Below are 72,089 nucleotides of genomic sequence, written 5' to 3' on the forward strand. Positions count from 1 at the left end.
ACAACAGTGCAACAATCTCATTCAAAAACCCTTAGAAGACTCCTGCCCTGCTTTTATTGAAACCGCCTCCCAAAATTCATCGATACAGGTTTTCCTGAGTAAGACTATGTATGTTTGAGAGCTTCTTCCAATCCTGGGTAATACTATGCATCTTTCAAAGCACTCAAACAACTCACTAGATGATTTAATGGAAGAACTCAAGCAACTCACCAGAATATGTATAACTCAGAGCACTCAACCAACTCACTAGATGATTTCATTGAGGAACTCAAGCAACTCACCAAATAAATGGTGAAATCTTACCATATAAAACTATTATTATTTGTATTAACTTCAATTTATTTTTAATTTGCATCCCTTTAATTAATCAACTTGTTTATATCTTTTGACTTGATTTTTGCTATTAATTTAATAATTTTACTATCTTTATTTTCCTCTTAATTCTCTACCCCTACTTAATTAATTATTTAGATAAATATGGGGCTTAACCATTCCTTTTAATAGTAAACTTATTTATTTATATTTATTATTATTATTAAAAAAAATTTAATCATTTTACTATCCTTATTTTCCTCTTAATTCTCTACCCCTACTTAATTAATTATTTAGATAAATATGGGGCTTAACCATTTCTTTTAATAGTAAACCTATTTATTTATTATTATAATAAAAAAATTACTCATTTTATATCATTATTTTCCTCTTAATTCTCTACCCTTACTTAAATAATTATTTAGATAAATATGGGGGCTTAACCATTTCTTTTAATAGTAAACTTATTTATTTATTTTTATTTATTATTATTATAAAAAATTAATTGACATGCCCTTTAATTTTTAATTATCTTGATTTGAATCTCAACATCAAATTAGTTAATCCTAATATAGTCATAATAATCCCCTATGATTCTCTTCTCTTTGTTCCTCTATTTGACTTATTTATTTTTAACAGTCATTTTATTATCTTAATAATATTCCTAATAATTAGGCTTTAAGGCGTTCCCCCTGAAATCAACTTCCCTGCTTGTCTACATGTCATCTTTGTGCGCCATACGATTAGATGTTAGAGGATTGCACAAATTTCAACCGTTAGATCAAAATAATTACAAATTAGTTACAAGTTAGTTGTGGGGTGGTATGCATTGGTTATTACCTATAATGGTTTGTGACTAACGCTTTGCAACTACCATTCTTTGAAAGAGAAGCTTCCGGGTGTAACGGTTCGCGACTAACACTTTGCAACTACCATTCTTTGACAGAGAAGCTTCTGGGTGATTACATTGCAGGCATTGTGGTTGCATTTTTCCCAGTTCTCCTTATTTGTATCAGTGTTCATTGAAATGAAAAGTATGATATTAGCTCTTTCTGTTGCAAACATCAAATGGGGAGATGTTCCAGGGTACCACAAAGAGCTAGACTTTGAATTCCTGGGCAATACTGTTAAGTTTCTCTTTATATTTTTTGCAGTCCTCTGGTCTATTGGGGTAACAAAATTTAATTGAATTTGACTCTGAAATTTTTGTATTTTGCAGGCTCTGGATTGCTGTCACAAGACATGTATATGTATGGCTTGTTCAGTGCTTCTATGAAGCTTTCAGATGATTACAGTGTGATGACGTTGGAAATCTTGGGCATATGGGCTTAAAGATATGCAACTACCAAGGAGCCACTACGTAATGTGGAAGGCTTCTCCTTCCCTTGCACACGCGTAGCAATAAGGGATTACGCGTTGAGGAAACACAGAGGAGACAAAAGAAGATTAGCCATATAATATATGGCTTACACTATATCTATGAAGAAAATACTGGTCAGAAGAACACAAAACAGGACCCTTTTGTTAAACAAACCGCCTTTTGTTAAACAAACCGCCTCTACGTTGTAGATCAAATAACTGGCTTCAACTCAATATTTCTTACGCCTGTTTTATCAAAAGATCCTCTTCGCCTGTTTGTCTCCTCGCTGGGTTGTCATTCTTCAGGCTTGATTCTTGCCATGTAGCGAAAGCCCAGAGCTTTGTATCTGGAATGCTTCAATGTAGCTGGTCTAATTCCATAATTTCAACCGTTTTTCCATTATATTAATAATATTATTCGATATTATTTCCATGTTTGTTATTATTAACCCTAACAAAAACAATTTCCATGTTTTCTATTATTAAATAGCCGACTATATCTAAAACAAGATGAACATTTGGTTATGAATCTAAATATTCAGCCCTTTTCATAAAATGACTCGATGAACACGGGAATCATCCTAACATATTTTCAATTTGCAGATGTGTTTTGTTTGACAGTCTCAATACATTTTTAATTTAATATGTATGTGCATGTTGTATATTCTTTTTTTCATATAGTTTACTTAGCAATGATTAGTTTTATTTAACAACTTTAATGCATTTTTAACCATTACCATGTATGTGCATATAGCACTGTGTCTGCCAATTGTAGTGAAATTTTGGAGCGTAAATTAGACGACAAATTTTTAATGAAATTCATAGTGATATATATTAACTAATGCGTTATGATTTATATGGCTAAAACATAATATTTTTTTTTTCTCAATCTGGCTACTTCTATTATTGATACAAAAATATTACAGCAAGGCCATGGCCTTGAAAGTTCTGCCCTGAAATTGGCGTATTACAAAAAGATCACGATTTCAATACAGTGTGAACCTTCAGCAGTATTTTGACTACACCTTCGACACGACACAATATTTTGACTACACCTTCGACACGACACAGTGTTGAACAAGAACTGAGACAACACATTGACAGACATGACACAGTGCTGAATATAAACAACACAATGACAGACAGAGACCTGAAACAAGCGATAACTGCGAGAATCAAAACAGAGTCGGGCGCCTACTTCAGTGACTGCAAGGGCGAAAATTCGGGCTGGATCAATCATCTTCAGAAGTGTAAGGCTCCTCGATGACCCTGCACCCGAATTGAAGAGAGTCCTTCGAGTCAGAATGAGGAACCGCCAAACCTGTGGGTTCACCGCATGCAGGCGCACTTGGACCGACAGGGACAGCCGGATTCATCATCGAAGCACTGCCCATGACCGGGCGTGGATTGTCCACCGGATTCCTCTGTTCTACGAGTGCTTCAGGATGGGCTGCTCCCGAGCCCCTATTATCTTCACATTTTTCTATGGTGACAGAGACTATGAAAGTGGAATTGGCGAGAGAACACGGGATGCGGTACCGCACAGTGGGATGAGCAGCATGCTCACATTCAACCCTCCCAATTCTCCCACGACCCCTACCTCTTCCGCTTCTGGTGGCCGGGGCACTGCTCCGCCCAGGTTCCAACGTGTCCGAGGATCGCTGAGAGGTCGCGCGGCCACGGGAAGCACCGCTTCTGCTCCCCATCCTAGGCCGTTCGCGCGGCATTGCAGTGTTCTGAGAATTGTCGAGAGAGTGAATGCGCGGAGAAGAGTACCCTGAGCGAGGCAACCACAGAACATCAATTGAACCATAAGAACCCGGAACCAGAAAGGGACTAACTGGCCCAAGTTCACTTGCAGAGAGACTCAGAGAGACACACAACGTTGCAATCCATGAAGCTGCAGAGGAATGCAACAAAGCCGCGGGAGCAGTTCGCTTATGGAGCGCCATAGCACAGTTAACCAGGAAACGGATGGACGAAGTAAATGACTCCATTAATAAGCTTGTGTGAGCCCAGCTCCCCTGACCTACCTCATAACTCGTGGCGTGTTGGGGCTGACACCTGCCCACGTGAAACGCAATCCGCGTACCCTCCGAGCTGTCAAACACCCGCATCCGGGAGGCTAAAACATAATATTGATATATGTTATATTTTTAATTTATAAATTAATAATTTGTAAATATGTGAGATATATTTTTTTAAGTTAAATAAAAAGAATTTGATTTTTTTAGTTAGTAATTAATTAACAATTTATATTTTCAAAAACTTATTTTAAATATAAAATGTATGATAATGTGAAATTTGTATATTTTTGTAGTATAAAAATTGTATAGAAATTTAATTTCTATTGAATATTATATTATATAATCTGTAACAGTTTTAACGGTCAGCTTAATTGTCTCCTTTGTTAAAGGATATATTTAAATAGTTGTAATTTTCATTATTGAATTTTATTTAGTCAGTAACTATGAATTAAAGTATTAAAATCCCTAGGTTGAGTTGACCTGTGCGAAAGGAAATCATATTAATGAAGGAATTCAAAACCCTGAAGAAATCGCCATAAACCCTACACGGGCAAGAAATATTCAATGCTGAAATTATTGTGACTATATAGGACTCTAGCAGTAAATGAAAGTATAAGCAACAATGTCTGCATAGCTAAGAAAACGAGACCGTTACAGAAAATGAAAGACCATTTGTTTTAGAACCTCAATTGAATTTAAAATGCAGAGGTAACAGTAGTTTAATGAATTGCTTTTACGCTGTAAGGTTCCTAAGTTATAAACAGTAGAGAGTTTAGTATTGTAGTAAACATAGAAATAAGCAAGAGATGACGGGAAAGAATGAACTAGCGTAGCTATAGAAAACACATTCTTTAAAGAAATTAAAGTATTAAAATATGTCTCTATACAATATATCTATTTGTATTTCATTTAAATTTAAATCAATATTAAATTTAAGTTTATTTATACTTACAATTACATTAATAACATTAGCTAAAAAGAAAAGATACTTTTACAGAAAAATAAAGAACTATTATTGTGACTGTATAGGACTCTAGCAGTAAATGAAAGAATAAGCAACAGTGTCTGCATAGCTAAGAAAACGAGACCGTTACAGAAAATGAAAGACCATTTGTTTTAGAACCTCAATTGAATGTAAAATGCAAAGGTAACAATAGTTTAATGAATTGCTTTTACACTGTAAGGTTCCTGAGTTATAAATAGTAGAGAGTTTAGTACTGTAGTAAACAGAGAAACAAGAAAGAGATGACGGGAAAGAATGAACTACTGTAGCTATAGAAAACCCGTTCTTTAAAGAAAATGTCTGTCTCAAAACTGTGGGGTGTCCACAAGCTGGGTACAAGCAAGAACTAGATGTCACGTATGTAGCCACATCGCAAAAGTATTGCAAGATTATACTGTTGCAGAGTAATGCAAATTTGGAAAAATAATTACCTTAGAGGATTAAGGGTAACCCAGAATTTGTAACTTAAAATCTTATGACCAGCAAACTTTGAACAAAGATGCTTGCGCCATAAGGAATTTACTAGGAAATTATGGAAATCCATCAAGCGGAGGGGGTTGTTCCCATCGATAGTTAACCTGAGAAAAACTCTGAGATAAAAAAAGAAACGAAGTGAGACCGAAACCCAAACACTAGGTCGAGTCGACCTGTGTGAAAGGAAACCATATTAATGAAGGAATTCAAAACCCTGAAGAAATCCCCATAAACCCTACATGGGCAGGAAATCTTCAACGCTGGAAGATTCAAGTAACCCTTGAAGGAGGGAATAACTAAACCATTGCCAAAACAATAGCGACAAGAAAAAAGGAGATAGCTCGCATCTAAGATAGCAAAGGCCAACAGCAATAGCAGTTCGGTAACATAAACATTCTACGTAAACAATAATTTCAAATGGAAATTCAGATGGAGATACCCTGGTAATATGTTCCAATGCCCTTGAACAAAATAACAATGGTAAATACAGTGAATAAATGCACAAAGCAGAGCACAAGAATAACATTAATATAATTCAGAAGGAGCACGGAAAAAACCATAAATACATATGAATAATTTCATGAACATACGCATAAAACCCTGAAAGCTCAGATTAGGAACCATGTGATTATATTACAGAAGGTGACCATTAAAACCTTGATATCCAGCAGAAGCCCATAACCAATACAACGTCCAGAGCATATAAATTATTAACCAGCGGAACAATAAGCTTAGTCTCATTGATAAGAGAAGCAAAACATAATCTTTATCTTGAGGAGATTCTCAGCAAATACAAGATAATGTGAAAGAAAACAAGACTAAAACAAGGGGTCTTGACATGGGAGAACCCTTCAAAGAACTAAGCTAACTCGGACTTACAACTGAAGCCGGAAATCAAACCCTCGGCTAACTTGGACTTTACAACTGAAGCCAGAAATCAAACCCTCGTTTCGACAGAGGGCAAAACGAAAATTTCTCAGCACTTGGCTGTCAACTATACAACTTTCCATTGAACTTAATTACAAAAGATTCTAGAAGTATAGACAGCAAATCCATGGAGAGGACGAACATCTCAGCTAAGTAACCAGAGGACCGGTGGTAAACTCTTACCCGAAACTTCTTGAGCATTGGAACCTAGTAGGGTGACCACTTTACTGCTTGACGGGTAGCTCCTGGATCCTCTGAGACAAAATCTACAGGCAGAGGTTTCACAAATTGCATTAGTATCTGAATTGAATTAATCAGGAAAACATAAATCACTGAAACCGTAAACCGCAGAGAAGAGATAATACAGAAGCAAATAAACAGTGATTTCTTACCCTGGAACCGCCGTTCAGAGTTGAAACCATTCGCTGCACCAAAAAATCTCCCAAGATGGTCACGGTCGAGATGAAAGAAGGAACCAGTTCGCGGAGACAGAGAGGAAAGCGGAGCTGGCGCTCTGGACCGAAAGAGGAAAATGCAACCTAGTTCCTGAGAGCTGGCTTGAATTAACTCGGAATCAATCATAGCAGTAGGATTCAATGACTTGGATCCCCACCATCGATGTAGCGAAGTGATCGAGGAAGGGAACTGCAGTGGGACGGGCCTGCTCGTGTCATGTACTAGGCATAGCAGGCAATTAATACAAAAAACAAAAAAAACCACGGGAAGGATAAGATAATCGGGTGAACGCAGAATTGAAATGACAGTTGTATTCTTTAGAACGCCGCAAATTAACAACAGATGAAGTGTAGGGAATCCCTATGCGAAGATATTTATTGTGAACATAAACTTTGGTAACAACACCATAAATGTTGTTTCAGAAAATTAAACATAAACTCGAGAACCTTAAGCTTTGGATGATAATTTAGAATTTAGGTCAACGGAGTGAACATATAATCTTTTTGAAAAAATTATATGTTTCACTCAATATCGAATCCAATTATTATGAAAACGGGTCAATAATCCTTCATTAATGCTTGTAATTTTTTCTCAGAAAGTAATGTTTGATAGAGCTAAAGGGAAAATTTCTCTTAGTTTTAAGAGTGTATCATCAAGCCATTTATCTTAAGTTTCCCAAAGCTAATATCTTCAGTATATCAATAAAGTTACATGTTGATTCTAGGTTTATGATTAAGCATGTGAGCTTATGATGTATATATTTAATAGAGAGAAAGATAATTATTAGGTTAATTAAGTTAGAAGAAAAACACTTATTAGGTCAATTAAATTAAAAGAGACCAAATTAGGTGCTTTAAACACTATTGTCTTTCTTTCTTTTCTATTATTTAAACTTTATTATGTTTTATCTTATTGGTGATTGTTAAACAATATTGAGGTATGAACCTCATTATGATTTCACTGCAAATATTTAAAACCACAGTTCCTTAATATTCTCCTTTAATATTGACATAGCACCATTTTCCATTGTGAGTTCAGGAGGGGATGTTCACCTTGACTTTTTATACTTGTAAGCATGAAAATCCTTTAGTGAAGATAAATGTACTATTTGCATTAATTATTTTCAAATAACTTCAATGTCTATAAACTAAGAAAACCATAGCCAATCTTCTCTTGCTTCTCCTAAGTTGTTGAGAATTTGAATTATAGAGAAAATATTATGGTTGATTTACCAACACTAACTTCCTATATTTCATGACTCCCTTATATATCTACCAACTCAAGTGTCATAATCATTGTCCATAAGCATATGTAGATGTACTTTATCTTTTTATTTTAGAAAAAATTTAAATTAATTTACATTATTTTACTATGGGGAATGAAAGTGGTGTTGTTTAGTGTTTATGGGAATTAAAATTTTATTTTTTAATAACAATAATAACAACAACATATTATTTTTATATTTAAATGTGATGAAAAAAATACTAAATTGCTATGATTTTTGTAATCGGTGAGAGGTTAAAAATAATTAAATAAAATATGTAAATTTATAATTGTATAATGTATATTTTAAGTAATTAAAAGTTTAAAGAGTTAATTAAGTAATGAAAATATTTAAATTTATAAGTGAATGATGTATATCAACTTATATTGTAATCTTTTTAACTACTTGTTAGGTGATGTTACCACAATTATTTAGCTTAAAAATATCTAATTCGAATGCGGAGTTAATTATTATAGTAACAAGTGTTCATTGCTTGGTCATAATGTTTGAGTTTGCACTAATATATTGAACTGTGATTTGAACTTTTAAAGGCTTGTGGGGGTAGATGAGGAGACCCAGCTTTCATTTTTGCAGAGTTGGATAATGAGCCACCTTGAAGATGGAAGTAGGATATAGAAAAAACCAGTTCTGTTTGTAGAGTTTGGGAAATCTTACAAAGACCCATGATTTCACATGAGAGAGACAATTTACTTGATGTGGTTTATAAACATGTATATGCATCTCCTAAATGGGGAGGAGTAGGTGGAGGGCCATGTTTTGGAAGATGATGGCAGAAGGAATGAGTTCATATGGAGATGGGTATGAGATTGTTTTGAAGGAATGAGTTCATTTGGAGATGGGTATGAGATTGTTTTGTCTGAGAATCCATCTACAACAACTCTGGTTTCTGGTCAGTCTCATAAGTTGGTCATTTACTTACGAAGATGCTGATCGAGATCATTTGGGACTGTTTTTAGCTGTCAGGAGTGGAGTTTCACCATTTGAAATGACATGTCGAGCTCTCTTCAATGGAGATACTTGGCAGAGTTTGAGGTTGTTTTGCTTAGAAGAGCTGCAAACCTGTAATCTTGTTTGTTATAAATGACACCAAGCTTGTCGTGTTCTCAATCATTAACATTCTTTGCATGAGGCTTTTATGAGATACATTTCTTTATCTGAATCTCCAATCTTCATGGAGGCTCGGTTAGACAACCAGCTTTTTTTTCCATTTATTTCATTGCTTTTGTTTTGATAGGACAAGCCATGGTTGCTGTCATTTTGGAGTTTAGGATTTGTTCATCTATCGCTTTTTTAGACTTTACCCTACTCCGCTAACTAGCACACCAAGTAACCTTGTTATACCAACCTCCATTTTTGTTTTATTTCTTTATGAGTTCTCCAATGTACTACATATTCCTTTGCTTTATCTGAATCTTCAATCTTTATGGAGGCTCGATCCAGAGCGAGCATAGAACAATGTAAACTTTGAAACGGGAACCCATACTGTTACCCGTTTTGTAGAGATAGCAAAAAGGTGACCCGATTTCGAAAAGGGGTTATGCAGAACACACATGTTTTTTAAAGCTTAGTTTTTGGCATTATAAATTTGTTTATGTACATTGCGTTTTATAATGGTAGTGTTTTTTATGCTGATTTAAAAACGTGGTAATTCTGCACCAGACCCTTTTTTTAAAAGTTTTTTTTTTTTACTTTTTTAATTTTCTAATGTATGAAATGTAAATAATTATTTTGTAAACTTAATAATTTTTGAAGTGGTCTTTTTCTTCATATTTTCTTGTTTTTATTTTAAATTTATTTTTTTTGTAGTGAGGTTTTTATTGTTTCACATATTTAAAGAAGAAGGTTAATATTTTGAATTTTCGATATTCTACATAATTATACATTGTTAATTAATTTTTCAATCCACAAGAAATAATTGTTTCTAAAAAACAATATTTTCTAACAATTGACATAAAAATAGCCATTTTTAACATAAATATAATTAAAAAACTACACATTTTGATAATTTTTTGCTACAATTGACATGCGAAAATCACAATTTTTATACGAAAATTTTAACTAAAAATAGTTAAATAATAGTTTTTTTTTATGAATTTCATGTCAAAAAATTAATAATAATCACTTTTTTTTTCAAAAAATAATGGTTAACTTAAAAATTAATGTGAAAATCACATATTACAAATATTGAACGCATAACAACCTCAATTGAGTGTATATTCTTCTCATAAAATGTCAAAGTCAAAACATTGCAAGTATAACTACTTAATAGTTACAAAAAATGAGCTTGATTTCCAAGCATAACTTAAATTTAATCAACAATGTCACGTAATCCAAGATCTTCGTCCTCTAGAGTTTCATCATTGTTTTCTTCCTCAATATTTTTTGCTTCCTTTTGCTCATTTTCGTCTTCTAATGGATTTTTCATGTCTGCCAATCTCCCAATGTATGTCTTTCCAAACATCCCATGTAATGGTAGCTGAGGTTCATTTGCCTTTTTTGGCACATGTGATTCACTAAAGTCCCCTTTCTTCAACCCAATTTCTTGCATTGCATCTGGAAGAAATTGAAGAGCATTAATTCTTTGCTGAATGAAATTGCATTGTAATGGATCTTTTTCAATTGCAATGCAATTTCTTCCTTTTTGAAGGCAGCATGCTAGTGTTGTACCTAGCTATCAAGCACAAAAGAAATAATGAAGTAAATTAGTACAATGACATATTAATTAAAAAAATAACATATTGAAATTCAATTCTATATAATAAAACTTACCTGATCCAGAAAAAAAATCCAGAACCCAATCTCCTTCATTTGAACATATGTCTATAAGATAGTTAATCAATAATTGTGGTTTTTGATAAATGTTAACTATCTCTCATTTTGCTTCTTTGTCTTCATATGTTAGTTTTCTTACAACAGCATCATAACTCAGTATTTGTCTATGACTCTTTTCGTCCACCCAATTAAAAATCATCAACATACAGCTATCATCTTTTGCCTAGCTATCAATATGAATGAACTCACAATCATTTATAAATACTTGATCGTCACGGTTAAGAAGATTTTACTTTTGCCTGTAACATGAAATAGTAAAAGTTCAATCAACTTGTACATAAATGAATTTTTCAACATTAATCAAATATACATTTTAAACGTCTTACCATGTAAGCTGCATCCTTGAATTTTTTTTCCCTTTGAAGCTTGACAATATCATTGCCAATTGTGTGTCTGAATGAAATGTCACAAATCTCCATAATGGTGATGACGTGACTTCTACAAATCTCGCAACCAGTTTACTAAAAGCTTGATAAGTATAAGGGTCACTATCATAGTCAATATTTGGAATATTGAAACCATGGGGAATATCTGCAATAACTAGGGCATACTCCCTTTTAGGTATGAGTTTAGCAATGTCTTCACAGTCGCCTTATATTACTTGATATTGAACAGTGTCTAGCCCATTCCGAATGAAATGAGTAAGAGTTTGATCAAGTTCAACATTCTTAACACGTTGCTTCCTCAGTCTTTCGGTCTTTATTTTTTCAATAAAAGTTCTAAAGCTAGTTGGCACTCCATTATCATCCTTCTTCATCTTTTATAAAATAAACAAATATATGTGTAAGTTATAAATTAAAAATAGTACACAGATGAATAAAAACGAATGTGTAAATCAAGATACCTTTTTAAAATGCAAGATAAAAATCTTTTAATGTTGATGTAGAACTTGAATCTGGATAGTTGTGTATGACATCATCCCAACTATCTTCATTCAACAATCTAACCATTTGTTCTTGAATTTTCATGTAAACTTTGTGACTACATAGATAAAGTAACAAAAAGTCAATATAATGATATGTATAACAAATAGTACCAAGAACAACATGTTTTATTTAAAAGAAAATTATAATCTAGAAACAAATAAAAATAATTCAACAAACTTACTTTTGAAATTCCTCGGACATTTCCTCCAATGATAATTCCCCTGACTTCACACGAGATAATATTGTTTTGACAATTTTTTCATCTTTCACTCCTTGCATTGCTCTCCAAGGTGTGATAGTCATATCTTCTGGAAGTTGCTTCAAGTCAGGACCTAATTTACTGTCGCCACATATCAATGGTTTAGACTTGTTAACCTTCTCGTTTTTAATGCAAATGTTTTCCCACATGCTAAAAATCTCATCAATCAAGTTCCAAGCATCTCCAGTTCTAAATGCCAATTGGAAAATGTTATCAACACCTCTGAATATATCACTAGGAAGGTTGCGTTTTCCACCTTTTGAATTGGGTTTCTCTTCAATTTGATAGCCTATTTCCATACAACATTCCCTTCAGAAATCTATAGTAACATTTATCCTATCCCCACCACATTTTTCTTGAAATTCACTATGAATAAATCTAACCCTTTGGATGAAAGTCATAGACATCCTATATTCATTATCTGAATTATGATCCCATGCCACTAACTTTGCTTTTGTATCCGATAAACCAACATAAATGATACATTTCATTGTTTCAAAACGTGGGTTATTGGGATATTCCTCCATCAATTGTCTTTGAACTTCTACAGAATGGTTCCCCCCAAGCACATAATAATTGTATTCAAAACATTTTGACTTATCAAATGCTTCTTTGTTGGCAACTTGAATTGGATCAAAAAGAATCACATAATTAACCACATGAGCATATGGATTATACCTCATCAATGTCTTCAAGTTGTGAACATGCAGATGGTGTGGCTTTCTGACTTGATATTGACATTGTCCTTCACTTGCCTTATAGGTTTGTTTGACATTAAGTTGAAATGTACGACCACCATCAATTAAGTTTTTCTTTGTCAAATTCTATCGAATGGAATTTTGTTTTGTTTTGATAATGTCATCCTCTAAATTAGCTCCTGGTGTAATGATTTCTCTGCTTTCTTTTGAAGTTTCACTAGGTTCTTGACTGCTGGTAATGACTACTTCAAAATCTTCAACTTTACTTTTCTTCGTCATAACATTCTCAATAGATTTATTTTTGGGCGTTGTTACTTTTGGTCTTTTATGGCTCTTCTTAGTTCCAATGTCATCTTCAGTAACGGCAACATATGCTTCATTGTCAGTTTCAACTTCATTGCCCTCAAAAGTAACTTGTTTACCCTTGCTAGATTTATCCACTAGAGGCATTTTTTTCTGATCCTTTGGATGTAGTTTTGTAGCATCATCAATTACTACATTTTGCTTGTTTTCCATATGTTCTTCTGACACTGAGTAAAAACTGTTGACAACTTTCATGATATCATGCTCTATGAAATGAATGCCTCCCAACCTAATTGAACAACTTTCAACAAAATTCTGCCAAACAAAATATCATATGTCAATAAAAACAAAATTAAAAAGATATAGCGAGACACTTTCAAGAAAACAAAATACAAATATAAATGAAAATACTTACGATGTTTTGTTTCATCTCATTTATGATTTGTTTACACAACTTTGTAGATACCTCTCTCGTGTCATACAATGAATATGTTAGTTGATATTTAATCCTTTCATTTGACTTGGGAGCTTTTGTAAGTATGTAAACAACCTCAGTGTCTGGTATCGAACACATATCTATGACTCTTCCCATAAGCTCAAAAATTCCATTTTTATTCGGTATATCAATATATAGATATATGTTCACACTTTGGCTTTCTCTTTCTTTCATATACCATATTGTTGATGGGAATTTCACCTCTTTTGAATTCTTCCAGTCTGAAATCATCTTCTTATCATTTGAGGCACTTGAAAGATTTGTAGCCATGAGCTCAGGTGGAGTTCGATCACCAATGTTTTTTGAAGATGCACCTTTAAGTGTCTTTGGTCCAGACATATTCACATAAATCTTCTTTGATGCCATTTTCCTGAAAAATAGAAACACAAATTAGTAAAAAATGAAAACATATTAACTTAAATCCACAACGAAAATATATCCTAAATTTTTAATTTGTATAATCAGATAATTGAAATTAAAAAAATATTAACACTAAGAAATGGCAGAAGCCCACTGACACCACCCCTTACCCCGCATGCCCCCCTACCCCTCTTCCCCCTCAACCGACCCACACCACCCCACCCCACAATCGAATGGCCATCCAACCGCATTGTTACCCCCCTTCCACACCTCCCCCCTACCCCCACGCCACCCGACCCCCCAACCACTTCCCCTCCACCCCTTAGCCCCCCTACCGGCCCACAACCCCAGCCCACCCTTCCTCGCCCTTCCCTACCCCTTAACTCCCCCTCTCCCCTACCTGGCACCCCTACCTCACTCCCTACCTGGCACCCCTACCTCACTCCCCTCGGATCGACCCCTCATCCCCTCCTCCTCCCTTCCTCTCACCTCACCCTTCATCCCCCCCCTCTTCCTACCCCTCCTCCTCACTCCCATTCCCCCCCACTACCCGCATTCACCCCTACCCCTTATTCCCCCTCACTCTAACCCTCCCCTTCACCCCTCCCCCTCACCTCACCCCTCAACCCCCTCACTCCCCTTTGCCCCCCTCTACCTGGCCCCCCTCACCCCTCACCACCTCCTCCCTCCCAACCTTCCCCCCCTCACCTCACCTTCCCCTCCCCCTCACTCCCCTTTCCCCCCCTCTACCTAGCGCTCCCCTCTCACCCCTCGTTCCCCCTCATCCACCCCACCCATTCCTCCCCCCCTCTAACCAGTCGCCTCCCTCACCCCTCATTCCCCTTCACTCTACCCCCTCCTCAACTGTCCCGCCTACCACCCGGCCCTCCCCTCACCCCCCTTCCCTGCTCCCCTCACCCCTCGGCCCTCCCCTCTCACCCTACCCCTAACCCCCCCCTCCTTCACCCCTCGGCCTCCTTCCCCCCTCGGCCACCTTATCCACCCCCCTTCCTCACCCCTCGGACCCCTTCCCCAACCCCTCCCCTCACCCTACCCCTAACACCCGCCCCTCCAACCCCTCAGTCCCTCTAACCCATCGGCCCTCCCCTAACCAACCCCCTTCTCCCCTCTGCCTCCCTAACCCGCCCCCCCATAACCCCTAACCCCCCCCTCAACCTACCCCTAGCGCCTCCCCCCGCCCCCCTTAACTCCTCCCCCCTGACCCTACCCCTACTCCCCCCTCCCCCCACTCACCCCTTGCCCCCCTACCCTAACCCCCCAACCTCTACCCCTACCTGCCCCATCCCCCCACTGCCCCCCACCCCCTACCCTAACCCCTCCCCCACCCCCTACCCCTAACCCCCCCTAACCCCTACCCCTACGCTCCTGATCCCGCCCCACCCCCCCACCCCTCGGCCTCCCCCTTAACCTCCCCCCACCCCCCTACCCTAACCCCCCGCAACCCCTACCCCTACCCTCCCCATCCCCCCTACCCTCACCCCCCCCTTAACCCCTCACCCCCTACCCCTACCCTCCCCATCCCCCCTACCCTCACCCCCCCCCTTAACCCCTCACCCCCTACCCCTACCCTCCCCATCCCCCCCCCCACTTAACCCCCCATCCCCTCCCCCTCACCCCTTAACCCCCCCCCCCCACCTTAACCACCCATCCCCTCCCTCTTGTAGGAATTTACAGGGTAAGTTCCTCAGAAAGAACACCAAAAGGACACCGCTCACAACCAGATCACAGATCAATACACTAGTATTTTTGACGTGGTTAAAACCCTCAAAGAGGGAAACAGTCCACGGCCTGCGCCAACGTGGCTACTACAGGCAATTTATTAATCAAAGAATGAAAATTTACATAAGCTTCTCTCATGCACGGATTACCCGAACAATGACCCTCCATGCCCTTTAAATAGAACTCATGGACCAATCGGGTGTCAAGCCACGGATCAAGTGTCGGTAATACCGAGGTGAGAGTGAACCGTCGGATCACTACATATCGTGACCGTCGGATTGTAAGTTACAAAATGTACAACGGTAAAGAAACACACTTTACCTAACTCTATACCTAACTCTATACTAGACCAAGTTGAACTTAACTATTTCCTATGTGTCGGAATATCCTAACATCCCCCCTTAAGAACAACTTGGGATAGGATTGAAGGATTTACAAATATGACACAATAGGAGAAGGAAGGAGGCACTAGAGCCTATCCCCCCTTAGTGACAACTTCCTGAACTCCAAGCATATATCGAAGTTTAGTGAACTTCGCCTCTGTGAGAGCCTTTGTGAAGATGTCTGCAACCTGATCATCTGTTGAACAATATTGCACTTCAAGAACATGGTCATGAATGAGCTTTCTGATGAAGTGCATGTGTAGTTCAATGTGTTTGCTGTGCTGATGCTGGACTGGATCTTTTCATAGCTGAATGGCACTTTGATTATCACACCAAAGTGTGGTTGGATGCTGCTGCTCAAAGCCAAACTCTGATAGGATCTGACGAAGCCACAAGGCTTCCTTACTAGCTTCTACGACACCACGATACTCTGCTTCTGCTGACGAAAGAGAAATGGCAGCCTGTTTCTTACAAGCCCATGTAATAGGTCCTGAACCAAGAGTGAAGACATAACCGGCAGTAGACTTCCGATCATCAGGGTCACCAGCCCAATCAGAATCAGTGAAACCAACTAATAGAGGAGCTGCTTTGGCACTGTAATGAATCCCAAACTGTACTGTACCTCGAACATAACGAAGTATTATTTTAGCTGCTTTCCAATGACTTTCACGGGGGTTTTGCATAAAACGAGCAACAAGGCCAACAGCAAAGGAAAGGTCAGGACGAGTATGGGTTAAATACAAGAGTTTTCCTACAAGTTGACGGTATAAGGTAGCATCAACTTCAGGAGAAGTACAAGAGACTGAAAGTTTGACTCCAGACTGAAAGGGAGAAGGGGCTGGCTTACAGTCTTCCATGTGAAAATGATGAAGAATATCACAAGCATACTTGGACTGGGAAAGGAAAATACCCTCCTTGGTTTGCAAGACTTGAAGACCGAGAAAATAGTGTAAGTGTCCTAAGTCTGTCATTTCAAATTTCTTTTTAAGGCTGGACTTCACATGGTTTATAAGGTTGGGATCACTACCAGTAAGAATAAGATCATCAACATAAAGAACAAGGATGATAAGAGAGTTGCCCACTTTCTTGGTGTAGACAGTATTGTCAGAATAACACCTAGAAAAGCCAGATTCTAAAAGAAAGCTATCCATTTTGGCATACCAAGCCCGAGGAGCTTGCTTGAGACCATAAAGGGATTTCTTAAGTCGACAAACAAGGCTGGAGTCTGCTTGTATGAAGCCAATGGGTTGTTCCATATAGATTTCTTCCTGCAAGTCCCCATGCAAGAAGGCAGATTTAACATCCATCTGATGGACTTCCCATTTTAAAGAGGCAGCAAGGGAAAGAACAAGGCGGATAGAGTTCATTTTGGCAACAGGGGAGAAGGTTTCAGTGTATTCAATGCCTTCAACCTGTGAAAAGCCCTTAGCAACAAGACGAGCTTTATGTTTATCAACTTTCCCATCCGGTCCATACTTGGTTCTGTAAACCCATTTACATCTAACAAGTTTGCGTCCCTTTGGTAGAGGAACAAGATCCCATGTATCATTTGCCAACAATGAATGATATTCTTCATTCATAGCTGCTTCCCAATGTGGATGGCCTGAAGCTTCTGCAAAAGTGTCAGGATCATGATTTACTGGAGCTTGAGCCAGTAAAGAAGAGGCTCTTTCAAACTGAGAATGTGTACGTCGCTGATCTGTAGGATCACCGGCAAGATCACCTGCTGCATCCCGAGTAGCACGGACCCATCTTGGAAGTTGAGGATCCTGAGAAGGTGGGGGAGGATTATCATCCTCACTTTCATCATCTGAAGAAGAAATGTTTTCAAAAGTAGAAGAGATAGGAAGAGGTGGCACATCCGCCGAACTAGGCTCGCAGGCCGATTTATTTTCATCAAATTTTACATCTCTTCTAATGATAACATTTTTGGACTTAAATGGAATAAGTCTATAACCTTTTACATCTTCAGAATATCCAACAAAAGTACATTTCTCACTCTTAGGTTCTAAAGCTTTATGCTTTTCATCTGGAATATGGGCCCATGCTTCACTTCCAAAAACACGAAAGTGACTTACATCTGGTTTAATGGAACTCCAAGCTTCTTCTGGAGTGATATTCTCTAGAACCTTAGTAGGAGTGCGATTGATTATATAATTTGCACAATTAATTGCTTCGGCCCAAAAACTAAGACTGAGTCCTTTAGATTGCAGCATACAATTAGCCATTTCCTTTAAGGTGCGATTTTTCCTTTCAGCTACACCATTTTGTTGTGGAGTGTATGGAACAGTATGTTGCATTTGAATTCCATTTTCGGTGCAAAAGTTGATGAATGTGTTTTTAACATATTCTCCACCATTATCAGTTCTTAGTTTAAGAATTTGATGTCCAGATTGTTTTTCAACAAAGGCTTTGAAGGCCAAAAATGTGTTAAATACTTCGCTCTTGAGTTTTAAGAAGTATACCCAAGTGCGTCTGGAGAAATCATCAATGAAAGTTAAGAAATACTTGCAGCCAGAGAATGAAGCAACAGGAAGTGGACCAACATAAATCACTGTGCACAAGCTGTAAAGGGGCTGAGGCGTGCCAAGAGGCACGTTTGTCAAAACTGTCCCGATGATGTTTTCCGAGTACACATCCGGAACAAACACCATCTCTGCAAGATACCATAGGAAACCCTGTCACCATATTTTCTTTACATAGATGCTGAAGGGAGCGATAGTTTAAGTGACCAAATCGCTCATGCCAAAGTTTGCTCACTTCATCATTATGAGCAACAAATACTGAAGGAAGATTTGATGACCCAAAGTTGTGAAACTTATACAACCTTGTGGAATCATCAGCAATACCAGTAGCTAGAATCTGTTTAGGATCTCTTAGATCCTTGATTACAACATCATGAGGTGAAAATTCAACAATTTTACCTTCACCTGAATGAGTTATCTGATATACAGATAGAAGGTTGCAGGATAAGGTTGGAACACATAATACATCATTAAACTGACCATTGTCTAGATGAACAATTCCAGTCCCTACAACATTAAGAGATCTATCATCACCAACATATATATTTTTGGTGTTACAATCATTTAAAGAAGAAAACATGGCTTGGTTTTTGGCCATGTGATAAGAGGCTCCAGAATCAATGAGCCACTCATGAGAAGGAGAGGAAGAAGATACATTTAATGCATAACCAGACTGAGATGATTGACAACGACATGCAGAAAGTGCCATTCCGGAGGTTGAATTTGAAGTATGCTCCACATGGATGTTATGTTTCTTCATTGCGACTTCCAAGGCTTCCATCTTCTTAAAGCATTTAGATTCTAAGTGGCCATCTCGATTACAAAAGTTACAATGTCTATCAGTCTTCTTCCATTTGTTTTTATTGGTCTTATCATTTTGCTGAAATGATCTTTCATTTTGAGGCTGAGTTGGTTTAGGACCATTCTTTTGAGGATATGACTTCTTAGGATTCTTTGAATTTGGTTGCTGCTGGGCGGCTAACGCTTTCGTGGAAGAGTTTCCAATATTAAGAAGACCAAGGTGTAAGAGTTTTTCTTGTTCTCTTATTAAAGAATCACAAAAAGAGTCAAAGGAAGGGGCCTTGTAGTCTTTTCCTTGACAAATGAAAGCTTCCCTTGTAGAATGGAAGGTGGAGACAAATACAGAGTAGGCTGGTCCCAACTTAGTAAGGATGGAATAAATAAGGTTACTATCTTCTTTCTTAACCTTAACACCTTCCAAAAGATATCTAAGGGTCTTGAATTTGGACAAGAAATCTTCAATGCAAGAAAAATTATTAGGATCCAATGTAAGCAACTCATTTTCAAGTTAATGGGCTCTAATTTCATTTTTAATCCCAAAAACTTTAGTGAGTTTTTCCAATGCTTCATGAGGAGTCTCAAGTTCTGCAATATGGAATCTAAGATCAGGAGAAATAGACATCCCTATCAAACCACGTGCTTGATCTTGTCTATTTTCCCATTTTGCAGCCTTGTCTTCATCTTTTGGTTTCTTCTCTTGGTCTGTGGCTATTCTGTAGAGACCTTTACTTCTAAGTAAATCTTCCATGTAGGCTATCCATTGGAAGTAGTTAGTGCTGTCAAGAATGACTTGGCATGGACTTTCCATTTTTAAAAAAAACTGAAGCTGAAGATGCTGAAAGTAAGTGTTCCAATGGATAGATCTCGAAAAATTAGGTTGTTTTAAAAAAAAGGGCTCTGAAAAAGGCTTCTGGATGAAGAAGTTATGGCTTTTTGAAAAACAATTTGTTGAAGTTGCCGGCAAAGTGCGCGAATGTGCGGGAATGAAAAAATCCGCCCCCACAAAATGGAGACTTGAACCCAAGACCTCTACTCTCTTAAAATAGCTTTGAACCAATTGATCTATACAAAAAATTTGAGAGAGAGAGAGAGAGAGAGAGAGGGGGGGGGGAGGCCTTGGTTTGCGTGCTTGCCTTGAGAAAGCTCTTTTCCCTACAAAACACAAAACACAAAACCCAACACGAATATGCAAAGAAAAACAAACCTTGCGGCTCGAAGTTAGCTTTAGCCAAAAAACTAGATATATTAAAAAAATGAACCTTGCGGCTCAAAGTTAGCTTTAGCCGAAAAACTAAATATTTTTCTCAATGTTTCTGATTTTCCGAGATCACACTAAGGTGCAGGGAAAAGAGCATACGCATGAGAAAAATCCTTCCTTTCTGTTTCTGATTTTCCCAGATCGCACAGAGTCGTAGGGAAAAGAGCATACGCAGAAATGAAAGGTATAGATCCGGTTAAAAAAAAGGCTAAATAAACCGAAACCGAAATAAGCAGAGAGAAAATAACAGTAAACTGCCAATAAACACTGTATACCTCCCAAACTGAAAAATGACGCAGCTAGGGCTACCGGAAACCTTTTCGTGTGAAACGAAAGGGGTTTCTCACTGGAACAGATGCTCCGAACGCAACAGAGCAGTCCTCTCGGCCCGAAAGTAGTCAGAAACAGCAGATCTAGGAAACGACAGTCGGATGCAGTTCTACCGGCTTCAGATTTGGATCACCAATGGACGCGGCCCTCAAATAGCTCTGATACCATGTAGGAATTTACAGGGTAAGTTCCTCAGAAAGAACACCAAAAGGACACCGCTCACAACCAGATCACAGATCAATACACCAGTATTTTTGACGTGGTTAAAACCCTCAAAGAGGGAAACAGTCCACGGCCTGCGCCAACGTGGCTACTACAGGCAATTTATTAATCAAAGAATGAAAATTTACATAAGCTTCTCTCATGCACGGATTACCCAAACAATGACCCTCCATGCGCTTTAAATAGAACTCATGGACCAATCGGGTGTCAAGCCACGGATCAAGTGTCGGTAATACCGAGGTGAGAGTGAACCGTCGGATCACTACATATCGTGACCGTCGGATTGTAAGTTACAAAATGTACAACGGTAAAGAAACACACTTTACTTAACTCTATACTAGACCAAGTTGAACTTAACTATTTCCTATGTGTCGGAATATCCTAACACCTCTCACCCCTCCCCCCCCCCCCCCCCCCCCCGCTAACCCCCCCATCACCCCCCCAAACTGCCCCCCTCACCCCTCGACCCCCCCCCCCCAACCTCCGCCCTCCCCCGTCCTCTCCCTCCCTCCCCCGCCCCTTCCCTACCCTCTACCTCCCTCCCTGCCCCTTCCCCGCCTCCCACCTCCCCCACCCTCCCCCGCCTCTTGACCTCCGCCCCCTCGGACAGCCAACCGGGCGCACCGGGGTGGCGCGGGGAGGGTGGTCGCGCCCCTCCCCACGCCACCCGGGCAGCCCGCTGACCTGCCGGGGTGGGGCGGGGAAGGTTACAGGGGAGGGCGGGGGGGTGGTTACAGGGAGGGGTAGGAGTTACAGGGAGGTGGCGAGGGAGGTTACAAGGAGGGGGCGGTGGGGGTTATGGGGGTGGGTAGGGGGGAGGTTACGGGGAGGGGGCGGGGGAGGTTACGGGGGTGGGTAGGGGGGAGGGTTACGGGGAGCGAGTGGGGAGGTTACGGGGGTGGGTAGGGGTTACGGGGAGATAGAGGGGTAGGGTTACAGGGAGGGTAGGGGGGTGGTTACCGGGGGTGGCCGAGTGGGGTTACGGGTTAGGGGGAGGGTTATGGGGGGGTAGAGGGGTAGGGTTACGGGGGGGTAGGGCGAGGGTTAGCGGGGTTAGGGGGTAGCACCAAGGGGTGAGGGTGGGGTAGGGGTAGGTTTCGGGGGGGCACTCGAGGGGTGAGGGGGGGCGGTAGGGGAGGGGTGAGGGGGAGCGGTTGGGGGGTTAGTGGTGGGAGGAAGGGTGTAGGGGGAGGGTCAAGGGGTTGGGGGGGTTATGGAGGTGGCCAGGGGGTGAGGTCGAGGGGGGGTTTGTGGGGGAGGGGGGTGAGACAGGGACGAGGGGTGAGGGGTGTTAAATGGGTAGGGTGAGGGGGTAGGCGGGGCGACCGAAGGATGAGGAGGGATGGGGGTAGAGAGACGAGTGAGGGTAGGTTGGACGGTGAGGGGGAGCGAAAGGAGGGTGACGAGGGAAGGTGGGGTGAGGAGGAGGGGAAGGGTGAGGGGTAGGGGTAGGAGTGGCACGAGGGGTGAGGGGGAGAGGTAGGGGTAGGGACGGGGGGAAACGAGGGGTGAGGTGGGGGAGCGGGGAATGGGAGTCGAGGAAACGAGGGGTGAGGTGAGGTGAGGGGGAGGGGAAGGGGAGTCGGGTAGAGGGGCAGGTGGGTGGCTCCAAGGGAGTGAGATAGGGGGGCCGGGTAGGGGTGACGAGGTCGTGTGGGGTAGGGAAGTGGGGCGGAAGGGGGGTTGAGGGGTGAGGGGGAAAGGGGTTGCTGAGTTTGGGGAGGGGCCCCGAAGGGTGTGCGAAGGGAGTGGGTGGCTAGCCAATTGCAAGATGGGGTTACCCTGGGCCCACCATGCTCACGTTGGAAATATTTATTAATTTGGTTGACAAAAAATTTTAAGTTTACAAAAAAAAATCTAGTGGTCGGTCGATTGTTGGATGGGGTTGCCCGGGGCCCACCATGCTCATGGCAGAAATATTTCTTAATTTGGTTGACAAAAAATTTTAAGTTTAGAAAAATAATCTACTTCGTTAAACTAATTTAATATGAGAAATTTCAAGGAAAAAAAATTAACTGACCTTTCAAATGCGGGAATTCTTCGTTGAATATGTTGTTGATCCCAATGTAGCTGCTCCACAAATTCACTCCAAGTCTTTTAACGAACCTCAACAAACCTTGATGTAACATGAGTAATAGTGATAATGGAATATATAGGTGAAACTATGGAGATGTTTTACCGTACGATGAATGCGGGATTAATTAGTTTTAATAAATTTTAACATGTTAATTTTTTTATGGCGATGAATGAAAATATGATAAAGCGAACAGTATGGAATTGTTTTATAGCAGGGTGAATGTGGGATTAACTTGTTTAAGAATGTATTATAAAAATTTAAAAAAACATTCAATTGTTTAGTAAATATTACATGCTTTGACTATTAAAATAATTTAGATAGAAGTTGTAGTTTATAATTTTAACTTTAATGATTTATTTCATTAAAAAAATTAAGTTTACATTTTTCATTAAATTGCATAATAAAATAATGAAGTGAAATAAATCTCACAAACTTTTAGGAGGGAAATATTTTCGCGAAATTTTTTGGTTGGAAAATTTTTGGAAGGAAATATTTTTGCGAAATTTTTTGGGAGGGAAAATTTCATTCTCTAAGCTATATAATATCTTTAGGAGACTCTTCATTTGTATCATTCAACATTTTCTATTTGAAAGGGATGGATTGTCCTGATAGTGAAGTTTTGATTTATACAACATCAACATCTTCATCGCGTAACAACTCTATTCATATGGATGAATATAGCGGGAATTCTTCCACTATGAATAGAAAGTCAATTCTTCCACTTAGTCCTGATCCTAAGGACTATGAGAGCAACACTGATGAAAGAGGGGATGGAGAATTTCAAATAAATAAAGAGTCACAGATTCCACTTAGTCCAAATTCGAAGGACTATGAAAGCAGTAGTGATGATGAGCTTGATGACAAATTTCAAAAGAATGGAGTCTCACGGTGTCCACTTAGTCCTAATTCTATGGACTATGAAAGCAAAAGTGATGAAGAGCAAGATGGTGAAGTTCAAAAGAATGGAGTGTCATGGTGTCCACTCAGTCCTAATTCTAAGGACTATGAGAGTAGTAGTGATGAAGAGCATGATAACGAATTTGAAAAGAATGGAGTGTCAAAGTGTCCACTTAGTCCTAATTCTAAGGACTATGAGAGCAGTAGCGATGAAGTGCATGATGATGAATTTCAAAAGTATGGAGTGTCACGGTGTCCAGTTAGTCCTAATTCTAAGGACTATGAGAGCAGCTTTGATGAAGAGCAGGATGAGGAATTTCAAAAGTATGGAATGCCACGGTGTCCAGTTAGTCCTAATTCTAAGGACTATGAAAGCAGCTTTGATAAAGAGCGGGATGATGAATTTCAAAAGTATGGAGTGCCACGGTGTCCAGTTAGTCCTAATTCTAAGGACTATGACAGCAGCAGTGATGAAGAGCGGGATGATGAATTTCAAAATAATGGAGTGTCACGGTGTCCACTTAGTCCTAATTCTAAGGACTATGAGAGCAATAGTGATGAAGAGCGCGATGATGAATTTCAAAAGAATGGAGTGTCACAATGTCCTCTTAGTCCTGATTCTAAGGACTATGAGAGCAGCAGTGATGAAGGACATGATTATGCACTTAGTCCTAATTCTAATGAGTATGAAGGTAGCAGTGATGAAGGACAAGATGATACACTTAGTCCTAATTCTATGGACTGTGAGAGCAGCACTGAAAATGCACATGAGGAAGAATATCGAATAAACATCGAGTCAAAATTTCCATTGAGTCCGAATTCTATGGACTATGACAGTAGCACTGAAGAAGGGGAAGATGAAGAATATCCTCCAAGTCAGTATTTGAAAAGCATAGTTGATCATAGTGTGGATAACATTCCTCTTAATGATGATAAAAATCCTTATACAAATGATGATCTAATGATGGAGATGTTGCCAAGAAATATTGTATCGAGGAGTAAGAGCAGACCTTTTCGTATCAATGCAAGATGTTCTAGTTATACAAGGGGTAGAGCAGAATATCTGATGAGAAGAAGTTCTATCAGTGCACTCATTTCAAGTGAATGTTGCCAAAAAGATTGCTTGAAACATATGGATTTCAAATTTGCATTAGAGAGCAGGAAGAGATATTTGTCAATGAATAAAAGCATGCAAAATTCATATTTAGTTGGGTGCATGCAATCTACATTGTCAGGTTATGATTATCATATTAAGACTTTATTTATCTATAAAAAAGCTTTCAAAATGTTTCATTCGATTGGGAATTTTTGTCTTTCGAGAATTCAAGAAAATTTGGAAAGGGATCCCACATTTTATTCTGAAGTACGTCATAAAAGACAGTTTGGGCCATTATCAAACACTGCAATGTCATGGATGAAAGATTTCTTTTCAAAACATGAAGAGTGTATGCCAAATAGAGAGACAATACATATTCCAAATAATTTTTCGAGACGCGAAATCTACAACTTATATAAAGAATATGCAGAAGGTGCTGAGGGACATGGCCGGTTTATTACATATCAATATTTTGTGAAGATATGGAAGAAAGAATTCAATAATGTCAGTATTCCTAAGAAGACAAGGATGGGGATTTGCAGTACATGTGCTTCTCTTAAATAAAAAAGGGACAAATGTGAAGGGTCAGAAAGAGTTAGGCATTCATAACTTTAACTTTAAGATTGTATATTCATCAAGTATGAAAACATATTTCTTAATGGCTTCTTTTATGTTGTGTAGATTCAATTGTCAAAGAAATTCAGGAGCATCGCAAACAACAAACAAATGAATGGAAAAAGTTGTACAAGCATCAAAAGAAGTGTTATGATAATCTGAATAAATATTTGGGTTTGATAATTGATGGTATGGACAAGAAGAAAACACTTTTACCACATTTTTTTCGCACACCTAAAAAATTACAGGAGGAAAATTTTATTCAGTATCACTTAGTCGTTTGTATGGTCTTCAATGGGAAAATGTTGCCAAAGTTGTACTTCACAGCTCCAAATATTCATAATGATGCAAATCTGACCATAACTATAATTCATGATGTGCTTTCTCATTGGTTTGGTAATCTTCCTAAAGTTTTGTATCTACAATTGAACAACACTTGCCATGAAAACAAAAATCAGGTTGTTTTTGGATATCTAAACATGCTTGTTGAATTGAGAATTTTTCAGAAGGTAAAGGTTGGTTTCCTTCTTGTTGGGCACACTCATGACCATATTGATCAGATGTTCAGTCATTTTTTAGTCACATTGAGGAGGAAGGAAGCTGGGAGCTTGCCATCATTAATTGAATGTATTAATAAATCATACATGCCAGAGCCTACTTTTGATGTGTTGGAAGAAACTATTGACATGCGAAGGTTTATTATGGGATCATATGGTGAGGGAAAATGCATTGAACAACTTAATGACATTAGCTTCCAACATCAATTTTATATCAAACAAATTGATGGGAAAACACTAATATGGGGCAAGAAGTATTCAACTACTACAGAATGGGCACCGTCATCAGGTTTGCAATTTTTGAAGTTCATTCCAGATCATCCAATACTTGCATCAAAAATATTGTTATTACGATCAGTTGGTGAAGTTCATAATGCACGCAAACAAAACAGAGATATAAATTATTCTGATTGCCTAGAAGAAATTAAAAAATGTATTAGATATACATATGAGTACTTTGACATTGCTGATTCAGTTTGGTGAGAGTCATTTTTCAATAATCAAAGTGATATCATTTCAACAAGAACAAATGAATATATACCTTTGAAAAATCCATTTATTTGGCCACAAAATGTGTTGAATGCACATGAGGAAATAACATTGTTGAACAACAACAATCTCAAGGTATCATTAATTCTTCACAGGCAGAGGAAAGAGAGATGTATATTGGTTCTAGAAGATCTCGTGCACAATGTGAAGCCATGGAAGACCTTTATAGGGGTTCAGTACAGGATATTAAGGAGGGTTGCATGATCGCAGTGCTAGCAGATGGAGATCTCAATGGCTATCCATTTTGGGTTGCTAAAGTTATAAAGGTCTTTACAGAAAATGAGGATGTTACAAGTGTTGAAGTACATTGGTATGCCACAAATACACACCCATTCAATGGTGTGTATAAACCAGAGATGGTAGTTGACAAAAAAAATGGCGGAAAGAGAAAAAGAAAGGGTACGAATATAAATCGTCGCCGTACAGACATATTGAAATTGGAGGATGTTGACATACTTGTTTATGACTTCAATTTAACAAAGAGGGGAACTCTTCACTTCAAAACGATAGAGATTCTGAAAAGGTTGTTACCAGAAGGAACAGTATTGAGATGGGAGTCTACTGAAACCAATCGTAGATCTAGAAGAATTTTGAAACCTGAAATGATGGGCATGCATGTGGACTCAGATGCGACACTAGTTGATGAAAGAGACGAATATGGAACATCTTCATCCGCATCCAGTCGTTCATCTGAAGATGTGAATTCTGATGGCATGCAAGAAAATATGAGTGATTTTGAATAATTGTTTAAGACAATTTATCTAACTGATGTATGCATCATCTCTTGAAATAATTTTTTTTTATTTCCATATGGTGTTAAATGAGAAGTTATGAGTCATTTTTATGTTGTTAGATCATTTTATTAGCATTTTTTTTTTTAATTTTGAAGATTGACCCTAAAAAAAAATCATCGTTCCAGTATAATCACTTTTTCGTTTTCAAGCTATATTTTGCATGAAAATTTTGTTTTCACTACCATTTTTAAAACATGTTCAAAATTGTCCCTAAAAAAAAAACCATAGTTCCATTATACACACTTTTCGTTTTTAGCACTGTTTTTGATGTTTTTTTGGCTTTTTTGGCCAGAGTTCCCGTTTCAAAGTTTACATTGTTATAGCTGGTATTAGGCCTTTATATGGATATCTTGCAGGGATTCTTGTTAGGAGGTAGATCCATGCACATCGCCCATGAAATCTATCAGAGGTTGATATTGATGGCCAAATTGTGTAAATATTTGTTTGAATGTCATTTTGTTTACTAATTTTTATATTCAACAATTTTCTATATGTCACGATTCTTCTAGAATTTATGCCTTACGGTGTTTCCTTTGCAACATTTGGTGCAAATGCTAGTTTTATTCTTTAACGACTAGTTTATTATTTTCATTTAACAACTAATTCTAAAACTTTCTTCTATAAATGAATACATGGTGCTCTTTTGTGATCATTCAAATTCTAAAATTTTCTTCTATAAATGAATACACAGTGCTCTTTTGTGACCATTCAAATTCTCAGTCTTGATGATGATGTCCGCCAAAACGTTGGACACTATATAAAATCTTCATCCAAAAAAGTTCTCCCAATTAATTAGATGTTTGAATTAAAAATTATTCGGAAGAAAAGAATTATCTTTTTTAATATACTAAAAATCGAAATAGAGATAAAATAAGATTGCTTCAGGCAATCCTGCCTCTATTATCTCTCATTGAGCATGGTTACAAGTGTTCTACTTGTTTTATTTGTATTTTGGTGTTTTTGGCCTCCTAAGTTATGGACTGTGTCTCTAGTTGTACTTCTGTTTATATGCCATATGCTGTTAGTGGTAGTTAACAAACCTGGTCGGGGTGAGATTACCTACATTTGATATCAATGTACTTTTTTTTTATGAATGAATACAACATTGACTTACAAAAAAAAGACTTGGATGAGAATTAAATATATATAAATAAATAAAATAGTTGGTTGAGTTCTGATTGCTAAGTACCTTGTAGTGGGGAGGTCACGCGGTCTAAACTCCTCAAAGCCCTTGGGGTTAGGCCTTACTTGTTTGGCCAACAGGTAGACCTTTTCGGGTTGATCCTCTTGGATTTTTCTCGTGTATGTAGCTACGACCACCCATTGTCCGTTAATATGGAGTTTAAATTATAATTGGGAAAGATGGTGTAATATTGATAATTGAATAAACTAATAAGAAGATGGAGTTTAAATTATCAGTGGGAAAGATGGTGTAGCGACGAGATGATGGCGTTAATATGGAGTTTAAATTATCAGTGGGAAAGATGGTGTAGCGACGAGATGATGGTGTTAATATGGAGTTTAAATTATCAGTGGGAAAAATGGTGTAGCGACGAGATGATGGCGTTAATATGGAGTTTAAATTATCAGTGGGAAAGATGGTGTAATATTGATAATTGAATAAACTAATAGGAAGATGGAGTTTAAATTATTAGTGGGAAAGATGGTGGATGGCAGTCTTCCAAGATTGACTAAGTCTATATGATTGAGTAAGTCTATATCCATCCTCTCTATTAAAATTATTAGGGTTCTTCTCGATTTCCGAGGCTTCTAGAATAACACGAGTTATAAAAATGAATAAATAAATTAGGTATTGATGAAATAATTATTTGATTGATTCAACAACCAAAATTGGGGTCCATTAAAATATTGTTAATTGAATAAATTAATAAGAAGATGAAGTTTAAATTTTAGGTGGGAAAGATGGTGGAGGACAGTCTTCCAAGATTGGGTAAGTCTATATCCATCCTCTCTATTAAAATTATTCGAGTTCTTCTAGATTTCCAAGGTTTATGGAATAACACGAGTTATAAAAATGAATAGAGAATAGCATTTTCGAATGATCGAAATGAATCAAATGTTTGGACTTAAAAGAGTGCTCAACAAAGACTGATTTTGATAGACTATTGTGGTTTGTATAAGGTACGTGCTCTTTTAGCCTGGCTTTGAAAGGACGACCAATTTGGCTAATATAAGATTTCCCGCATGAACAGGGAATGTCATAGACCCTTGGTCCTTGCATTAGTTTGATTTGGCTTTGAAAGACGACCAATTTGACTAATATAAGATTTCCCACATGAACAAAGAATCTCATAAACCCCTGGTCCTTGCATTGATTTGATTTGTCTTTGGTCGACCAAAATAATTGCTTGAAAGTTTTATGAAGCTTGAAAATGGCTTTATATTCTTTTTGGCCAAAATCTTTGTTATATAATAATAAACAAGTTAAACATATTTTCAATTTTAAAAAAATTACGAAATTGAATATCAAACTTAGATTTTAATATGAATCAAATGACACATTTAGCACAAAATTCTTAAAACTTGTATAAATTTTTTCAAGATAATGATTATGTGTTTTTTGAATTTTTTTTGTTTTAATTTTTCCATATAAAACGTCACCATCCGCCGTACTGAATATCTTAGCTAGGTTTTCACCGTTCCCAGGTAAAATCACCAGGAGCAACACGATTGGAGAAGCATATCCATATATAGAAAATCACAATAGAAATTATTATATAAATGTGCTAAAACTGTCCGCTTTCATAGCTCAGTTGGTTAGAGCACCCGTTTAGTAAGCGGGAGGTCATGAGTTCAACTCTCATTGAAAGCATTGTCAAATTAAAACGTCGGTCTCATTGAAAGCATTGTCAAATTAAAACGCCGGTCAGAAACAGATGCCTTAAGCTCTGAAAGAAGCTAGACAATTTTGAAGGGCATTAAATGACCAACCGCCATACGACAATTTTGAAGGGCATCAAATGACCAACAGCCATACAGGCAATTTTAATGGTAAGTTTTTATATTTTTGAGAAGTCCTTTCCTAAGAAATGGCAGTGAAATTAAATGTAAACTCAAATTTTATTTTAAACAGTTAAGGGCTACCTGGCATTTGTGGTAGTTAACTTCTTCTCAAAACGTCCTTTCTCGCTTAATAAAATTAACATAAAAATTTTAATGCTTTGTATTTTCAGAAATTAATACATATATTCTTGGTGTACTCTTAGCCGCATGAATAGATAGCCTCATGAATAGATAGCCTGATAAATTTTCTTTTTATGTTTTATGAATATAATGCTAAATGAATGATCTGTTTTTCTTTTATTTTATTTCATTCTCGGGATTATTTTTCTTAATAGTTTTTATACACGAAATACATTTAGGCAACCAATGGAGGAAAAAATTCACAACAATACCAAAACCAATTTTTTAAAGCGGTTGTCTATAATGAGATTTTTTGGAAGTTTTTCTGTGGGTTTTTCCGGTCAAAATCCGGTAGCAATTTATTGGAATCACATGTTTGATAGCTAGTTTCTGCACAATCAAAGCGTCCCAGGGGTTATTCAGGGTGCTGAATCCAAATATGCAGTTAAAAAACCATTTTAACTGCAACAAATCAAGATTTAACCTCAATTTCTTCCACCGGATTCCATCACCAAAATTTCCAAAAAAATCGCATTATAGACAACTCCCTTTTTAAAGACATGAAAAACTTCCAACATTATTTTAAATGTTATAACAGCAACTAACCCATTTTAAAATGGTATTATATCTCATATATCTAGTTTTCACTAAACCATGATCTAAAAATTAGTATAGACTCATTAGTATACATATGTACGGTTTAGTGTTTTATTATATTTTCAATTTATGATGAGTTAATAGCATAGATACTGTGATAATAGATGTGATTTAATAGTAAGATCAGGAGATTTGGTCTGTATAAGTTTTTTATCTAATTTTCGAGAACTGCTTTCAGTGATTATTTTTTTAGTTAAAAAAAATAAAATAAAAATGTGATGGAGAAATAACATAAACTCTATGATAAAAAAATAAATATTTAATTCATAAAGAGAAAAATATTTAATCCTTTTAAATACCACACAGTTTTTCAACTAATAAATGATCTAATGAAAAACTCAAGCAACTCACCAAATAGATGGTCCAGTCGAAGAACGGAAGGAAGTCTTGCCGCATAAGGATAATTGAGAATAAATATTTAAAACAAAGAGGGAGGTACAAATTTTGAAAGTTCAAACATTTCACAAGTTTGTATACTATCTCGGAGTTACTTGGAACTGGGTGACTTGGGTTTGCAAATCGTTATTAGCTCTTTGTAATTTTTATCATGTATTTTTTCTATTCATTTCCAATTTTTTAAATTTCGATTGATATATAAGTTATTATAGGTTTTATATAGATTTTTACATGTTCATTTTTTTTTTTTTTTAATTTTAAGTTTTAACTTGAAAAGTAATTTTTACAACTCGCGTAATTTTTTAAGTTCCTTGAATAGCTTGTCATGTTATTTTTTTGGAAATTTTCTTTTTGACCAGGGAGTCTCTATATTATTTGATATGTGTCATATTTTTTAATGATTTATATGCATTAAAATATTAAAGGGTTTTAGCGGGTTGCCAGTCTTTCTTTGGTAGTCTTACCGCCTGGGAGGGAGTTTGGGGCAGCGCCTCGAAATATAATTTCAATTAAAGAACTAAGGTTATATTGACAATTTATATATATATATATATGTATGTTTGAGTTTGAGTTTTGAAGATAAAATCTCTATATAAATTTGTGTGTTTAAAATTATATCTTTTCTATTTTTATAAAGACTTTGTTTGCAACTAATTATTAGTGAAATAAAATTTATAAAAATATTTAAAAACATACCTTAAATATAAATTGTTAACTTACACATGTCAAAAGTTTCCTAAATAATTTTCATAAGTGAAGGACCCTGCTTATATAAACCTTCTGATCCAAGGCCTTAGGTTATTTTCATCCACTATTGTTGTTGGTGTGGCAAACCTTATATCTCAACCCAACACATTATATTGCACTTTAGTTGTCCTTGATCTTCCTCAGCCCTTGTAGAGGCTTATGTGGATGCATGTAGATTTTCACATTTCCTCTTACAATCCTAGTTTGCAGCAAGTCTCCGAAATACAGATAGCAAATTGTTTAATAACAACATACTGTGCTCTAATGGTAAGTCTATTTGGGCGAAGCTCAAGAGACCATGGTTCAAATCTCATTGAGTACATGACCTGCTGTGCTGGTGGCTCTAGAGCAGATTCCCCTCCCCCGCCTTGGCGATGTACTCTTGGTGTTATAGTGGCTCCTACGAGGATTGATCCTGGTCCCCCCCATAGATTAGGCTCTAGAGCAAGGTGTTATAGTGCCATAGATTAGGCTCTAGAGCAAGGTGTTATAGTGCCTCCCTTGGCGATGTACTCTTGGTGTTATAGTGGCTCCTACGAGGATTGATCCTGGTCCCCCCGCCATATATTAGGCTCTAGAGCAAGGTGTTATAGTGGTTCCTATGAGGATTGATCGTGGGTCTCCCATAGATTAGGCTCTAGAGATTCCCCCCTTGCCATAGATTAGGCTCTAGAGCAGATTCCCCCTTGCCATAGATTAGGCTCTAGAACAGATTCCCCCACCACGCTGCCATAGATTAGGCTCTAGAACAGATTAGGCTCTAGAGATTCCCCCCTTGCCATAGATTAGGCTCTAGAGCAGATTCCCCCTTGCCATAGATTAGGCTCTAGAACAGATTCCCCCACCGCGCTGCCATAGATTAGGCTCTAGAACAGATTCCCCCACCGTGCCTTGGCAATGTACTCTTGGTGTTATAGTGGCAGCTATGGGGATTGATAAACAACATGCTGTGCTCTAAACACCAAGTTATGGTTCGTTATTGAATTTTTTTCACATTATTGATTTCCATTTTAACTTAACAATTTTTCATTTTAGCTTTTTATGTTATGGTTTTCTCTTGAAGTTATGGTTTTTTTTAAAGAGTGTTTAATGCTAATCCTGGGTCTCCCATAGATTAGGACCAGCACTTACCATTCACCACGTGGTTAAAAAAAAAAACATATTGTGCTCTAAATACCAAGTTATGGTTCATTATTGAATTTTTTTCATATTAGGCTTCAGTATGATTTCCCTTTTAACTTAACAAATTTTCATATTAGGTTTTTACGTTATGGTTTTCTCCTGAAGTTATGGTTTTTTTTAAAGAGTGTTTAATGCTAAAAGTATTTATATTTTGGTTGAACTTGAATGCAAGTTGTTTTTATAATAATATTTTATTTTAATTATTAAATAAATTAAATTTATTTTAAATTTGAATCTATTAAGGTGTTTTTTTTTTTTAATTTAAATCTCAAAAAAATTGATCTTCTTAACATAGTAGATTTAAAGTTAAAATAAATCTAAACTAATTTTAAAAATAATATAATTCATAGTTTTTATTTCACATCTAAAATATACTTAATTATTAATTATTAATGTTTTGTTTGTTAAATAGTATTTTATAAATTAATATAAATTATGATATATTAATAGCAATTCACATTGAAAATTTTGGAAAAAAATATAACAAATATTTATTTATTATAATTTTTTAAAATTATTAATTATTAATTTTGAAATTTAACATATAAATTAATAAAAATTAATTATTATCTTAAACTTAATTGTTCTTTTGGCTGGAATCTAGCAATACAAATTCTTATAATATTGTGATTTTGTTATTGTTTAAAATACACTTCATATTTATCCAATTTATTATCTTTTGTTTATTAAATTTTCTTTTATAAATTAATATAAGTGAGACAGATCATTGTCAAAGTGAAAATATTTGATGTTCATTTACATTTTATATTTATATATATTTTAATTTGAATAATAAATTAAACATACTAAGCCAACATTTTTTTTTATTTTTTTTTATTTTTCTAAATCTATTTTTCTCAAAATTTAAAAATGTTAATAAACTTTCATACATTACGCCTTCACATCTCCCCTATGCTAGGTTGTGTCTCAGTGCAATTACAATTCAAAAGTTTATATATTAGTTAATAATATTTTGTTAATATACTTTTTAACACTTTTAACTTCACATGTGTAATAAATTTTTCGCATTCATTTTGATATTTTTAGCATTCCTTTTTGGTGGTTTTGGGTAGATAATTTTCACTTTTGGCAATGTTATGGTACATGGCAGTTTAACCCATCATTTTGTAATTTTGGTTAAGGAATTATAATTGTATTATACACCAAGGTAAATAGATTGGAAGTTTATGGATGTTTACGGAGGTAAATAGATAGGCTTGTTGCATATATCATTCTACTTTTATGGATTGAGTAATTTTGATGTACCATTTCGAAAATAGTTTCATTTAATTTTTGGCATTCCTTTTTGGTGGTTTTCTGCACACAATTTTCACTTTTAGCAGTGTTTTGGTACATGATAGTTTAAACCATCATTTTGTAATTTTAGTTAAGGAATTACAATTCTATTATAATCCAAGGTATATATATATATATATATATATATATATATATATATATATATATAGATATAGATATATATATTCATTCTAGTTTTATAGATTGAGTTCCTTGGTAAAATCTAACAGCTTGAGGAAACCACTAATCTCATTCCCTTGAAGGATAGGATAGAAGTAGTGCTCAATGATAATGGTCTGCTAGAGTACACCAAAAATGAATTCCAAAACTAGTAGTATCAGATGCATAACAATTAGCCTAGTGGAAGAAGGATACCACAAACTCTAGGAGGATTATCCTAGAGGGTGTGAGAGACTGCATACTCTCAAAATTTATATGTAAATGAGACTCACTTTGCTGTGTGGAAGACCCTCATTGAGTTATCCGAAAATGGTAGTGATGCCACAAATTCGCATTGAGGGACAAGCTCATAAATATCTGCATGCAAAAAGGACAAACTGTTTGGCAATTTATTGGGCTTAAATTGCTGCATTAAATTATCAACCAGGGAAACTCGTAAGTTTGTGATGATGCCAGCAAAATATATGCAGGAGTAGGCAACTAACTCTATGTCTAGCTAAATTATTTACGATTCAATATAAGATGCAAGGGAAGAGGCTCCTAACTAAGGAGGTCCTGGTTGTCCTTCCCTACAGTATCATAGAGGAATCATTGATTACATGAAACTAAAAACTTGAAATGAAGACAAGAGAATGAACTTAATTATTGTTCAGATTCAAGTAGAGAGAGAGACTAACTTAGTCTCTTGATTGTCCTCTCATGTACTAATCCAAACTAAACTAAGATTCATTCATAAGCATAAGAAATGAAATGACTTGAAACATAAAAGCACAAGAATGAATTTCAATTATCATATGAATCAAATGGAGAGAGAGCCTAACTTAGACTCTTGGTTATCTCCTCATATGATACTTGAAACATAAAAGCAAAAAGAATGAATTTCAATTATCATGCAAATCAAATGGAGAGAGAGAGCCTAACTTAGACCCTTGGTTATCCTCTCATATGCTTGATAAGATTCTAATTTATAACTCATTCATCAATCACAAACAAATCCTCAAGCATCTAAGCAATTAAATGAAATAAGATCTAATATGAAATAACATGTTCCTTTGATCCTTCTAGAGTGAGCTCAATTCTCCTAAGAACAAAGTGACAAGCTATTCCATATACTAAATTAAGGAAAATTAAATCTAAAACTACATAATGGAAATATATGTAAAATGAAGCTTTATTCTATTCCATCATAAGTTGGATACATGCTCTAAGAGTCCTCCCTTTGGAATGGAGGAGGTACTCATATTTATACAATGAGATGAGATAACAAACTCATAATGATGATCCACTAATCTCTCTTTAGTTCCATACATTTCTCAACCATCTAGACACATAACCCTATCCTCCATGATTTCCTCCATGAGATCCATGATCTTCTCCATGAGATCATGATCTTTTCCATGAGGCTTATCTTATCAAATTCGAATTTGATCATTCAAGGCCACATAAAGATGCCCTGGAAGCTTCCTTTGTACCTACACATGTCAACAAACTCATTCTAATTGTTAGGTATAAGTATAAGCATATTATTTTCTAAAGTTTAGCCATAAATTCACTTAAAAATGTTAAGAATTAATAAACTTTGGAAAAGCATTGTTATAACCCAATAATGAGGTAAATGTAATGATATGGAGGTGGAATGGAGGTGACATGAAGGTAAAATGTGAAGATATTGGTGAATAATGGAGTGAAAATAGGGACTATTTTGAGGCCCAACATCTCCCCCAAACTCAAGGTATTGCATGTCCTCATGCAATCTATTACATTACTTTTTGAGCTTTGGCTTAAACTCTGCATGATATCATTTACATAACTTTTGCAAAGCGTTATTTTGATGAACTACAACTTGGTTGGTTCTTGTGTTTCAACCATATTTTGTTTGTTGCATTCAATGTATGATCTTTGCATATTGATAATGTGATTTTTATTGCAGAGTATTTTTGTTGGAATGCATCATGGTTGGTTCTTGTGTAACAACCATGATTGTGTTGGCATCCAATTAACTTTTAAATACTTTTGTCAAAGCCATTTGTATGCTCATGTAATAGTGGCAGAGTATTTTTGTTGGAATGCGTCATGGTTGGTTCTTGTGTAACAACCATGATTGTTTTGGCATCCAATTAACTTCTAAATACTTTCGACAAAGCCATTTGTATGCTCATGTAATAGTGAATATATTTTGAAGGTAAGTGGGGTTAAGTGGGGTTGTGATATATGAATGTGAATATGAATGTGACAAAGCATGTATGTAAATGTATCTTTCCCCTTAAACGGATGGTTTGGGCAGTTATGTGAAATGGGGAAAGGAAGTGAAGTTTTTCCAAAAATTATTATTCTAACTTTTCAAGGAATTTAATGGTTAAAAGTTAGAAAATATCATACCTTAACTTACCCTTCCAAAAATGGATGAGAGTTGTGCACGTGTGGCTGCAAAAACTGTTGTTCATGGTCTTCTTTACTTGGTTGTGAAAATGGTGGATGAAGGATGGATCTGTATTGTCGTATCAGCTGTTGGATCCTCTGCTACTAGATGATGAATCTGAGGAGTCTGCTAAACATGGCTGAAAGTTGTATCTGCTGTTGGATGATGAATCCGATGAGTCTGCTAAATATGGCTGAAAATCTATAAGGCTTGGAAGGTATACAAAATATATATAAGTTACATTTCCCTCCCAGCCTTATTGATTAACTTGTCCTCAAGTGATGACAAACTGAAAAACAATGAAAAGAAATTGGCTTCATCTGCTACAAAATATGGGTCTTCAAGTCTTCAACGCTCGATGGCACAAATCTTACTATGTGATTAAATGTATCGATGTCGAACATAGCAAGAAGTTGTTGACTTAGTGGCCGTTAATGAATGCCCCTAGCCAACACAAGAGCTCCCACCATTGATTCCAATGGGAGTCAAGATGCCTAACACATCTTTGTAGGTACGAATAAATTTGTCGTGGTCGAGTCACCTACAAAATCCAATGAACAAGGGATATTAATGTACTCCCATTGTTCATTGGCAAGAGTACTTGCCATTAAGGCATGCAAGCCTCTAGGTGTTTTTTCAATGATACTTAGACTCTAGGACTTTGACTCAAGCAGGGTCTTATTGGCGGAAATGAAGGGAAATGGTAATGACAATGAAAATGGCAATAAGCTTGTAAGGAATGGATGTAAGGAAATGCATGGTGTAGAACTCTTGCTGTGAAAAATGGATATGGAAATGTCTTGCTTTATGGATGTACAATTGGTGGGATTCAAAATCTTTTTCAAAAAGGGAAGTGCAAGGTAGTGGTTGTGGACATGGATTTGTCTTCAGAATTTTCATGAATGTAGTCTTTGGAAGACTAATTGTCGTCACAATGTAATCTCCTTAATGATCACTTTGTTATCCTGTAACTTGTAAAAAAAACTTGGCCGAAAGAAAACATAAGTTTGTTCAAGAAGAATTGCGCATTTCCTTCATGATTCTTACGCAAAAATTTCGTACCAAATAAAACAGCTTTAAGAAAAATCAAAGTGTTGAAAGTAACTCAATTCATGATATCAGTTTCAATCCATTCTTAAAAACAACCATGAAAAATAATACTCCCTGTTTATGAAATGTACTTTGCAAAAAGATTGACATGAGAAATATCTGTTCTGTTCTGCATATTAGTATGTCACATAAAAGCGTTTAACAGAATGTTGTGATGAGTTAATGCCAACTTGAAGCTATTGAACAAGAATCCCCCAATGTTTGATAAATCGGTTTTTGAAATTCGTTTCCAAATATTCCATTTTTTTTATTTTCAAAGCTGTGTGAATTTTGTGAACCTCTTTTTTTTAATTATTTTTTATTATTATTATTTTTTTAATTATTTTTTATTTTTTAATTATTTTTTTAATTATTTTTTTAAACAAGAAATTTTAAAAAGAAAATATTAAAATAAATGAAAACCTAATTTTTTTATTTTTTATTTTTATGTTGATTTTATTTATTGCTTTAGATTTTATTTTTTTTTAAATAACAAATTAAAAAAACATAAAATTTTTTTAATTTATTATTTAAGTTGAAATGTTTTTTTTTAAATTATAAAATCAACAAAATTTTATTTACTAAAATGAAGTTAGTTGTTTTTTTTAATAAAATAAAAATAAGAAAATCCTTTTTTTTAATTAAAATTAAATATAAAAATTATTTTGTGTTGTTTTGATTTTTATTTTTTATCCAAAATATTAAATAAATCAACACAAAATATTTTTTATTTTTATTTAAATAACAAACAACACAATTTTTTTATTTAAATAACAAATTAAAAACAATTGTTTTTAATTTATTATTTATGTTGATTTTTTTTTATATTTTTTTAGTTGTAAATAAAAAATAAAAAAATAAAAAAAAACAACAAACGGTAAGCAAAAATCGCACCAAGCTCACCACTGCCTCAATGTCCGCGGGAAAGAATTTCCTGGTACCAAGCCTATGCTTGTAAAGGGCTTCGGCCTGTTCAACGTTGAGCTTCAAGATTTTAACGAGGGCGTTCGTTTGGAGTGGGCATGGACGGGGTGGACGAGAATGGCTGGTGTTCTGAACTTAGAAAAATTGCATTTCTCTGTAAAAAGCTTGATAGATGCCTTATTATCCTTCTCAGTGGCCATGTATGCATACGCAACTCCATTTTCTTTCAACCATGCTTCAAGTGTTTGGACTAGCTTCAACCCAATTCCCAAACGCCTGTGCCTTGGCGAGACTCGAAGACCAAGAATGTAGGCTGCTTTTGTATATCTGGGATTCGAAGATTCTTTCAGCGCGTCTTCAGCCGGAATGTTTCTACCGCACACAACAGTTTTGATGCAGCCTGTGATCAGTCCCACGATCTCTCTTTGTTGTCCAATCTCAGCAACCAGCATTATATAAGCCGGGCTATGACGGACCCTGCAGAATGGGTCGCCCATTAAATTCGTGAAAGGAGAAACTTCCCCACTCTGCCCCACTTCGCACTGTAATTCTAGCTTCTCAACTTTCTCAACATCCTTCTCAGGATCAAATTCTCTGATCCTCACAGCCATTTTCTCAAACCCAAAACAGGCGGCCATTTTTATTCCTCTGAGAAGAAGAACAGGCGACCCAATCCCCTCGGCACGCTCCAACTTCAAACACAATTTCTATCGATCCCACCATTATCACCAAATAAATAAACACACAAACCAAATATGGCGGGCAGGGTCTGCAACACCGGGAAGGATCTGAACACGGGGTAGCAAAAACCTTTAAACGGCCGCCCTTGTACAATGTTTATGTACAAAGTGTATAGAAATTCACTACGACACCCAGATTCTGCAATACTGGAGATCTAAAACCCAAGGCAATGCCCAAAACTAATATGCGGAGCTTGTACTACAGTACGCAATAACCATACGAATTTCTATATGTACATGAGCTTTGCTCGAGACTGCCCTTTGCTTATAAATAAAAAGAGGCTACAGCAGTTGGCTGAGGCTATCTATCTAACTTCATAAATTTTGCAGGGCGGGGCTTCGTTCAAATAGGTTTTTTTTTTTGCTGCGGAAAAGGAATGTCGAGCCATGCAGGCTCGTTATCCTCATCGGAGAAAGCAGAGATCAGCTAGTTGGGGGAGGTCTACGCCATTCCGTGCTCTCATACACATCTTGTTCCTGATCATTATCGCTTCCCGGAAATTGAACTCCGACAACACGCTCTGTTTCTTCTTCTTATTGCGGCTCCGTGAAGAATACGAGGGCGATCAACCCAGGATAAAGAAAATGGTTATTTTTTTTAATATCTAAAAATAACAAAAAAAATGGTTAGTTTTTTTTTTTTTTTTTTAATAATAATAATATGTGTTTTTTTTTTTTTTTTTTTCAAAAGGTGGAAAAACCTATCAAACTCAGTTTGTCAAACCAACAGTGAGGACAGCCATCTCTGGCTGCTATCCGCGAATGTCAGTTGACACATCACTGTTATCAAGGAAAACCACGCCACCTGAAATAACCCGCTGGTGGTCTGTAAGGGAGCAGGCTTTCACTCCTGCCAGATGCCTCTGGGTCTTGGGCCGTTAACCTGTTTCCTTACGTCCGAGGAAGACGAGCTCTTAGCCAAGCAGAAGCAGTTTTAGGGCAATAATATGTGTTATGATACATATATTATTATTATTTTGTGGATTTTTTTTTTATTTTTTTCTTTAAATCTAAAATTAAAAACTAAAATTTTATATTTTTTAAATCTAAAACTAAAAAACTAAATGTTTTATTTTTTATTTTTTTAAATCGAAAATTAAAAAAACTAAATTTCATCTAAAAATTTAAAGATGTTTTTTTTCATTCACAAAATTCTTGTCTTTTTGCAATTAGTTCTCCAGCAAGAGTATTTTTATTTGAACAAAATCAATAGATTTATGATTTTCCTGATCACACGAAGCGCAGGAAGAGAGCATACTAATCGCTTGATTTGTTTTTATTTATGCAGGGGGGTTTTTTTTGAAAAGATGAAATTTAAAACTAGCTAAACACTAAAACATCAGAAAACTCCTTTGTGAAGATCCTGCTGTCACTAGGTTTCACAAATTATTTTGTCTAAAGAAAAATACTAGTACTAAATTAAATTTCTAATGCCTAATCCCTTAGCACCATCCAAGGCAACGGCGCCAAAATGTTGGGCAATTTATTGGGCTTAAATTGCTGCATTAAATTATCAACCAGGGAAACTCGTAAGCTTGTGATGATGCCAGCAAAATATATGCAGGAGTAGGCAACTAACTCTATGTCTAGCTAAATTATTTACGATTCAATATAAGATGCAAGGGAAGAGGCTCCTAACTAAGGAGGTCCTGGTTGTCCTTCCCTACAGTATCATAGATAAATCATTGATTACATGAAACTAAAAACTTGAAATGAAGACAAGAGAATGAACTTAATTATTGTTCAGATTCAAGTAGAGAGAGAGACTAACTTAGTCTCTTGATTGTCCTCTCATGTACTAATCCAAACTAAACTAAGATTCATTCATAAGCATAAGAAATGAAATGACTTGAAACATAAAAGCACAAGAATGAATTTCAATTATCATATGAATCAAATGGAGAGAGAGCCTAACTTAGACTCTTGGTTATCTCCTCATATGATACTTGAAACATAAAAGCAAAAAGAATGAATTTCAATTATCATGCAAATCAAATGGAGAGAGAGATCCTAACTTAGACCCTTGGTTATCCTCTCATATGCTTGATAAGATTCTAATTTAAAACTCATTCATCAATCACAAACAAATCCTCAAGCATATAAGCAATTAAATGAAATAAGATCTAATATGAAATAACATGTTCCTTTGATCCTTCTAGAGTGAGCTCAATTCTCCTAAGAATAAAGTGACAAGCTATTCCATATACTACATTAAGGAAAATTAAATCTAAAACTACATAATGGAAATATATGTAAAATGAAGCTTTATTCTATTCCATCATAAGTTGGATACATGCTCTAAGAGTCCTCCCTTTGGTTGGAGGAGGTACTCATATTTATACAATGAGATGAGATAACAAACTCATAATGATGATCCACTAATCTCTCTTTAGTTCCATACATTTCTCAACCATCTAGACACATAACCCTATCCTCCATGATTTCCTCCATGAGGTCCATGATCTTCTCCATGAGATCATGATCTTTTCCATGAGGCTTATCTTATCAAATTCGAATTTGATCATTCAAGGCCACATAAAGATGCCCTGGAAGCTTCCTTTGTACCTACACATGTCAAAAAACTCATTCTAATTGTTAGGTATAAGTATAAGCATATTATTTTCTAAAGTTTAGCCATAAATTCACTTAAAAATGTTAAGAATTAATAAACTTTGGAAAAGCATTGTTATAACCCAATAATGAGGTAAATGTAATGATATGGAGGTGGAATGGAGGTGACATGAAGGTAAAATGTGAAGATATTGGTGAATAATGGAGTGAAAATAGGGACTATTTTGAGGCCCAACAGAAACCATTCCACATTACCTCTCCAAGTTCATTCTAGGTCAAGATGAGCTTGGAGGAGTTGGAAAAAATATTCCCTCTTTAGAACTAGTGAGCCTAGCTCTCCTAGGCCTTCCAAAATTCTAGCACAACTAACAAGACTCTTTAAATGGAAGGGACAAATTGCTAAATTGGGAGAGACTCTGGTCCGATTTGGTGCAAGAAGAAATTCAACAAAACACTAGAGATAGAGTGACATCCAAATCTGAGGAGGAAGATAATTTTTCCTTGGTTGGGAAGGGAAAGAAAGGAAATGGAAAGAAGGCCCAAATCAAACTAGAGGCTAGCCAGAAAATGGCAAGAATAAGGACTTAAACAATATAAAATTTTTTCATTGCCATGAATTTGGGCACCATACAACAAAGTGTCCACACAAGAAGCCTTCAGGAGGAGCAGGAAGTGAAGCACTTGCCTCATAATTTGAATTATACTTCATCTTGATTGCATGCATGACAAGCACTGTAATGGGGAGTGTGTGGTATCTAGATTCAAGTGCCTCGTTCCATATGACATGATGCAAAGAAATCTTTAGTAGCCTAGAGGAGAATGATCTCCAAATGCACATAGAACTTGGGGATGATGGGTGGTATAGTACCAAAGGAATTGGTACAGTAACCTTTAAGAGGGAGTCAGGTTCCCATCTTCATCTGAAAGATGCTATGTATGTAACTTGGCTGAATAAGAACTTGATCTATGTAGATGTATTGGAGGATCGTGGTTATGATGTTGTTTTCAGTTAAGGGAAAACCTTTCTGAGAGATGTAGGTACCAGGTAGGTGAAACAAATTGGAGTTCGTGTGAAGAACCCATACAAACTTGCAGTGGAAGCTTGTGATGCACTGAGTAGTAAGGCAAGAGAATTGCAGAGTTGAGATGTTGGAGAACTCTAGCACAAGAGCATGGGACACTTACACCATGGAGCCTTAAAAATCATGAAGCAAATGACCATTGGTCTCTCAAAATACACCCTTGACCAACATGATGTTTGCAAGGGATGCATATTGGGGAAATATGTCAAATCCACCTTATAGGGTCGACATAACAGAGCTGGAGCAATCTTGGACCGAGTCCACTCTGATGTATGTGGACCATTTTCTACAGCCTCTACAACAAAACACAATTATTTTATGATTTTGTTGATGACTTTTCTAGAAAATGTTGGATCTTCTTCATGTGGGAGAAGGATGAATTTTTCTCAGAATTTATTGAATTCAAAGCATTGATTGAAAATGAGATTGGTAAAAAATTGAAAGCCCTGAGAAGTGATAATGGAGGAGAATATTTATGTAACACCTTCAAGGAGTTTTGTGCTAAAGAGGGTATTAGAAGAGAACTTATAGCACCCCATAACCCACATAAAAATGGGGTCACTAAAAGGAAGAATATAAGCATAATGGGAGAAATAAGAGCCATGTTGCATGATCACGGGTTATCATGACATCTATGGGTAGAAGCGTGCAACACCATAGCTTATTTTCAGAACAAGAACCCTCATAGAATACTTGGCATGATCACACCCGAAGAAGCTTTCTCTAGGAGGAAGCAAAATGCATCTCATTTCAAAAATTTTGGAGCTACTATGTACTGTCATGTCTCCAAAGATAACAAGAAGAAACTTGAGCCTACAATGGAGATGGGAGTCTTTGTAGGATACATGAAGACACCACATAATTAACAGGTGTATTTTCCCTCACTCAGGGTGACAATAGTGAGCTGAGATATCAAATTTGATGAGGAGAAGGCTATGAGATGCTCTCTAGAGCAAGATCTAAGTATCCTACTGGAGGAGGAGCTTCTAGTTCCAAAGGAGGAGCCTCATGTAGATCTTTAGTAGGTTGTGGAGCAGCCACATGCAGAGGAGCAGACAGGAGGTTGAGTGGAGGCACCCACTCAACCAGAATATTCTAGAGAGGGGAGAAAGATAACAAAAGAAGCTGATATATTGGTACAGGATGCACAGGAGCATGCAGGACCTCCTACATCTCAGGGCAGGCAGAGGAGGTCACCAGACAGGTACACTGGATATATGGCTCTCATGGAAAAACTCATTGAATCAGATTCTTCTTAATTTTAGGAAGAAATTTCTCAACCAATGTGGGTTGATGCCATGGTGGAGGAGTATGACTCCATCATGAAGAAAAGTGTATGGGAGGTGGTGCCAAGACCAAAGAATAAGTCACTAGTTGGTTCGAGGTGTTGAAATGTGGCAACAAGAATATTCCAATTTAATTTGTCCTTGAATTAAATTGTGAATTAAAATCGAATTTAGTTTTAACAGCTACTTGGAAATAATTAATCAAGTTATTTTGACTTAATTAGTTGGAGAAATTCAAGTTAGAAGTCTTTTTTAAGTCATGCAATAGTTATCCCTTAAATTAAGGAGATAAGCCTTAAATTAAGGAGATAAGATTGAGTTATATTTGAGTTGTAATTAGTTAACTCAGTTTACTGAGTTAAGTCCAGTTAAATTAGTTCCAAACTGTTTGAGGAACTAATAGAGAGTTAATAGTGAGTTGATGCATGCATGCACTCAACTAGTGCTACTCTAGTTAACTGAATATTCCCTCATCAGAAACTCATGCACATCTATTCTGAGAAAGACCCAGTTGAGATTAAAGTCAAGGACAATGTACTATCAATTGCATGTGTTTTCTTATAAAGAAAACTCATGCATGCAGTCAAATCATCATTCCTTGAGGGTTGCGCAGTTTTGACAGTGTGTGAGATCAGGTGATCATCCACTTGGTAGAGTTTTCCACTTGGTTGAAGGAGAATCATCCCAAAGGAACAACACAAGGAAATAGGAGCTTGGAGCGCAGAGGAGAAGGCTGGTGAGAAGCCAATATTTCCTGTGAGCATCTGTGAGGATTGTACTGAGAGCTGGCTAGCTGTGAGAGCTAAAGCTTTGTATGATTCCTATGTATTTTCACCTTGTATGACAATACAGATAGTGGGGTTTTTAGCTGAGGCTTTCTCCAAAGTATTCTCATGTGTATTGCGTATTGATTCTTCTTCTTTTGGTTATATTGTTCAGCTCGATATTTAAGCTTCCGCAAATTGATAGTAGAAGTAGGTTATAATATTCTACTTTGATTTATATTGCATTATCGGGTTAACCTACATCAAATTTTCTACATGGTATCGGAGCTGTGAATAGTATACTAAGAAGAGATTTTGAAGTTTGAAGTTCGGGGTTGCAGGTGCAAATCGAATTCATATCATACTTCAAGGTTGGCCAATGGTGTTCTATGGCTTGAGACTCGAGTATGCCTTGGAAGGTGGCTCGAATTATATAGCATGGAAAGATAGAATGGAGGATGTATTAGAAGACAATGGCTTGAAGGAATTCATTGATCAAGAAATCCCAAAGCCAACTTCAACTAATGCATAAGAGTTGGCTGAGTGGAAGAAGTGTGTGGTGAAGGCGAGACAGATCATCCTTAAGGGAGTTCGGGACCATATTGTCTCGAGTCCCCATGGGAAGGATACTCCATTTTCAATGTGGAAGACATTGAAGGACCTCTACCAGAATAGTAGTGACCAGAGGAAATTGGCGCTCAAGGATAAGCTTCGAAGAATTAAGATGGAGAAGGGCGATACTATTTCCACATATCTGAACAAGCTCACCACATGTAGAGATGAGCTTGGCAGTGTGGGAATAACTACTGCTGATGAAGATATGGTGAGCCTCGCTCTCCTTGGCCTTCCAAAGAGTTAGAATAGCTACTAGGACTCTGTGAATGGAAGGGAGAAACTGTTGGATTGGGAACGACTATGGTCGGATCTTATGCAAGAGGAGATCAAGAGGAGCACACGAGATGGTTCTTCATCCAAGGATGATGATGAAGAAAATTTGGCCTTAGAAAGTAAGGCAAGGAAAGGTAAGGGGAAGGCTTCTCATTCCAAATTGAATTCTTCTCATGGAGGGAAGAAGGGTGACAAGTCGAAAGTAAGATGCTTTAATTGTCATGAGATGGGACATTATGCGACTAATTGCCCATCAAATAAATCCAAGAAGGGATCCTCAGAAGGATCGAAAGGTGAGGCATTAGCCTCTCAGTTTGAAATGAACTTTACCCTTATCGCATGCATGGTGTCATCGATGATGGGTTGTGTCTGGTATCTTGATAGTGGAGCCTCATTCCACATGACTGGTGATAAAAGTTTATTCAGTGCCTTGGAGCAGAAAGACCTCAAGATGTGCATAGAGATAGGTGACGATGGAAGGTATAGTGTTTCAGGAGTGGGCACGATTGCTTTTCAGAGGGAGCATGGAGCTCCTATCACCTTGATAGATGTGAAGTATGTGCCTGGACTAAAGAAGAATTTGGTATTGGTTGTGATGTTGGAGGACAAAGGCTACGATGTTGTCTTCAGTAAAGGAAAGGCGTTCCTAAGAAACATAGCCACGAGTCAGACCAAGAGGATATGGATTTGGGTGAAGAATCTCTATAAACTAGAGGTAGATGATTGTGCAACATTAAGTACGAAAGTAGAATTGGTGCAAAGCCAAGACATTGGCGAGTTGTGGCACAGGCAGTTGGGCCATTTGCATCATGGGGCTTTGAGGATAATGCAACAGATATCTACAGGACTTCCCAAAGGTAAACTTGAGCAAGTTGACACATGCAAAGGTTGTACCTTGGGAAAGTACACCAAGTTGTTGAAAATAGCAACAAGAAATGATAAAAATAGAATCCAAAATATTCCTATTTTGATTTGTCCTTGAAATAAAATTGTGAATTAAATTCGAATTTAGTCTCACTAGCTTCTTGAAAATAATTAATTAATTCATTATGGATTAATTAGTTGGAGAAATTCAAGTTAGAAGTCTTTCCGCAGTCATGCAACAGTTATCCCTTAAATTAAGGAGATTATCCCTTAATTAAGGAGATAAGATTGATTTATATTTGAGTTGTAATTAGTTAGCTCAGTTTACTGAGTTAAGTACAGTTAAATTAGTTCCAAACTGGTTGAGGAAATAATTGTGAGTTATCAGTCAGTTGATGCATGCATGCACTCAACTAGTGTACTCCAGATAACTGAAGATTCCCTCATCAGAAACTCATGCATGTCTATTCTGAGAAAGACCCAGTTGAGCTAAATGTCAAGGACAGTGTACTATCAGTTGTAGGTTTTCTCCTATAAAGGAAACTCATGCATGCAGAAGGAACAAGGTTCCTTGAGGATTTCACAGTTCTGACAATGTGTTAGAGCAGTGTTCCACTAGGTGAAGGAGATCATCCCAGAGGAACTGCGCAAGGAAATAGGAGCTTGGAGGGTAGAGAGGAAGGCTTGTGAGAAGCTTTGATTGCTTGTGAGCATCCAGGAGGATTGTACTGAGAGCTGGCTAGCTATGAGAGCTAAGGATTTGTATAATTCTGATGTATTTCCACCTTGTATGATAATACAGATAGTGGGGTTTTTAGCTGAGGCTTTCCCCTGAGTATTTTCTTTGTTTCATGTGCATTGATTCTTCTTCTTATGGTTATGTCTGTTCAGCTCTAATTTAGCTCGATATTTAAGCTTCCGCAAGTTTGATAGTAGTAGTAGATTATAGTATTTTGCTTTGATATAGTGCATTATTGAGTTAATCTACAATCAGATTTTCTACATAGATCTCAACGGTAGATTTGTAGAGAATTTAGAGGAAATTATACATGGTATCAGAGGTAGCTGATATATAGAGAAATTTTTACACAAGTCTTCCTTTCATGATCGAGACAGTCGAGCAAAGGCTATCTTAGAGAGAGTTCATACTCATGTGTGTGGACCATTCTCGATGGCATCCACATCGAAGAAAAGGTATTATGTGATTTTCATTGATGATTATTCTTGTAAATGCTGGATTTATTTCATGCAGAAGAAGGACCAAACCTTCCCAAAGTTTTGTGAGTTCAAAGCTTTGGTCGAGAAAGAGTCAGGGAAGAAGATCAAGGCCTTGAGAAGCAACAATGGTGGAGAATATGTCTCTCAAGAGTTTAAGGGCTTCTATGCAGCAGAAGGAATTAAACGAGAGTTGACAACACCTCATAACCCACAATAGAATGGGGTGGCCGAGAGGAAGAACAAAACTATTGTAGGGGCAGCATGGGTAATGCTGCATGACCAAGGCCTACCACTTCACCTATGGGCTAAGGCATGCAACAAAGTGTTCTATTTGTGGAATAGAAGCTCGCATCGCATACTTGGGATGAAGACACCAGAGGAAGCTTTCTCCGGTAAGAGACCAGATGTGGGTCACCTCAGGATCTTTGGTTCATCGGTATATTGCCATGGGACAAAGGGTGCACGGAAGAAGCTTGAGCCGACAACAGAGTTGGGGATACTTGTGGGGTACACTGATACACCTCACAACTATTGGGTGTACTTTCCTACCAGTTAGAGGACAGTGGTTTGCAGAGATCTCAAGTTCGATGAGCAGAAGGCCAGGTGAGTTTCCCTTGAGAGGGAGCTCCAAGTATAGGCTATGGAGGAATTGTTGGTTCCTAAGGAGGAGGTGCCTCAAACTGATGCAAAGTAGCTGCATGTAGAGGTTCCAGGAGTGGAGACATCCACTCAAGTAGAGTCTTCCAGAGATGGATGGAAGCACACAAAAGAAGCTGACATATTGTTGGAGGATGCGAGAGAGAATGGGGGAGCACCATCTTCTCAGCGTAGACAAATAAGGTCGCCTGAGAGGTACACTGGATACATGGCCCTTGCTGGGGAATGTGTTGAGACCAAGCCATCTTCCTGTGAGGAAGCAGTGCAGTGGTCGATTTGGGTTGATGCTATGGTGGAGGAGTATGACTTCATAGTTCGTAACAATGTTTGGGACGTGGTTCCGAGACTGGAGAACAAGTCAGTTGTGAGTTCCCATTACCTTTACAAGGTAAAGCAAGCTGCTGATGATGCGAGGATCATGTTGCTGCAGTATATTTCGACAGAGGAGCAAGATGCTGACGTTTTGACAAAGGCATTGTCAAAGTGTAAATTCGAGTTCCACAGAGACAGGATCGGGGTGAAAGATAATCCCTTTCTTGTTGAGAGGGAGTGTTGAAATGTGCCAACAAGAATATTCCAATTTAATTTGTCATTGAATTAAATTGTGAATTAAAATCGAATTTAGTCTTAACAACTACTTGGAAATAATTAATTAAGTTATTTTGACTTAATTGATTGGAGAAATTCAAGTTAGAAGTCTTTCTGAAGTCATGCAAGAGTTATCCCTTAAATTAAGGAGATAAGCCTTAAATTAAGGAGATAAGATTGAGTTATATTTGAGTTGTAATTAGTTAACTCATTTTACTGAGTTAAGTCCAGTTAAATTAGTTCCAAACTGTTTGAGGAACTAATAGAGAGTTAACAGTCAGTTGATGCATGCATGCACTCAATTAGTGCTACTCCAGTTAACTGAAGATTCCCTCATCAGAAACTCATGCATGTCTATTATGAGAAAGACCTAATTGAGATTAAAGTCAAGGACAATGTACTATCAGTTGCATGTGTTTTCTTATAAAGAAAAATCATGCATGCAGTCAAATGATCATTCCTTGAGGATTGCGCTGTTCTAATAGTGTGTGAGATCAGGTGATCATCCACTTGGTAGATGAGTTTTCCACTTGGTTGAAGGAGAATCATCCCAGAGGAACAACGCAAGGAAATAGGAGCTTGGAGGGCAGAGGAGAAGGCTGGTGAGAAGCCAAGATTGCCTGTGAGCATTTGTGAGGATTGTACTGAGAGCTGGATAGCTATGAGAGCTAAGGCTTTGTATGATTCCTATGTATTTCCGCCTTGTATGATAATACAGATAGTGGGGTTTTTAGCTGAGGATTTCCCCAAAGTATTCTCATGTGTATTGTGTATTGATTCTTCTTCTTCTGGTTATATTTTTCAACTTGATCTTTAAGCTTCCGCAAATTGATAGTAGAAGTAGGTTATAATATTCTGCTTTGATTTATATTGCATTATCAAGTTAACCTACATCAGATTTTCTACACTAGGTGGATCTACAAAGTGAAGCATGCAATTTATGGGAGCATCGAGAAGTATAAGGCCAGATTTTTGGCCAAGGGCTTCTCATACATAGAGGGAGTGGACTATGAGGAAACATATGCACCAGTTGCAAGATATTGCTCGATCAGAACTATTCTAGCATTGGCTGAACAAATGGGTTGGAAGATCCATTAGATGGATGTGAAGGCTTCCTTTCCTAATGGTGTTGTGGAGGAAGAAATTTACATAGAAAAACCAGAGGAATTTGATACATATGACACAGAGACACATGTGTGTAGACTCAAGAGAATCTTGTATGGTCTTAAACAGGCACCCTGAGCATGGTACACTTAGATTGAAACATATCTAAGTGGATTCAGATTCACCAAAAGTGAGGCAGATGTCAATCTCTATCACATTGTGGTAGATGAAAATGTTTCCTATCTTGGTATTGTATGTTGATGACATGATACTTACAAGGGACGAGAAGTTGATCCACTCTTGCAAAGAGGATCTTGCAAGAGAATTTGAGATGAAGGACATGGGACTGATGCATTACTTCCTTGGGCTAAAAGTATGGCATGGTGATGGTGAGTTATTTGTGAGTCAACAAAAGTATGCCTTTGAAATACTTTAGAGATTTCACATGGAGAACTGCAACCTTATGGACACACCTCGAGTTAGAAGCCGAAGGAAGGAGAGTACTTCTTCAAGAGAGGCAGTAGATGCTACCACCTACATACAACTTGTGGGATCCTTGATGTATCTGGTGAACACAAGTCCCGACATATGCTATGCAGTTAATACGTTGAGTCAAGCCATGGTGAAGCCTACCAAGTTATATTGGAAGGCAACAAAGCATGTGTTGAGGTGCCTCAGAGACACAACCAACTACGGGTTATGGTACAAGAGGACAAAGGGAGTGGAGCTCCAAGGATTCACTAATGCAGATTGGGTAGGGAGTTAATTAGACATGAAAAGTATTGTAGGTGCTATCTTTAGTGTTGGGTCTGAAATTATTTCCTAGTATAGCAAGAAATAAAAGTTTGTGGCACTCAACTCAGCAGAGGCCGAATACATGGTTGCAAGTCAAGTATCAATGAGGAAAATACTTATGGCCTTTTTAGTCAGGAGATGGATCTGCCAATTATTTATTGTGATAATCAGACTTTTATCAAACTCTCTGAGAATCTAGTATTTCATGACAGGTCCAAGCACATTGATATCAGGTACCATCACTTGCGGGATTGTGTGCAGAGGAGAATTATGATGCTACAATACATTCCAACGTTTCGGAGTGTTACTCCATCCATAATCAGAGACTAGAGAGGTTCGTGAGTAAATGAGAGCTCAAAAGCCTTTTTATAGGAGAAAAGAATTAATATTCATTGGGATAAGGGTCAAAGTTAATTACAATTATTCAGAGATAATAATTAAAATTTGACCAAATCTATTAAAAATTGAATAATTGAATATATGAAATAAGAAATGGGTGGAAAATTAATATATAAAATTATTAAATAATTAATTTAGAATTGAAACATTGAGAATGAGTGAAAAATAAGAATTAAAATATAAGAATTAATTGAGAACAATAGTTAATAAAATTAAAAAAATAATAATAAATAATGGTAGTCAAACAAGGGGGGTTAGCTAAAAATTAGAATTAATAATTCAATAATTTAAAATAATAATTTAAGTTAATTTATAGTGATAAAATTTGACATAATTAAATATAATAAACTTAAAATAAAAATTAATTAGATGTTTGAATTAGAAATTGTTCGAAAGAAAAGAATTAACTTTTTTAATAAACTAAAAATTGAAATAGTGATAAAATAATATTGGTTTGAATAATCCGGCCTCTATTACCTCTTATGAGTGAGCATGATTGCAGGTGTTCTACTTGTCTTATTTGTATTTTGGTGCTTTTGGCCTCTTAAGTTATAGACTATGTCTCTAGTTGTACTTATGTTTATATGCCATTTCAACAAACTTGGTAGGTGTGATACTGCCTGCATTTTGACATCGATATACTTCTTTTTTGATGAATGAATAGAACTTTGACTTACAAAAAAAAAGATTGGAATAAGAATTAAATATATATAAATAAATGAATAAAATAAGAAACTGTCAAGTTGACCAAATGAGAAAAAATGAAAATAATATATATATATATATATATATATATATATATATATATATATATATATATATATATATATATATATATATTTCCACTGGAAAAATCGTAATCTTTCATTAACTTTGAAAAATTACATATTGTAGATGCGATTTGCATATGCTGTATCTGTCTAGCCCCAGAGGGCTCAGTCAAAATTTTGAAGGTTCTTCAAAAAACTGTATATTGTCCAGAACACCACGCAGGATGTTCATTTGAAATATAATAGGAGCCTTGTATATGTTTGTACATGTGCCACGCAGGGCCATACATAAATATCCTGTATAATATATACAAAATTAAAAAAAAAAAACATTTCTCAAAAGATTTCCAAAAAACCAGATCATGGGCTCTCTGCCCTGTGATAATGCAGATCTATGTATGGGCGATGATAGTAGCGGTATTCATTTGTCCCTCGCTATTCCTGGATCATCCACTCTCCTCTGGGAAGTACCGTGGCCTCCTTGGATAGCTCGTCAACACAACTGTTATGTTCCCTGTAAATATGATTGCATGTGATATTATTAAATTGAGCCTTGAAAATGTTTATTTCATCCAAAATATTACTGAGTGTGTGTATGTGACAAGCAGTAATATTATTGAACCAATTAATAATGATCTTCGAGTCTCCAAAAATATTTAAGCCCATGCAATTATGCCCCAAAGAGAAATGCAAGAGATGACGAAGGGTGATGAGTTCTGCGATATTTAAGCCCATGCAATTATGCCCCAAAGAGAAATGCAAGAGATGACGAAGGGTGATGAGTTCTGCGAAATTGTTTGTTCCAGCCCCTAATCCCATCTTAACTTTGAAGTAATGATGTTCACTAATGTATAAGATGAATCCACCACCACATCCCTACTGTTGTGCTGCACCATTGAAATATGCCCAAGGGGTATTTTTATCAATATGTGGAGGTGTATGAGGCCTTCGGGCTCGAGTTTGTGGAGGATCAGGCATCTCATTATATGCTGAAAATATACAGGCCGCAGTGTGTGGCCAATTCACAGGTTTGTTGTAAAAAATAGAGCAATTTCGAGCCAGCCATAGATGCCAGCTGATAATCAAAGGGAGACTTTGAAGTTTTGAACCTTTATGCCGATTGTACCAACCTTCCCATGCTTTGTTTATGTCATCACCTTCCCAGTGCCCTGTGTAGTGAATTGTAGTAGATATATTTTGCCAAAGATTAATCAGGGCTGAGCATTTCAGAAACAGATGTAAAGTCGATTCCGATGAGCTTTTGCATAATGTACACCAATTTGGCCCATGGAAGGATCGATGCATGAGGTTTTCGCATGTGGGAACTTTGTCTTTTAGTACACACTAGAAAAATACTCTGGTTTGAGGAGGCACAATAAGTTTCCAAATAGGCTTCCACCAGAAAGTAATCAAATCCGGTATCTTGTGTGAGATCAGGGCTAAATAACCAGACTTAGGTGAGTATATACCATTGTCCGCATGACACCAAATGAGTTCATCCGGGCCCTCTTATATATATCTATATATATATATATATATATATATATATATATATATATATATATATATATATATATATTAGGTATTGATGAAATAATTATTTGATTGATTCAACAACCAACTAGTGTCCATTAAAATATTGATATTTGAATAAATTAATAGGAAGATGAGTTTAAATTATCAATTGGAAAGATGGTGGATGACGATCTTCCAAGATTGGCTAAGTCTATATCCATCCCGTCTATTAAAATTATTAAGGTTCCAGGGTTTCTCGAATAACACGAGAGTTATAAAAAGGAAGGGAGGCTAGGATTTTTGAATGATCAATAAGAATAAAATGTTTGGACTTAAAAGAGTGCAGGGATTCTCGAATAACACGAGAATTATAAAAATGAACGGAGGCTAGGATTTTTAAAAGGAAGGGAGGCTAGGATTTTGGAATGATCGATAAGAATCAAATGTTTGGACTTCTCGAATAGCACGAGAGTTATAAAAATGAACGAAGGCTAGGATTTTTGAATGATCGGTAAGAATCAAATGTTTGGACTTAAAAGAGTGCTAAACTATGATTGATTTTGATAAAAGGATGTGGTTTGTATCAACTATGTGCTCTTTTAGCCTGGCTTTGAAAGGACGACCAATTTGACCAATATAAGATTTCTCGAATGAACATGGAATCTCATAGATCCCTGATCCTTGCATATGGTCTGATATAGCTTGGCTTTGAAAAGACGACCAATTTGACCAATATAGGATTTATGAACATGAAATCTCATAGATCCCTAATCTTTACATAAGGTCTCATTGCTTAAGAGTTTTATGGAGCTTGAAAACAGTTCTTATGTTCTTTTTGGCCAAAATCTTCGCTTTAAATAAATCTTTAATAATAACTAAGTTAAATATATTTTCCATTTTAAAAAAGTTACAAAATTAAATATCAAACTTTTGGATTTTAATATGAATCAAATAATACATTCTTAAAACTTACATAATTTTTTTTAAGAGAATAATTATGTTTTTTTTTGAATTGACTAATAAAAACTTTAATTACGTAAACCATTAAATAAATATTACATAAATTATACAAAAATATACGTATATATATGGTAATTTATGTAATATTCATTTTTTACCATCTATATTAAAAAAATTACCTAAACTATCCCGAAAAAAAGTGCAAGTTGCAAGTTCATGTAATATTTATTTAACCGTTTATATAATTTAAAGTTTTTATATGGAAAAGTAAAAACCAAAAGAACCTGGCCAATTAAAAAAAAACATAACCTCCACTTTAACAGAAGTAGATTGATAACAGTGTTATTACAACTCCATTGTCTATTGAATATATATTTAACCGTTTATATAATTTAAAGTTTTTATAGGGAAAAGTAAAAATTAAAAAAACTCGGTTAATTAAAAATATATATATAATCTCTATTTTAACAGAAGTTATGTTATAAGGTTTGTCGAACTTTAACTTTGAGGTTCGAATTCTGGTGAATGTTAAAAAAAAAAATTGAGGTTCGGAGACTTTATCGAATCTCATAACTATTGACCAAGTGCATAAATCAAAACTCATAACCTCATGTCACAACTTAAGCTTGTAAATTATCTTTATAGTTTCCACGTCTCTGATAACATTTTTGATGTTAATTTCTTATATATATATATATATACGAACTTAATAGCAAATTTCATCATAAAATTTGAACATAAACCGAACCTAATCATTGCCAAACCCGAACACAAACTCAAACTTCAACCATGTGAACCTGAACGGTGTGACATTGAACAAAAACAAATTAATAATAGCGTTATTACAACTCCATTGTCTATTGAACAAGTGAGGGATGATTCTTTTGGGCAAGAATACGCTGGGTATATATAAGAGCCATTGTAATGATTGAACATCACCATTAGCAAGGTTTTCACCGTTATGAGGTAAAAACACAATTGAATAAACATATCCGTATATAAAAGGCACAGTTGAAACTGTTATATAAATTTAATAAAATCGTCTGCTTCCATAGCTCAGTTGGTTAGAGCACCCGTTTAGTAAGCGGGAGGTCATGAGTTCAACTCTCATTGAAAGCATCGTCAAATTAAGACGCCAATCAGAAACAGATGACATTAGCTGTGAGTGACGCGAGGCAAAATTGATGGATTTTAAATGACAAACTGCAATGCAGGTAAGTTTTTATATTTTTGAGAATTCCTTTCTTAAGAAAATGGCAGTGAGATTAAATGTTTGTTTGTTTCTGTTTTATTTAAAATTAATGTTTCTCAGTAGGTCTTCAATGGAACTACCTTTGTGAGGGTGCATACTTGTGGGCCTTTGTGATATTTGGAGTATAGGGTGCATACTTGTGGAACTGTGTTCGGTAATGGGATGCCTCTCTCTTTTTTAATAGATGATACAATCACTGCAGAATCCATAACGTCCTACTTTAGTGCAGTTTATTTTTTCTTATAGCATTGAGCTTTACTCATTTTATCAATCTGTATGAATTTATACAAGAGAGAGAGGTATACAATAGAGAGAGGTAGATGCTAATATATTTGGGGTTTCAAAAGATTCTAATTACCAGATGAATTTATTTTATTTAATTTATTATTAAATTAATAAATTAATTTAATATATTTTATACTAGAAGTAACTAATCATGATATATATAAAAGTAGTGGTTGGTATATATATATATAGGCAGTGGTTTGTATATAAAATGACTAATTAAAGAAGGGTATAAATCAAAATAAGTAATTATGTGTGTCTAGTTGATACATTGAGATATGGAGATTTAGAGAATGAGTTATCAATTTTGAAACAGACCAAATTACTAAAAACTATCTGAGATATCGCTGTTGAGGCTTGATATACATGAATAATCATAATTTGTTCTATTTCCAAGTCAAACAAACTAAAACTGCATGCACAAAATTCATCTATCAGTTTTCTGGTCCAATCCTGGGTAGGACTATGTATGCATGAGAGTTGCTTATGATCCTGGGTAAAACTATGTAGCTTCCAGACATGAATTTTTTAGTTGAAAAAAATAAGAAAATAAATATGATAAATGAATAACATAAACTCTATAATAAAAAGATAAATATTTAATTTATGGAGAGAAAAATATTTAATCATTTCAAATACCTCAAAATAAAATATTTTAACTAATAGATAATTTAATAGAAGAACTTAATCAACTCTCTAGATGATTGATGATTTAATAGAAGAACTCAAGCAACTCACCAAATAGATGGTCCAGTGAAGAAACTGAAAGAAATCTTACCATAAAAAAAACTAATTGAGAATAAAAATTTAAAACAAAAAGACGTAAAAATTTTCAAAGTTCAAACATTTCATCTTTCCTTATGAAATTTGATATATATTTTAGGATCCAAATATAAATAAATCGAAGGCTTCATGGGAGGCATTTGGCAAGTATGTATTACTCTCTCCGAGTTACTTTGAAGAAATTTGTTTAACGCACTGGGTGACTTGCGTTTGCAAATCGCAACTAGCTCCTTGTTTTTCTCCATTCATTTCTAAATTCCTTTAGCTCCTTAACTTTTATCATGTATTTTTTACATTTATTTGCTCTTTGCAATTTTTATCATGTATTTTTTCTATTCATTTCCAAATTCTTCAATTTGAAATGACATATAGAGTGAGGTTATTAAAAGTTTTATAAAGATTTTTAAATATTTATTTTACTTTTTCAAAATTTTAAGTTTCAATTTGAAAAGTAATTTTTATGGTTTATACAATTTTTTAAGTTTTTCGCATAGTTTGTTATGTTATTTTTTTGGAAATTTTCTTTTTAACCGGAGTGTCTATATTGTTTGATGTGTCATATTCTTTGCATGATTTATATGCATTATAAATATTAGGGGGTCCCAGGGGCTGCTAGTTTTCCCGTTTTGGAAAATAATTATTTAGAGTTTTTTTAGATCATTTTTTATGGTTTTTGGCCCATGGTTTTGCTAAAAGTTGTTTTGTGAGATATAGTAATTTCATCCATAATTTCGTAGTTTTAATTAAAAAATTATTGTTAAATTATATATATATATATATATATATATGAATTTAAGTTTTCAAAACAAAATCTCTATATAAATTTGTGCACTTAACCTTATATTTTTTCTAATTTTATTAATACTTTATTTACCACTGTTAATTATATAAAATTTCCTTAACAATTGTAAAGGCATATAAATTTCCTCTTACAATCCTCGTTTGCAGCGAGTCTCCGAAATAGAAATAACAAATTGTTTTACAAGATATTGTGCTCTAAATACCATATTGATTTTTTTTCATATTAGGCTTAGTACTTTTCATTGTTTTTTTTTTTTCCTTTCTAAAACAACAAATCTTTCATACTAGGTTTTTACATTATGCTTTTCTCATGAAGTATGGTTTTTTAAAAGTGTGTAATGCTAAAAGTATTATACTTTGGTTGAATATGAATGTCTTTTCATACTAGGTTTTCACATTATGCTTTTCTCATGAAGTATGGTTTTTTAAAAGTGTGTAATGCTAAAAGTATTATACTTTGGTTGAATATGAATGTGGCAGTTTTTATAATGATATTTTATTTTAATTATTAAATTAATTAGATTTATTTTAATTTTGTGTTTATCAGAATTTATTTTTTTTAAATTTTTAAGATAAATTTGAATTTTAAAAAATTTAGTAGATAGTTAAGATGAATCTAAGTTAATTTAAAAGAAATATAATTTATAGTTTTTATTTCATGTCTCAAATATCCTTAATTATTAGTATTTTGTTTCTTAAATAGTATTTTTATAAACTAATATAAATTATAATATATTTATAATGATTTATTATTTTATAAAATTATTAATTATTAATTTTAAAATTAAAATTTATAAATTAATTATTATTTTAAACTTTATTGTTTTTTTATTAGAATTTAGCCATATAAATTCTATATTTTGTTTATTAAATAATATTTTTATAAATTAATATAAATTATAATATATTTATAGTAATTTATATTAATAATTTTGAAAAGAAATATAATAAATAAATATTGATTATTATTTTTAAAATTATTAATTTTTTATTTTAAAATTTAAACATATAAATTAATTATTATCTTAAATTGAATTGTTTTTTGGTTAGAATCTAGCAAATCAAATTTTAGCTGTATTGTGATTTCTTGTTTTTTAAAATATAGTTGTGAATGCATAAATGAATTTTGCACCCTGAAAAAACTTCTACGACACTTTATTTTTGCAAATTAAACATATGATTTTTTAAAAATTGTATAGGATTTTTAATCAAAGTGACAAAAAAATGCTATTAATTAGACTACCGGAACTTAATTCATAATCTTGATAAAAAATATCATAACCTTTAATTATTAATCTATTTATAAATTATAATGTTTAATTCTTGATTTATTTATTTATATTTTTAAAAATTTCAAAGACATTTTCATATATATTATTTACTATAACTATTACTAGAATGTTTAATTATTCTCTCTATTTGTATTTATTAAATATAGTTATATTAACATTTAATTATTAATCTGTCCACATGGGGTAGCTCAAGCGGCAAGGGCCGTGGAAATGAAGTCTCACCGAACGGGAAGTCTTGGGTTCAAATCTTGGGCTACCCTTCCCCTGTAGAGGGGTACATAATGGACATGTAAATCGGAGAGTCCCACCCCAGCTTACAAAAAAAAAAAAAAAACATTTAATTATTAATCCATTTATAAATTATAATGTTTAATCCTTGATTTATTTATTTATAATTTTTAAATTTCATGGACATTTTTCATATATATTATTTACTATAACTATTGTTAAAGTGTTTAATGGTTCTCTCTATTTGCATTTATTAAATCATTAATATAGATAGTTATATTTCATATTAATTATTTTAATGGACCACATGTAAAATAAATATGTTAAATTTTGATGGTCTAATTTAACTCCCTTAAATTAATATTGGTTATTTTTTATTAATCATAATTGATTTTAAAAATATTATTAAATTACGAATTTTTTAATTTCTATTAAATTAAATATTATATATAAATATCACTTTGAGTCTATAGCTTATAATCCATTAGTTTATATTTATCCAAATTATTAATTTTTGTTTCGTAATTTTTTTTATAGATTAATATAATTGTCAAAATGAAATTTGATGTTACTTTACATTTTACATTCATATGTGTTTTCATTTGAATAATTAATTCATATATATATATATAATTTTTTATTTTTATTTTTTATCGGAACATTTAAAAATGTTAACAAACGTCCATACATTATGTCTACACATCTCCCCTATACTAGGCTTGCTCTCGGTGCAATTAGAATTCAAAAGTTTATATATTAGCTAATAATATTATGTTAATATACCTCCTGATCGGGATGAGGGACGGTGTTAGAGGTGACAGGCTGGGATGTGATATGGGTTGTACAAAGACCATAACTACCGTCGTCCCCCACATGCTCAAGGCAGGGGGTGCAGTGTCCTTTGATTTGAATGCATGGATAGTGGGTTGGCAAGGTGGCAGAGGAAGGAATAAGGAAGGGTGGTGGAGAAGGTTAAGGCATTCGACGTGTCGAGCAAGTGAGGGTAGCTATGGAGACAGGAGGCAACTCAGAGTTGGAGAGGGGTGAAGGCACCTTGGCTACAGACAAGAAACGATTTCTTGGTATGTAATTCGGTCTCGTTCCTGTATCAATTCCATGATCTGGTTGGGGTTTTGCTAGGGGGAAGAGAGGGGCAAGAGGCCATCCCAATGGGGAGTAGCACTGTATGGGAGAAACTAGGGGAGGAAAGGGAGTTCCATGGCCTGGCTCTGCATTTTGTTTTTATCCCAATTGAACCAGAATCTTGGTAGCGACATTGGTAATGGTGGGTCGAGAAGATACACGGGCCTATACCTAGTTTCTAAGACCAGGGGAATAGGGGATAACGAGTTTGCCATTCCTGGGGGGTTGGGTGCTAAAGGGAGAGGCACAAAACAGTTGAGGGCAGGGGGTCGGGATATCAACCATGACAGCAGAACGCTAAGAAAACCCTGGGAAAATGGGCACCTGCATGGTATTAAGGGCAAAGCTAGGGACCCTAGGCGGTATTCGGGACAGAGGGGCAAGCATACCCATGGTTGGAATTTGCTGGCTGAGGGAGCTGAAAGCAGGTATAAATGCAAGTGTCGAGCTAGGCCCTGGATGGGCCTAAGGGCTTGGCTCCAAATGCAGCGAGCTGATATGCAATTGCACCATAGCAAGGGGGAGGGGCACTTTGAGGAGCCCTGGGAGGCGAGTTCGAAACCTAATTCCCTTGGCCACATATGGGCTCTGGGCTACCTTAACCTGCAAATGGTGAAGCATGGAAGAGAGTCACTATATGAACAATGATGATGGGATTATGCGCAAGGGTTGATAGACCTAACTTCGTTTGACTGTCCATAGAGCATCACTGCACAGATTATGGCTCGAGCAACGAGAGGGCGTGGTCGAGGCAGGAGAGGCCCGACTCACCAAGAAAACAAGGGGTAGATCACATCAGAAGCTCGCAGGGGCCGTAAGCTTGTCGAGCACCTCATAGCAGAGGCAACATCAACATACTGAGATGAGACGGACGAAGGAATTCGAAAGCGAAGTGGAGATAAAACAGGAAAGTGAACCATAGGAAGAGATCGACAACTGGAGGATGAGGGTCCTTGATCCAGGGAATACCCGTGGTAGAATTATGCAGTTCAAACACACCCTTTACTTGTATTTCTTAATGAAAAGTCTGCTTGGCAAAGTGATGGAACAAATCTCTGTGGGGATGGTGGTCACAGTGTAGGGCCTGCCCAGTTATAAAAAAGACATGGAAAAAATCCTCTTTCAGTTGCACAAACAGGACATCAGGATGGATCAAATCGATCACCACATCCCTTGTATCTTGGAGCTGTATGGAATGCCAGGGTGTTAAATTGGCAACTAGGGCCAAACTCCATGTGGATCAGCTCATTTATGGAAGCTGATATTTTTATTGGATCCCTCTCGTCGAGAGGTGTAGGATTGATCTAAAGATCATCCGATTCCGATAAGTATTTATGGGGATATGAATTTATTTTGATTATGGATTTATTATCTAGCCGACTAGCAACTTATATAGGCTCAAGAAGCCCAAACGTCATGTCTATTCAACCTATATGTTTTGGTATAAATATAAGAAGATTTGAAGTCATTTGGAAACTCTCTTCAAGTGATCTCCTCTCCACGTCTTGGGTTTTTGGAGAAGGAGATACACTATGGATATCGCCAGCCTAGTATGATGATGCCCTAAATGGAGAACGCAGTCATGAACTAATACGTTGTTTTAAGCAGCCCTAAATGAAGTCAATGGATGCATTTATATAGCTGTATATAGATGATCATATACGCTATTCATAAAGGATCATATATGTTGTTGTAAAAGCACAGTTCATAGAGACACTTACATGCAAATCATATAGCCAACGTGATGCCCTAAACACAGGGCAGAGATCAATATAGACGAAACAAAATCTATGTGTTGGGTATATATAAATGAAGCTGCAGTACAACGCAGTCATGGTCCTGTAGATACTTACACGCAGATAATGGAAGTGTTCATGGTAATGTTCATATGCTGGGTATAGACTGTTCATGATGAAGCCGCAGTAGAAGGTAGCCATGGTAGATGGATGCCGCAGTGATACGCTGCCCTAAGTCGCAGTCAATGTGAGAATCTACTCCTGAAGAGCCGCACATAACGCTGTTCATGAGAAGACCTTAAACGCAATACATAAAGGTATATATATTCACGGTCAATGGAACGCAGCAACATAGCAACCCGCAGCTATATGGAATGCAGTCATGGCACGCAACAATTGTTGCACTCTTGATATATGTGGATCTGGCAACATAGATAATATGAAGGGTAACCGCAGGTACATGAAGTGAATGCCTTAATCTACTGTAAAAATATGCTGGATGATACATGCTATTCTTAGAGGTTAATGTTGTCATAGAAACTCTAATACGTTGGTATGAGGGACACTACGCAGTCCATGGAATCACATAAAGGGTCTATACGCACCTTGAAGAATCATACACGCTGTTTATATGCTGTCATGGTAACAACATGATACACTGAGAAACCCTATATGCTGTAGTGGAGACCTGTCAATGTTGTAATGGAAAATCATTAACACATGGAGACCTGTTAACACAGAAAGAAGGATAGGTTATGAAGTCTGCCAAATAGGATCTATAGCCTAGCTACTTTGCTAGGCTTCAAGCCATAGCAAGTAACTAAGGCTGATATCAACAGAAGCAAATTATTGCAGCATGATGAAGCAATGAGAAGGCAGAGGCATCAGCATGATGGGCAGCACTATGAGATGATGTGCATGAACAGTACAATGATACATAGGCAGAGGTAGCAGCATGATGGGTAGCACTATGAGATCATGTGCATGGGCAGTACAATGATACATAGGCAGAGGTAGCAACACTATGATGATGCACATTAGTTTGAGCAACATTATGATGGACATGGCAACATGATGATAATCATGATTAGTGCAACATGGTGTAGTATGTAGTGGTGCAACTAGATGACCAGATGCAGCACGATGATAGGTATCAGTTAAAGCAGAATGTATTCAACTGATCTCATCGTTATAGGAGATGATCTATGCTCAGATCTAGACAAGTCAAAGTGTTGACTTCTGTTGTAAATGTACCTTCTCTTTCTCTCCCTCTCTTTATTTGCTGAAATTTGAAGATAAAAGAAGATTTGATCAAAGGGTTTCCCCACATATTGTGGGGTTTGTCCCTGGCTTGTGCCACATCTTGTGTCCTCTTGTCTTGGCTTTTCTTCTGCGATTTATATTCATGTTCTATCTGCAATTTTCCTTTATGCTGATGAGATTGCTAATATGGAAAAAAAATTAAATAAATTGCTCTAGCATAGAACATACCTAAAATTAACATGGGATTAGAGCTGAGGTGAAGACAACGCCCAAGCAAGAGTGAAAGAGCAATCACCAAAGACAGTTGGGGCAAGACAAAAGGATCAATGAGTTCTTCACAATTCACTTAGGGTGAAGTCAAAGCAGAGCACATTATCATAATGGCACAACAGAACTTCTGATGGCATACCTAAAGATCACTTCATTGGGAAGTTCGGATCTAAGGGAGGAAGGAAAGGTAGATGTCTTGGTTATGAGTTTGGCCCTTATGTGAAGGAGTCTCCGAATGGAAGAGATGCAAGTCATCAAGGACATGGCCAACTCTCAAAGGAAGCAAGGAACCCTAGGAATGGAAGTTGAAGGTTTTAAGGTGGAATTCATTGATGGAAAGGTACGTGTTTGAAAATATAATTTTCAAAGATGCTTTTGAGTTCAGGGATGTATTAAGTTACAGGAAGTCCACTGGGGACCATGTCCATTGACACATAGCACCGGAGGTCTGTGAGTCAGATGGTGACAGGGAAGCCTGAATTCAAAAGGAGCATGAAGGTACATGTCTGAGATGTACCGAAGGAAAATCTTATAAGGGGACCATCCCCCTCATGCCACAGGTCCACAGGTTTGGAACAACCCGAGGAGTTTGATTCATGATCGGGAATCTCATGCATGCAGGTGATAGAAAGCCCTCTATGGCTTGAAGCAAGACACCCTGAGCATAGTATGAGAGGATCAACAACTGTCTGATGAAGCTGAGATTCACTAGGAGTGAAATCGATCCAAACCATCCGAAGGTTGTGGATGACAGACCTCTCATACCGACACCTATGTTTGATAGGTGCAGACCCTCTCATTTGTAGAAGACAGAGGGAGTTGGATTCTGAATGTGGAAAGATAAACTGCTAGCCTGTGACTACCTCGAGGATCTTAACTTTCAGAAGTTATATGGTAGTGATGACAGAGCAGATTTTGGAAATGCCTCTGAGTTTAAAAAACTCATTCGCGTTGATGTTCTTGGTAAACCTCCATCTAAACATATGTTTTATAGTTAGCATTGTGAGCTCATATTTGGCTGAGCCTCACTAGATTGGTGCCAAGAATCTTCTGAGATGTCTTCAGGACACAATCTCTCATGGATTGAGATACACTGCTGGAAATATGAAACTGCATGATTATTCGAATGTTGATTAGGCAGGTAGTGTGGAGGATCACTGGAGCACTTCTTAGTGTTGTTTCTCTTTGGATTCTGCTTCAATATAATGGATGAGTAGAAAACAGAAGTCGGTTGCCACAAGCACCGCTGAGACTGGGTACATATCGACGAGTATGATCTCGTATGAAGCTGCCTGGTTGGGGAAGCTCTTCAGTGAGCTGTTTGAACACATACCACTATGATTCTCTGTAAAAACCAGAGGTGGGATTCGATTATTAAGGAATCCCGTATTTTTCAGTAGATAGACATCATGTGGGATATGGTAAGTCAATGAGCAAGGAGGCTCCATCACATTAATATGATGTACAAGTCACTACACTTTGTCAGAGCCCCAGGGAAAGATCAAATTTGTGATTTTCCTGAACGACTTGGAGTCATTGAGAGAACTTTGTAAAAGGGTCCTGCATGTTGCATACATTGAGCTCTGGAGCTCTGGGGGCTTGCGGTTCTTACTAGATCAACATACGACCACAGGGTGACTCACGCTCCCCTGGTGGTGCACACTGGAACAAGATGATTCGCTCTCTTGTGGGACAAGATGATTCACTCTCTTGTGGAATAGGATGATTTGCTCTCCTGTGTAGCAGGATTGATGTGTTCTCCTGTGAGGCCTGGATTGATGTGTTCTCCTGTGAGGCCTAGATTGATGTGTTCTGCATGGTGATTGTAGCAGGATTGATGTGTTCTCCTGTGAGGATGGGATTGATTAAGTTCTCCTATCGAGGCATCCTACCCGTGCAGTCTGGGACGCATGGGAAGTACCTCTCATCTGATCAATGAGCAGCGAAATGAGGATAGGGACCATAGTAGTACCGATGGACGCATCACTGTATCTACCATACTCCCTATGCTAGGATGACCTTCATTGATCTGGGATCAATGATATTGTTCTGGGACCAGTGGTAGGAGTTGTACCTACTATGACGCTGACTTCGGGATGGTTGAGACTAGTCTAGACCAGTGGTACATACTCTGAGACTGACTTTGTGTCAGTGCAGGACTGGTCTGGGACCAGTGAGAGTGGTACATACTATGACACTAACTTCGGGTCCGTTGAGGTTGGTCTGGGACCAGTGGTACACTCTCTGAGCCTGCGATACTGGTCTGGGACCAGTGGTAGGAGTGGTACCCACTATGACGTTGACTTTGGGTCGGTTGAGACTGGTCTGGGACCAGTGGTACACACTCTGAGACTGATTTCGGGTCAGTGGAGAATGGTATGAGACATTCTCGATCAATTCTTCGTCTTCATAGTTCAGCAGAGCTAATTTGAGCTGAGCAGAGCAGAGCAGAGCCAACAGAGCTGAGCAAGAGCAGAGCCAGCAGAGCTGGGTAGAGAAGTGCAGGGCACTGATGGCAGAGATAGTACAGTCAAACTTATGAATCAGCGGATGGAGTTCTCCCTAGTTGAGAGGGAGTGTTAAATTGGCAACTAGCGCCAAACTCCATGTGGGTCAGCTCATTTATGGCAGCTGATATTTTTATTAGATCCCTCTCGTCGAGAGGTGTAGGATTGATCTAAAGATCATCTTATTCCGATAAGTATTTATGGAGATATGAATTTATTTTGATTATGGATTTATTATCTAGCCGACTAGCAACTTATGTAGGCTCAAGAAGCCCAAACGTCATGTCTATTCAACCTATACGTTTTGGTATAAATATAAGAAGATTTGAAGTCATTTGGTAACTCTCTTCAAGTGATCTCCTCTCCACGTCTTGGGTTTTTGGAGAAGGAGATACACTATGGATTTCACCAGCCTAGTATGATGATGCCCTAAATGGAGAACGCAGTCATGAACTAATACGTTGTTTTAAGCAGCCCTAAAAGAAGTCAATGGATGCCTTTATATCGATGTACATAGAGGATCATATACGCTATTCATAAAGGATGATATACGCTGTTGTCAAAGCACAGTTCATAGAGACACTTACACGCAAATCATAAAGCCAACGTGATGCCCTAAACACAGGGCAAAGATCAATATAGATACAACAAAATCTATGTGCTGGGTATATATAAATGAAGCCGCAGTACAACGCAGTCATGGTCCTAGAGATACTTACACGCAGATAATGGAAGTGTTCATGGTTATGTTCATATGCTGGGTATAGACTGTTCATGATGAAGCCACAGTAGATGGATGCCGCAGTGATACGTTGCCCTAAGTCATATTTAACGTGAGAATCTACTCCTGAAGAGCCGCACATAACGTTGTTCACGGGAAGACCTTAAACGCAATACATAAAGGTATATATATTCACGGTAAATGGAATGTAGCAACATAGCAACCCGCAGCTATATGGAACGCAGTCATGGCATGCAGCAATTGTTGCACTCTTGATATATGTGGATCTGGCAGCATAGATAATATGAAGGGTAACCGTAGTTATGTGAAGTGAATGCCTTAATCTGCTGTAAAAATACGCTGGATGATACACGCTGTTCTTAGAGGTTAACGCTATTATAGAAACTCTGATACGTTGGTATGAGGGACACTACACAGTCCATGGAATCACATAAAGGGTCTATACGCACCTTGAAGAATCATACACGCTATTCATACGCTGTCATGGTAACAACATGATACACTGAGAAACGCTATACGCTGTAATGGAGACCTGTCAACGCTGTAATGGAAAAATATTAACACATGGAGACTTGTTAACATAGAAAGAAGGATAGGTTATGAAGTCTGCCGAATAGGATCTATAGCCTAGCTGCTTTGCTAGGCTACAAGCCATAGCAAGCAGCTAAGGCTGATATCAACAGAAGCAAATTGTTGCAGCATGATGAAGCAACGAGAAGGCAGAGACATCAGCATGATGGGCAGCACTATGAGATCATGTGCATGAACAGTACAATGATACATAGGCAGAGGTAGCAGCATGATGGGCAACACTATGAGATCATGTGCATGGGCAGTACAATGATACATAGGCAGAGGCAGAAACACTATGATGATGCACATTAGTTTGAGCAGCATTATGATGGACATGGGCAACATGATGATAATCATGATTAGTGAAACATGGTGTAGTATGCAGTGGTGCAACTAGATGACTAGATGCAGCATGATGATAGGTATCAGTTGAAGCAGAATGTATTCAACTGATCTCATCGTTATAGGAGATGATCTATGCTCAGATCTAGACAAGTCAAAGTGTTGACTTCTGTTGTAAATGTACCTTCTCTCTCTCTCTTTCTCTGCTGAACTTTGAAGATAAAAGAAGATTTGATCAAAGGGTTTCCCCACACATTGTGGGGTTTGTCCCTGGCTTGTGCCACATCTTGTGTCCTCTTGTCTTGGCTTGTCTTCTGCGATTTATATTCATGTTCTATCTGTAGTTTACCTTTATGCTGATGAGATTGCTAATATGGAAAAGAAATTAAATAAATTACTCTAGCATAAAACATACCTAAAATTAACAGAGGGGCAACTGCTGAAGATCCTGCTCCTGTAGCCTCTGTCTCTGATGAGCAAAAAGAGCAAAAAGACTAGATTCCTCATGCTTAGTTTTTGTTTATGCGGTTAGATTTTAAGTTTCCTGTTGCATATGCTAGTTATTACAATTATGTAGTATTTGGACATGAGATTGAGACTTATCTAGCTTGGCTAGAAAGATTGAAGAAATTTTGTTTTTGGATGGTGTATAACGCTGACCAGTGGCCAATAGACTTGGTTTCCCCTCGGGGCAATTTGAGGCCACCCGGTCAATCTGTGTGGTGTAAATTTTCCTAATATATAATAGAAAATGGATGGACTTGCCAAGCTTAACAAAAAAAAATATTTTGTTAATATACTTTTTAACACTTTAAATTCAATTTTGATTTATTATCATTTTTTTATCAAATCACATGTGTAGTAAATATGACAAATACTCTAAAATTTTGATGTAGCATTCTGAAAATAGTTTATGGCAGTTTTTTGCATTCCTTTTTGGTGATTTTCGACACACAATTCTCACTTTTAGCAGTGTTTTGGTGCATGAAATTTTAACTCATAATTTTGTAATTATGGTTAAGGAACTACAATTGTATTCTAATCAAATGTAATAGATTTTATGTTTATGGATGTTGCCTATATCTATATCTATATTCTAAAATATCGTTCTAGTTTTCTGGATAAATTTCTTGGTAAAATATCTATGTTAATGTGTGGGTGTTCCATTGCATCTATTTTGGATTTACTAAAAACTTGTTTACAAAAATTAATTTTACAAGATTAAAACCTAGAACCATAGTATTGAAGTCATTCAAATGTCATATCATCAAGTGTCCATCCTTTATCATCAAATTATACAACTTGTTCAATAAGAACAATTTGTTCACTAAGGAATTTGATTGATATAAACCCTTAACTTGTTCCACAATGCCTTCTTTGTAGCCCCTCTATAAACATTTAGTAATACTGAATTTGAGAGACACAACCATATTGTGCTCTTTACCTTCTTATCTAACTTGGTCAGTTATAGCACATGGATCCATACCAATCCATTGATCTTTGTCCACCAAAAGATCTTCCATGTTGACCTTCTATAGCTCAAAACTCTTCCCATTGAATTTCTTGATCTCTATCTTTGAATTTCTCTCCATTTCCTTTCACCACAAGAATTGATACCATTTATATCCCACTATAATAACGTTTTCCATAGACTCGAACCAAAACCCTTAGCCACAAAGGCGTCCCCTTGAAGCCAAACTACTATGATACAAAATGTTGTTTTTAACCCTATACTATTAATTGATGAAAACATAATAAAAACATAAATCATATTAATTTGGCAGCTCAGGGACAAATTCCCTCCATTGTACAATCTTCCTCATCAAGAAAGACCCCTCCTAGCCCTTTGAAGAATTTAATTTGGTTAAGGAAAACTATATTTTTAATATGAATACCCACATCCACAAAAGGACAAATCGACCCAAAAGAGAAATTGGAATTGGACACCCTTGGATGACTATAAATACAAGTCAAGTGACCCTCATTTGGAGATCATCAATCATTCTTCTTTCTTTGCTTTGGCTCGCACATGTCTGAGGTTATTTTGCATAGGTTCGAAATTGCAGGGTTTGATGCTCGCACGTGTGATTAGGGTTTTGGTTCTCAGCCGCAGGGTTTCCATAGGAGATTTTTGGTTGCAACTGCACTCACACAAGCCTATGCCTATAGTTGGAGGGTTTCAACCGCACACATGTACAATCTCTCTGTGCAGTTGGAAACTAGAATTTTATTTTTATAGTTGACTACAGATCATGACAATTAACAGTAGATAATGATAGTAGATCACATACTTCTAAATCATGATATTGATCAGAATTATGGTTGGGTTCATCTTTGAGATATTGTTTGGTTGATTTTTTGCTGAATCGTCTTGTTCATAAAGAATTGGATCATTGTACTCTCTCTTTGCTGAAACATTCAAGGACAATCTAATAATAAAAATAATTTGAAAGGGTTTCCCCCTTGTGGGGTTATGCCTTGGTTTCCGACTAATTCCAGTGTCTATATATGTGAATGATTTTCTTCTATTGCCCCTTTATGTTCCGTTGTGTTGATGATGATATTATTATTTCTATATAATTGCATATGTTGTTGAATAATGTTATGATGTTGAGGGGTGACTTTAATGTGTAAATAATGAAATGCAATTATTTAAAGCAAAGAATAATATAGCCCTAAGAAAAATTAGCATGGTGTCAAAGCTGGGTTGAAGAAAAGTCATTAAAGATCACCCCTATGAAGACACCATTGATGGAAGCAAGAGAAGATGGAGGAGGCCCAAAAAAAAAGATGCTAGGGTTTGAAGGAAACCCTACAAAGTCTGATTTTTAGGGTTTAATGGTTATCTTGAGGTTAGGGTGTGAAATAAACCCTAGAGTATGATAAAGGCTTTGAGTTTTTGTTCTAGCACATGCGACAGATTCAGTGTAACCCTAGATGGAGTAGTCTCAATTAGGCCTGATTGCTTGATCCAGGTGGATATTGGTGGCCACCCACCTATTCCACCTATACCTCCAATCGGTTTTATCTGTTTCCTTTTTGTTGCAGCATTTACTATTTTTAGCATTATTTTAGG

General features: G+C 36.5%; 2 non-coding genes and 1 pseudogene across 2 annotated transcripts; 2 read left to right on the forward strand and 1 right to left on the reverse strand.

The window, feature by feature from the left end:
* Nucleotides 1-6,309: 6,309 nt before the first annotated feature.
* Nucleotides 6,310-40,206, reverse strand: LOC149176104 (putative N-acetyltransferase HLS1 pseudogene; annotated as a pseudogene).
* On the forward strand, nt 30,321-30,394 carry TRNAT-AGU (transfer RNA threonine (anticodon AGU)). The gene has a single exon. It is a non-coding gene; the product is annotated as a tRNA-Thr (tRNA).
* Nucleotides 40,207-56,841: 16,635 nt separating the features above from the next.
* On the forward strand, nt 56,842-56,915 carry TRNAT-AGU (transfer RNA threonine (anticodon AGU)). Its single transcript has one exon. It is a non-coding gene; the product is annotated as a tRNA-Thr (tRNA).
* Nucleotides 56,916-72,089: the final 15,174 nt, after the last annotated feature.

Source organism: Pinus tabuliformis, chromosome 4_1 (assembly GCF_031772625.1).
Source record: "Pinus tabuliformis cultivar Carrire ecotype Pingquan chromosome 4_1, CPIR1, whole genome shotgun sequence".
In the NCBI taxonomy this organism is placed as follows: domain Eukaryota; kingdom Viridiplantae; phylum Streptophyta; class Pinopsida; order Pinales; family Pinaceae; genus Pinus; species Pinus tabuliformis.